This window comes from Sorex fumeus, unplaced genomic scaffold, assembly GCF_029834395.1.
Source record: "Sorex fumeus unplaced genomic scaffold, SorFum_2.1 ptg000047l, whole genome shotgun sequence".
Lineage (NCBI taxonomy): Eukaryota > Metazoa > Chordata > Mammalia > Eulipotyphla > Soricidae > Sorex > Sorex fumeus.
The window spans coordinates 40,412,679-40,473,626 of NW_026606104.1; the positions used below are offsets into that span (position 1 = coordinate 40,412,679).

The 60,948-nt window shown below is 45.6% G+C and overlaps 2 protein-coding genes and 1 pseudogene across 3 annotated transcripts; 2 read left to right on the forward strand and 1 right to left on the reverse strand.

Moving 5' to 3' along the window:
* Positions 1-3,708: 3,708 nt before the first annotated feature.
* Positions 3,709-4,040, reverse strand: LOC130031821 (60S ribosomal protein L27-like; annotated as a pseudogene).
* Positions 4,041-18,471: 14,431 nt separating this feature from the next.
* On the forward strand, positions 18,472-43,330 carry ELOA (elongin A). Its single transcript, XM_056123322.1, has 11 exons — positions 18,472-18,637; positions 24,439-24,495; positions 26,623-26,729; positions 28,045-29,215; positions 29,591-29,705; positions 33,016-33,171; positions 33,261-33,358; positions 36,525-36,705; positions 36,963-37,074; positions 38,635-38,816; positions 40,626-43,330. The coding sequence occupies exons 1-11, from the start codon at positions 18,485-18,487 to the stop codon at positions 40,685-40,687; spliced, it is 2,394 nt and encodes a 797-aa protein (XP_055979297.1). The 5' UTR covers positions 18,472-18,484; the 3' UTR covers positions 40,688-43,330.
* Positions 43,331-51,327: 7,997 nt separating this feature from the next.
* Positions 51,328-59,481, forward strand: PITHD1 (PITH domain containing 1). 2 transcript variants are annotated; one of them, XM_056123327.1, is made up of 6 exons: positions 51,331-51,596; positions 52,406-52,449; positions 53,138-53,215; positions 56,503-56,607; positions 57,573-57,681; positions 58,577-59,477. In XM_056123327.1, exons 1-6 carry the CDS (start codon positions 51,399-51,401, stop codon positions 58,676-58,678), a joined length of 636 nt encoding a protein of 211 aa, XP_055979302.1. In that variant the 5' UTR covers positions 51,331-51,398; the 3' UTR covers positions 58,679-59,477. The 2 variants fall into 2 exon arrangements, with proteins under 2 accessions (XP_055979304.1, XP_055979302.1); XM_056123329.1 differs by lacking the exon at positions 53,138-53,215 and having other exon boundaries at positions 51,328-51,596; positions 58,577-59,481.
* The last annotated feature ends 1,467 nt before the right edge of the window (positions 59,482-60,948 follow it).

Here is a 60,948-nt window from a genome sequence, read left to right on the forward strand (position 1 = left end):
TCCAGGTCTCCACAGCTGGGTCCTGTGTCCCAAAGGCCTTCATGCTTTTGGGCTTGTTTAGGTTCCAGACAGTGTTTTTTCTAGTATACATTACCAGGGATCCCCCCCATCTCTGATTGCAACATAATAATTGAAAGGAAAAAACACATTTGTACACCTATGTTCGTTAATTCACTATATCCCAAAGTTGAAGCATCCCAGGTGTCTGGGAGTAGATAAACAATGTATAGTAGATCCATACAATGGGATGTCATTCTGCCTGAAAAAAGAAGGAAATTCTAACTCATGTTCTACATAGAGGAACTTTGAAGACATTAGTCTAACTGAAGTAAATAGGACACAAAAGAAGGTATGTACTGTGTGATTCCAGTTATTGGGGATACCGAGAGTAGCCACATGCATAGGAAGTGGAACCATTGTTAGAAGGGATGATGGAGTGGGGGAGGGAAATTAGGGAGTTATGGTTTAATACTGAACTTCAGTTTGAAGTGGTGGGAAGTAGTGTTGCTGGTGCATGACAAGTGAGGGTGCTTTTCTTTCTTTTGTTTTTGGACTATATCCAACCAAGTCCAGGGATTACTTCTGGCTCTGCCCTCTGGAATCCTCCTGATGGTGCTAAGGGGACCATAGGAATGCCAGGAATCGAATCCAGGTCAGATGTGTGCAAGGCCAGCACCCTTCCCTGCTTGTCTATCTCTTGAGCCTCAGCAAATGTGGGCAGGCTCAGAGCTTCATGGCAGCTGCCACAAAGACTGCTTCCTGGAGTTGAGAGAGCATCAAGCTGGGCGGTCCCTGGGGCTCAGGGACCCACAAGCTTCCTCACAAGAGCAGTACTTAACTGGCTTTAAGATGCATTGCATGTGCTGGACATCGGTTTGATCCCAAGCACCACATGTGCCCCCACCCCCAGTATTGCAGTGTTGCTCTGGAGGCCACGGTGATCCCAAGCACTTCAGGACCTGAGCGCACAGTTCTTGGGCCCTCGCATTGAGCCCGGGCAGCTGGAAGTTGCCAGGAATCTCCCCAAGGCCACTAAGCACCATTTGAGCATTCTGCCCCCCCCCCCCAAAAAAAATGACACGTAGTTTCCCTGAAAGAATTAGTTTGGAAAAATACTGCAGGTTCAGAATGTGTGGAGAACAGAATGTTGCAGCCATAAAGGATTGCCAGGTGCAGGTTAAGGCACAAGGATTCTGTGGGAAGACCAGGAGCTCCTTGCAGGGGGGCTTCTGGAGCAAATGGAGTTGGAGTCCAGAATTGATGCTGCTGCTGATTTTCCCATGCTGGGGACCCCCGACCTCAGGGTGGTCAGGATTGTCTGGTGCATGTGCAGTACCATGGATTAAGCTTGGCATCTAGGATTTAAAAACCCAAGGCTAGGAAGTGTCCTGGCCATTTCCGCAGCCACTGAGCTATCTTGCAGGCTCTTTGTTCCTGGAGCTTCTGTACCGCAGAGTTTGAGCATGGGCTCAGGACTGAGGGCAGCCACCTGGCTTCTGTGTGGCTGCCAGGTGCTTCTAGACCAGCGTTTGTAGCCATGGCACCATGTTGGGGTCCCAGAAATTTTTATTCTTAATTCGATATGCCAGACACAGTAACAACAAAGTCTCCAATGGAAACGTTACTGGGCCCGCTCGAGCAAATCGACGATCAACGGGAGGGCCTTTACCTTTTACCTTTACCTAATTTACAAGCCTATTGATTGAGTTGAATTTGTAGATGGGAAGGAAAGAACTCTTGCTTGTTTTGGAGTCAGCCCTGTGCCCGCTAGCTGTGGGCACAGAGAACAGTCAGTAGTGATCCAAGTGGTATTTCCAGGTAGTCTCAGATTGGAGCAGCAGTTTGACCCTAGACAGTCATGCAAATGAGATCTTGAACTCTGAGCTTTAAAGGTTGACCTCTGCACAGGGTCAATAAGTGCCAGCCCAGAGCCCTGATCCCTTTTAGATCAGAGCATAAGAATTGAAACTTCACATTTTCCTGCTCAGTTGGCCCATTCCTTTCAAAGACTTTTTACTGGGTTTTTCCTCCCAAGAAAACTGGCGTCTAAACTTTTTGGGGTGATTGAGGAACCGCTGTTGGTGGGAATATGTTTTTAAGTGCCTGATGTGACCCACAGGTGGCAGAAAATCCAAGTGTACAGGCAGAACTGAGGCCAGTGTATTTGCTTCCTGTATTGCTGCAGTTCAAAATTATCACAAACTTAGTCTCACATTCCTGAAGGCTGGAAGTCTAGCACAGGCTGTAATCAAGGTGTCTGGTGGGTCTGTACTCCTGGAGGCTTTGGAGGGGAATCTAATAACCTTCCCAGCTGGTTTCTGCTGTCTTCTCTGATTCCTCTCCTCCCTTTTCTACTTCAAAGTAGTTTTTATTGAAAGAATTTTAGAGATGTGAAAAGATAAAGAGAACACGGGGGCTTCTACAGAGGGGAAAAGCTCCCTTTCACTTTTTTTTTTTTTTTTTTTGCTTTTTGGGTCACACCTGGCAATGCACAGGGGTAACTTCTGGCTCTGCACTCAGGAATTACTCTTGGCAGTGCTCAGGGGACCATATGGAATGCTGGGAATCGAACTTGTGTTGGCGGCTTGCAAGAAAAATGCCCTACCCGCTGTGCTATCGCTCTAGTCCCAGCTCCTTTTACTTTCAAGGACCCTGTGGACCACCAGGATAATCTCTCCATCTTGTTCAGAGGTTATCCACTTAATCTCCCTTTACCATGTAAAGTAACGTGTTAATTTACTGCAGAGAATGGGCTGGAGATGTTTTGGGGTGGAGGACATTATTCTGCTCACCGCTGTTGGGAAGAGATGGGGTAACTGCCACCATATTCCCAAGAACTCTCAGAATTCTAGAAATCAAACAGCCTTCCGTATCATTATGAATGTGTATTTCTCAGGATAGGAGAATAAAATAGGAACTATATGTTAATGGTACGTTAGTGTAACTTTCAAATTTTAGGTAATTAAAAATAAGATACTTATTGGTTTGCATAGATGAATATGCTGTGCATTTCTACTATCATCCAGACAGATATTCACAAATCACGATGACCATCCTGTTTTTCGTCGATTGCCTCGAGCAGGCCCCAGTAACGTCTCCTTCATCCTAGCCCTGAGATTATATTCAAGGCTCTTTAGGAGAATGAGACACATCATTGTTACTGGTATTTGGCATATTGGGTATTAGACAGATATTAGGGGTGTCTAATCCAAATTAGACAGTGAGTTGTCCAAATTAGAACAGATCATCTCTTTTTTGGGGGGTGGGAGCCTCCCAGCTCCTTAGTGGTCACTCCCAGCGATTCTCAACCAGGAGAACAGTTCAGTGAGACCCGAGTGTACAATGCTGCTTGGGTTCTGCAGTGCTGGGGGTTGCCTGGGTCACCTTTGGTGCTTCGGGAAACTCTGAGGCCACACCCTGTGGTGCTGGGGGTTGTGGTGCTGGGGGTTGTGGAGACTCTGGGGGCTATGCACACTGAAGCTTGCAGGACCATGGGGTGCCTGGGCTCAAAATAGGGTCAACCATATGCAAGGCATGTTCTAATCCTGTGCTGTCTCTCCCGCCCTGGCACACTTTCTGATGGAGCCCAGAACAGATCTTTGCCACCACTGTGCAGATGGCCACAGCTTGAAGAAGGCATGCAGGATGTCTCCTTCAGTTTAGATGCTGTTACCTGCCTGCCTGGTTGTTGCAGGGATGTATTGTCTCCTAGAACTTCACCTTTCTCCGGGCCTTGCATATAAGAGCAATCTTCTGAAGATGAGGATGGTTTTGTACAAGGGGATGTCCATGGAATATGTTGTGGGCATGAGGTGATTATAGTCATAAACGTTTACAAAAGATTTGATCTTTGACCTTTTGGTGATTTTCTTCTTGCTGATGGCACCTGTCACTTTGTGGGGATAGCGGGAAATCCAGCCACCAGGACATGGCTGTAGGGGCTGTCTGAAGTGCCATCATCAATATTCTTTATCATGACCGCTTTGTGTAGCATCAGGCAGGACCAGCACTACCTTCACAAGTTTCATGAACTTGCCCATTTCAACAGCAGCTGCTTGGGCCTACATCAGAAAGCTCTTTTATTCCTGTGAAGTGTGTGGTGCTCAGGGAGCTTGTTGAGGATGAAGAACCTGGAGTCCCTGCAGCCCCTCCACCCCCACACCACCATGCACATTGTTCTGGATAGTGGCTCGCACCCGACTGCCCATTCCAATCACCTGAGGGGGCCTTAAAACCTAAAATCCAGCCCCACCCTAACCCGACTTAATCTGCATCTGGGGACTTGGGGGTATGGTGTACTGGGAATCGTTTCTAAAACTCCCATGGTATGAGCTAGAGAGATAGTACAGGTGTTTGCTCTGCATCCCTGCATGCCTGTTAGATCCTGGGCCCTTAGTGGTCCCCCAAGCACTTCTAGGAGTGACCCCCCAGAATAGATCTAGAGTAGCCCCCAAGTGCCTCTGGTATGGCACTAAACCAAACAAACATACAAAACCCCAAAAGACAAACTCCCTAGGCATCTCTAAAGCACCACAGGGGCTGAGAATCAGGGCTGCAAGCTGGAGGATATAGGAAGGGCTTTAGTGTAAGACATTTGCATATTCAGATCTCTGAATGGATAGCTCTGCAGGGAATGAGTGAGCCTGAAAACCAGGTGGTGGATGTCGCCACCTGTGCTGATGAAGGTGAGCAGGACACAAGTCCTAATCTCTAGCTGAAAGACACATGGGTTAAGAGAGTTTTAGAAGATGCATTCAGGCTCATCCCCCTTGGGAGATGCCTGTGTGTGTGTTTTCTCTCCCTCTTTCTTTCCCCAAACATTTCTCTAAGTAAATTTCTTTCAGTAAAACTATCTTCTTTCAGGTTCCAGAGACATAGCACGGTGGTGTAGGGCACTAGCCTTGCATTTGGCTGACCCATATTCGATCCTTGGCATTCCGTTATGGTTCCCTGAACACAGAGCCAGGAGTAAGTCCTAACTAAGCACAGCTGGATGTAGCCCCCCCCCCCTGCACCCCCCAAAAAGAAAACCACCTATTTAGATACAGTCATGGCTGGAGAGATACTGCAGGGAATGCTTTGCATGCAGGAGGCCCCCATAGCACAGAGCCTGGAGTGGCCTCCCAGCATAGAGTCAGGCGTTGCCCAAAAAACAAAAAGAAAAAACGAAGATGCAATCAGTAGGATCCTGTGACTAGGGTGGGTGGATAAGAATCTGGGATGACTCCTGACTTGGGTAACAGGGGAATAGTGCTGCTGTTTTCTGGACGCGCAGGCTGACAGGCCTCTAAACAGCTTTTCTATGTTGCTGATCTGCCAGCTGGCTTTTAAGCCATAGGGTTTCCTGTGTCCCCTGTTTGCACATGAGAAGGTCAAGTTCAATCCCTGACACTTTATGTCCCTGAAGAACTTCCAGAAGCGAGTCCCAAACACTGAACTGAGAGTGGCTAAAAAACCAAAAATAAAATTTTAAATCCTGGATTTTGACAGGTAAGTAACACTATCATTAGTTCCTCTCTTCCTTGCTGCCCTGAATATACACTCTGATCCTGTTTAAAAAAGTTAAAAGGGGATCCAGAAAATAGCATAGTGGATAGTGCACTTGCCTTGCAGGTCGTCAACCTGGATCCTATCCCTGGCACCCAGATAGTTTCCCAAGTCCCTCAAGCCTGTCAAGAGTGATCTCGGAGCACAGAACCAGGAGTGAGGGTGTGGGGAGGCCACACCTGAGCACTGCTGGGTGTGGCCTCCCCAAAATTAAAGGGAATAGGTATAGCAGGGAGACAGTTCTCCAGATTCTTATCAAAGTCACCTTCATTTGAGAACTTTAGGGAAAAACTAAGTTGGAGGGATCATTTACATCATATCTACATACTGTGTACTCCTAGGAAATACACTTATTCCTCCCTTTATTAGTTAGACAGATTATTTTGTTTTTCTCCCTTTTCTTTGTTTCGTTCTTTTTATAGTTATAATCAGACTGGCAAAACTGAACTGATTACTAAGATAATTATACAACTTAAGGAAGACAGAACCAGAAGTATGTCTTGAGCATTGCTGAGTGTGGCCCCAAACAAAACAAACCAAAATAAAAAGCTCGTGCAAAAAAGGCAACATGAAACACTCAGAGGGAGGGGAAGCCAGGGAGCAGAGTGGGCATGCTGTGACACTGCTGCTGGGAACACATGGGCAGAATCTTTATCGAGGGCAGTTTGATAATATCAGAATCAGCTTTGAGGGCCTGGCATGTGGTTCAGCTGTAGAGCATTTAACTTGCATGAGAGTCTGAGGCTCTAGATTTGATACCTGGCACTGACAAAAGAAAAAGTCATCATATGTATGAGTGATTCTGACCCCATTGTTCTACTTTGAATTATCCTACACAAATGTTAAACACACAGATCCAGGTGGACAAGGATGTTTGCTGCATCATTGTTAGGAAAAATTAGAGACAAAAAGTAAGCAGATAAGTTGAATCAATCAACAGTTTATTCATAGAAATGAAATACCATTGCAGAATGGTTCATGGTATCCCATTTTGATATTTTTGTTTGTTTTGGGGGCTGGAGCGATAGCACAGTGGTAGGGCGTTTGTCTTATAAGCGGCCAACATGGCTGACCCGAGTTCGTTTCCTCCGTCCCTCTTGGAGAGCCCGGCAAGCTACTCGTGACGTATTCGATATGCCAAACACAGTAACAACAAGTCTCATAATGGAGATGTTACTGGGCCTGCTCGAGCAAATCGATGAACAACGGGAGGACCGTGACCGTGACCGTTTTGGGGCCATGCCCTCTATGCTCAGGGGTTACTTCAGACTGTGCCCAGGGATCACTCCTACCGGTGCTTTGGGGACCAATTGGGATGATGGGGATTGAACCTGGGTCAGCCACGTGCAAGGCAAGGCCCTGCCTGCTGTACTATCACTCCAGCCCCCGTTTTGATATTAAAATCAAATCCTAAGTATATTTGTTCTGTGCCTAGAAAGGAGGCACTGAACCTTGGACACTGGGGACCAAAAGAGGGAGTTGGTGAGGTTCCAAACATGAGGATGTGGAAACTCCACAGATGCACCCCAGTTGTACTGAGAGTAAGATCTCGAGGTGACTGGGTTCAAATCCTGGTCCTACCTCTTACTGCTTGCATAACCTTTGACAACTGCACCTTTTTCATAAGTAAAATGGAACTAAATAATTGTTCTATTTCACAGAGTTGAAATGAAAATTAAATTATTTAGTTCATTGGGCTGGAGAGATAGTACAGGATAAAGGCACTTGCCTTGCATCTCTCTCACCTTGTTTCAAATTTCTGAGCACTATCAGGGGTGACCCCTGAGCAAAGATCCAGCAATAACACCAGAGCACCACCAGGTATGGTCCAACCAAGCAAAAATCATTAAGTACATGTATAACACTTAAACAGTGTTTAAGCACAGGAATATGCTTTATTAACAGTATATCATTCCTGAGTATTTATTGTAAGTTTGCCACTCATTAGGGAAAATTGAAAATTATTTTGAGCTTCAGTTACCTGCAGGGTGGTAAAGATTTAGGATAATTGTGTGTAAATTTTATATATATATATTTTAAAATGTATTTATTTTTGTTTTTTTGGGTCACACCTGGCGATGCACAAGGGTTGGTTACTCCTGGCTCTGCATTCAGGAGTTACTCCTGGCGGTGCTCAGGGGACCATATGGGATGCTGGGAATCGAACCTGGATAGGCTGCAAGGCAAACACCCTACCCGCTGTGCTATCACTCCAGCTCCCTAAATTACATTTTTATGTTATGTTTTTTGGGCCTCCCACATATTACTCAGGAGGCCTGGGGCCCCTGCTGGCAGTTCTTAGCCAATTAGCTAGTGGTTCAGTGCAAGGGCCTGAGTATGCAGTGCTGCTTGGGCCCTATAGTGCCTGCATCACCTGGGACACAGTAGTGCTTGGGGGCCTTCTGGGTTGTGTGACAGGGATATTTAGGGGACCTTGTGATGCCAGGGATAAAAGCGAGGTCAGTCAGGCAAGACATACCTTAACTCTCAGCCCCATCATGTTTATGGGACCACCCCTGGAAGTGCTCAAAGATTATTCCTGGCTCTGTGTTTAGGGATCATTCTTGGCAGGACTTGGAGGACCATATACGCTTACAGGAATGGAACCTGGGTCAGCCTCGTGCCAAAATAAGCACCTTACCTGCTGTACTATCAGCACCAGCCCTGTGTGTAAATATCTTTGTCGACTTGGTGGTGCTCAGACCTTAGTCCTTGCAGGGCTCTGGAGACCATATGACCCTGTATGGGGATTGAATTTGGGTCAGCATCTCTGAGCACCATCACATGCAGATCCCTGAGCACCGAGCCATGAATAAACCCTGATCACTGCCAGATGTGGCCAAAAAATGAAAGGAAAAAAAAAGAGAAATTTGTTTCAGGCTGTAGTTACTGGCCCACAGCAGAGTTGGTAATAGTGTCTAAATTTTATACCTGGGACTAAATTTCATTCAACTCGCCCGATAAAAAGGCATATCTCTGCTTCTAGTGCTAGTGGTAATGGAAATTGGAGAGTAGTGGGAAGGTTGGGTTCAGCGACTACTCAGCTCCAGCCCAGACTGCTCATGAGGACTGGGCCAGGAGCTGGCAGATCCTTGCCTTTTTAAAGGAGAAGTTGTGAAATCTTCAGATTTTTAACTTCTGGCAATTAGTTCAATTTTGTAAACACTGTGAGGGCAAACGAAGCTCGGTAGAAGGCCTCATTTAGAGCTGTGAGTCTGCTATCTCTGCTTGAGCCTTTTTATGCTTGAGTTAGCAAAACATTTACTAAGTGACTGCCATACCCATATTCCTCAATGCCTGGTCATGTTTATTGTTCTACAGTCGGGGTTCTGCTGGCTCAGGATTCTTATCAGATGCTAACTCAGTATGGTAAGGTTGACATAGTATTTCTTTGTGTTTTAATTTGTATTTCCCTGACTACTATTCAGTAGAACTGTTTTTCAGTGCCAGATCAAACCCGGGACTCATGAATGGAGGCGTGCACTTTACTGTTGTTGACTCAGTGCTCTCAGCCCTCTGAAGAATTTGTTGGCTTGTTCTTCTGTAGAATTTTCATTTCAGGCCTGTGGATCACCCTCTACTTGCTGACAGAGCCGAGGTTCCTAATGAAATTTTTCTTTTGTGTAACCTCCTAAGCTGGACTCCTTGTTTAGGTTTGGGGTTCTCTGCACATCTCAGGAGTTTTATACCCACAGTGCCGGCCAGAAAGTAGGAGCTCGATAAACATTTGAACAAATCAAGTCCTATTTCAAGAGCATGGTAGTTCTTGGCACAAGTTTTATTGATTTAGTTATCAACTTACTCAACAGGATCAGCTCTTCCACTTTGATGAGAAAATAAATGGAGAGAGGTTAGTTAGTTATTCTGTATCTTGCCCCATTAAAACCAAGAAGTTAAAAAAAAAAAAAGAACTGTCTGTCATTCTTTTAGGTGACAGAAAAGTGTTTACCTAAAGAGGTACTGGAGTTTGAGAGGGAGCAAGTTTAAAGGATCCAGGGATGTAGCTCAGTGGGAGAGAACATACTTCAGTTGTATAGGCCCAGCCATGGAAGCTTTGGAGGAAGAGAGGGAAACTTAGGACCAACTGCATAGAAATTATCCTGACATGAGCTGTGTGTGGCCTTCTGGTATTTCCTGTGAATAGAGGATCCTCCGTGGAAGAGCGAAGCCTTATTCCTGGTGCAGTGGGTAGAGGACTCTTCACAGCCCAAGACCTGGCTTCTAGTTCTATTCAAGCTTCATTTGTATTTTTCTATAAAGTGGGGACATATGACACAGAGACATAGTGAAGGGGATAAGGTGTTTGCCATGCACATGACTGGCCTCAGTTTGATCCCTGGCACTGCATATGGTTGGTTCCTTGAGCCCCACCATGAGTGATCCCTGAACACAGAACCAGGAATAAGTCCGGAGTCCAGTTGAGTATGGCCCCAAAAGCAAAATAAATAAAATTAATTTAATAGGGACATAAAACATCTGCTAACGTTACCCTGGCTCCCTTTTGATTTTTGTTGTTACTATAAAGAGTAACAACTCTAGGTCAAAGGGACCTCTTATTCTGGTGGGGAGGGAACTAAACCCTTATTTGTCTCTGACTTGATCTGCCTGTCTTGAGCAACTCTGCTTCTAGGAGTGGTCTTTGCATTTGCTGATCAAACCTGATCTTTGTCTGTGGTGACGGTTTCTTGGTTCTCAGTTCCACAGCAGCTTCTCTAGAGAGTTAAGTTCCTTGAGGGCTGTAGGGAGGCCACGTTGGTTTGAACATGGTTCCGTGTGACTGGCTTTACATCTGGGTTCCGGTGACCTGCTTTTTTAAGATAGAAGAATAGGTCAGTTTCACAACCTCTTTTTTTATTTTTCTTCTTTGTGCCAAAGACTGACACAATCTCTTTAATCAGTGCCCACTAGGAATATCTCTGGAAGTTTATTAGTTTCAGCATGATTTTACCAAGATTGGGGTGTGGGGTGGCGGGGCACACTCATATACTGTTAGTAGAGCCTTTTTCGGAGCTTACTAATTTACTTATTTTTGGTTTTGAGCCACACCTGGTGGTGCTCAGGGATCACTCCTGGAGGGCTTGGTGGGCTATATGGGGTGCTGAAGATTGAACCCAGGTGCCAAGGCTAGCACTCTACCCACTGTACTATCTCTCCAGCCTCTGGCTTGGTAATGTATCATCAGTACAAGCCATAGCTTCATTCCCTCCAATACCACAGACCTCCAGTCCCTTTACACTCATTGTCATCTCATTTGGAGTGTGTTACTTCTCATCTTTCTTCTCGTTAAGATCTAGATCAAAGGCCTAAGGGACCTTGAAGGGCCGGAGCACATGCTCCATAAGTGGGAGCTCCAGGTTCTATCTCTGGCACCATGTGGTCTCTCTGAGCACTGCCAGGAAACATAGCTGAACAATGTGGGACTAGACACACTGACTGCATTGTAGGAGCACTAAGGAGGAGCATCTCACCTACTCACCTGTGGGAAAGATGACAGGGAAGATTCACTACATTTAGGTCCTAAGATTGTGTGAGGATCATCAGGCAGGGGCACATGGAGAGAAATAGCACACTAAATGAAGGATGTTCTCAATTGTTCATGTGACATACAAGCATGGCCAGACAAGAGGACTTTCTTTTAGGGTGAAGCACATGAAATTATCATTTTTTTGTAGGTAGCACTGTCTCTCACTGTCCTCCCATTGTTCATCGATTTGCTCAAGCGGGCACCAGTAAGGTCTCCATTGTGAGACTTGTTGTTCCTGTTTTTGGCATAACGAATACGCCACGGGGAGCTTGCCTGGCTCTGCTGTGTGGACGGGATACTCTTGGTAGCTTGCCGGGCTCTCCGAGAGGGACGGAGGAATTGAACCTGGGTCGGTCGTGTGCAAGGCAAACTCCCTACCTGCTGTGCTATCGCTCCAGTGATATTTTAATTTGTAGGTAAAAATTAAAATATTCATCTATCAATTTTACATTACTGATGCTAAAATATGTCAACCTTAAGTTTTTTTCTAGTGTTTGCAAACATTTCTGTTGTTCTTGAGCCAGCTTCATGGTTTTTACCTTTTATAAGTATCCACCAATTAAATATCCACTTTTACTAAGTGCCTCAATTTTTAATTTAAATAAAAATAATTCTATTGTGATGGGGGGAACACCCATCATTACTTAGGGCTTGTTCCTGCCTTTGTGCTCAGGGATCACTCTGGCAATGCTCAGGGGACCATATGGAATGCCAGGGATCAAAACTGGTCAGCTACATGCAAGGCAAATACCCTCCCCAATGTACTGTTTCTCCTGCTCCCTGGGGGGTTTTGGCAGTGTTGGGAATCAAACTAGGGCCTACCACTTGCAAAGCAAATGCTCTATCTCTGAGCTATATTCATGCCCAGTTAAATTTACTTTAAAAGGAACGTTTCTGGGACCAGGGAAGTAGCTGAGTGGTAAAGTATTGTCTTGCTGTGTGAGGCCTTGGGTTTGATCCAAGGGCCATAAGATAAAAATTATAAGAACCAGAGAGATAGTATAATGTTAAAGTGCTCACTTTGCTCACAGCCAACTGAGGTTTGATTCCCTGACACCCTATATGGTCCCCCAAGCACCACCAGGAGTGATCCCTGAGCAGAGGTGGGAATAAGTCCTGAACATAGCTGGGTGCTGCCCCAAAACCAATAAATAAATAGAAATCAAAATGAACAGAGAAAGTTGTCAGTAAACACAAAAGAAGTAACTATTAAAAAAAAAATCTAAGTTGGGGCAAGTGAGATAGTACCATTGGTAGAGTGATTGCTTTGCATGTGGTTAACACAGAATCTTATCCTCAGCACTCCCCAAGCCCTTTCAAGAGTGATCCTTGAGCATAGAGCCAGGAATAAGCCCTGAACACCGCTGGGTATACCCCCCTGACCCCCCACCAAAAAAAAAAAAAAGGGAGAAACTTAGTGAAAGTAAAACTCTCGATTAGAGCAGATTCCCCCCTCCACAAATAAAAGAGATCTAGGTGATTGTTACAGGTTTGTAGGGTTGAAAAGCTTACATTTTGAGAGTATGCGTTGTTTTAGTGCCCAAGGAAGTTTATAGTGGATAGGAGTTTTGAGAAGAAGTGTTTGGGAATGAGAATCACTGGGAATCACTTAGTAGGTCTATAGAGGGGAATGAAGAAATCAGGGTTGCCTTCATGTTTTCTAGTCTAAGGCTGGGGAATAGGTGGTGAACCCAGATGTAGACATGAGTAACGATGACTTAGGAGAAAAGATGATGAGATGAATTTTGTACATCTCAAATTTGGACCCCTTGTGCCCTCCCAGTGAAGATGCCTGGCTCAGTGGGGCTTCAGAGAGCCCTGGGGTCCTAACAGTCCCCGTGACTGCCGTCAGCAGAGAAATAATGGAGGCAGCTCTTTTGGTTGGTGTGCTTTGCTGCAAATCCTCCCAGCCTAAGAATAGACCTTTGCTTTCCCCTATGGAGGAGTAGTTGGGAGTCCTGGGAGCAGCTTTGTTCTCAGCCATGTCTGACTCAACAGCTCACTCCCCATAGGAGAAGAGGTTTAAGGCAAAGACAGCAAGTTCCACCTTGAAGCCTGCTGAGTCATCAGGGGGCCAGAGGGGTCCTTCAGGGAGAGATATCCAACCAGATAGATTCTGAACTCTATCCAGGCCATCAGTCATTTGGAACTAGATCGATAGGAGAATCACCAGCTTAAGGAAGCTTAAGGTTGTAGAGCATTGGTACCAGACAACAATAGCTTTGCCTCCTGCCTGCTGCTCACTAGTTCTGTGACCTTGGATGGGTCACACAACTCTTCAGTGTCCTCATCTATTAAATGGAAATTATGGAACACCCACACTGCAGGATTATTTTCAAGTTGATAATGCACAGTGGTTGACACTTCGTAAATGGCAGTGATAGTTTGTATTCCATATGATAATGATAACATAATTACCGTCATTTTTTGGGCTTGTCAGCCCTCCTGAGTTAACAGAGGAGGGACCGAGTCGGGCCAGTCATGCAATGAGTCAGAAATGCAGGGACGTGGGTAGCAGCATGCAGGGATTCAATTGGAGAGACACTGGGGCTAGTCAGACCTTGATTCACACTTTGGGTTTGTCATTTACCATGGTGTTTGAATTAGTTGCTCATCCTGATTCTTGGGTTTTCCAGCCTTAAAATGCTAAAGGAGATTGTTGGGAGGTAGAGAGATGACACATACATGGGCAGTACAGAACTGGGCCATGGAGACCTCACTTAACAAGAAGCAGTGCTTCTGGCTCCTACTGCATCTGCTGCTTTGTTGTTATTGTTGTTGTTTGACCTCCCCAGCAGTTCCCAGGAGTGTGGAAGTCAGTCCTGTGGTATTCAGCCAAACAGGCCAAATGCTTATTTATTTATTTTATTTTGGAGTCAGGTGTCACATCTGGCAGTACTCAAGGCTTACTCCTAGCTCTGTGCTCAGGGATCACTCCTGGCGGGCTTGGGGAAAAATAATGGGAGAAAGAATCTGAATCAGCCGTGTGCAAACAGAGGCCCCACTTGCAGTACTAGTGCTTTGGTCCCCAAACTAAATGGTTTGATGTTTGAGCCTGATGATGTAGTCCTACAAGGACATGTAGGGGTCAGGGGCCACCAGGGGTCACACCATGGTATTCAGGGGCCTCCGGCACTAGACCTGGTGGTGCTGGAGCTTAAACTCGGATCTTTTGATTTTGTTTTTATTTTTAAGCTACAACTGGCAGTGCTCAGGGGTTACTCCTGTCTCTGCACTCAGGAATTACTCTTGGCAGTGCTTGGAGGACTATATAGGATGCTGGGGATTGGATCCCAGTTGGCCACGTGCTGCGTAAGCACCCTACGTACTATCACTCTGGACCTGAATTCAGGTCCTTTGAGTGCAAGGCATGTGCCCTTGAGCTATTTTTTTTTCAGCACTGTGTATATTCAGTCTTGTTTTGTTTTGTTTCATTTTGGGGGCACACCTGGCAATGCTCAGGGCTTACTCCTGGCTTTCTGTTTAGGGATCACTCCTGGTGGGACTTGGGACCATGTGGGGTGTTGGGGATTGAACCTGTGTCAGCCATGTGCAAGACCCTACCTACCCAGTACTCTCCCCAGCCCCTACATTCTTAATCTCTATATAACTCAGTGTTTTTTTGCTCTTTTTCCTCGAGTGCAAGGGATCAAACACAGAGCGTCAAGATTTGTATTGTGCCTCTAAGCTATATTATCATCTTTTATGTGTCTGTTTTCATTTTGGGGCTGGCTATACCCAGCAGGGCTCCTGGTTGCCAATGTTCTCTGGGGATCAATCCAGGCCTGCCTCACTTGCATGAAGCATGGGCTTAGCCCACTGAGCTATTTTTTCATAATCCCAGCCTGTAATTTTTTTTTTCCTAAATAGGAAAAAGAGACATGGATCCCTTCAAGAATTTGTAATCTGTGGGTACCCAAATTTAGAGGGTTCATACCCTTTCTGATATTATAAATGAAAATTTAATCAAATCAGACTTAATCCAATCAATTTCTCTCTTTTCTATCTAGCCTTATCAGTACCAGACTAGCTGATGTTAGCTCACATTTTTTTCTAACAACAGCACTGCAAATGCATTCTCAGCAAACACCACAACCACACTGTTACTTTCTAGGACTGGGAACAGGGTAGCACTTGTCTTCTAAGCATTAATGTCCTTATCTGTAAAACAGTGAAGATTAGTTAAAGTAACATTTTAGGTTGATAGCATTTTTCTGGGTATTTTGATTTCGTTTTATAGCAAGTAGGGTGCTTGCCATGCAAGTCGCTGTCTCCATTACATATGGACCCCATATGAGCACCATCAGCAGAGCCTGGAATAAGTCCTGAGCAGCGCTATGTGTTACCCCCCAAATATTTTTTTCATTTTATATAATAATGCTGTGAGTTAGATTATTTTTATTCGACTCATCTAATATGAGTTCTTAGTGAGTTCTAAGTTTTCTTTTATACACAGGGATACTTCATAGAGTTCACATAATGGGAAGAGTTTAAAAACATAAACTGCTAATTGTGATAAATACTAACAATGTAAATCAGACAAGATAAAGAACTAAAATCTGTATTGCAAAGCACAGTGTCCCAGAGAGAAGAGGGAGGGAGGGGGAGATAGAAGAAAAGTACCTGCCATGATGGGCAGGTGGGTGTTGGGTCACTGTATGACTGATACCTAATCATGAACAGCTTTTTTTTTTCTTTTTGGGGCACACCCGGCGATGCACAGGGGTTACTCCTGGCTTTGCACTCAGGAATTGCTCCTGGCGGTGCTCAGGGCACCATATGGGTTGTTGGGAGTTGAACCCAGGTCGGCCACGTACAAGGTAAATGCCCTACCCACTGTACCATTGCTCCAGCCCCTCATGAACAGCTTCATAAGAGTCTCTCTCACACTGATTCAATTAAAACATTTTTTAAAAACACATAAAAGATAAAGAACTAAGGGCTTGGAATGATAAAGCAGGGGTCAAGGCAGGCCTTCCATGTGGCAGTACCCAGTTCAATCCTCAACACTTGCATATGATCCCCCAGCACTACCAGGAGTGATACCTGGGCCTATATAGAGCCTGGAGTTAGCCCTGAGCCCTGCTGGGTGTTGTTCAAAAAATAAAAATAAATAGGGGCCAGTTCAACAGTACAGTGGGTAGGCATTTGCCTCACACACTACCAACCCAGGTTCTGTACCGAGCATCCCATGTGATCCCCTGACCATTGCCAGGAGTAACCACTGAGCATCTCCCGTTGTGGCTCCCAAACAAAACCAAAACACAAAGGTAAATAAAATAAAAGTAAAGAATTAAGAAAGGGCCTAAGAAGGCGGTTCAGAGTTAGAGCACATGTGTCAAAGTGTAAAGCTCTGGGTTCCATCCCTGGCACCACAAAAAAACAACAACAACAACAAAAAAAAAGACTAAGAATACATTTAGGTTGTATATTGGATACAATTTATGTACATTTGTATATCAAAGTTTCAAGGTTAAATGGTAGCTACTTTTGTTATTTTTATGGTAACTTTGTTTCCCTCTCATCAATACTCCCCTGGGGCATTATAGAAACCTAAGATCCGCCTGCTTAGGGCCCCTTCTTAAAGGCCTTGCAAGGTTTCTAAGGCTGATAGCCTTAAATTTCAAGTGGAGGGACTTTACAGTAGGTAGAACTCTTGCCTTTCATGTGGCCAACCTCAACCAGGAGTGATCACTGTGCACAGAGCCAGAAGGAACTTCTGAGCAAGGTGATCTAAAACAGAATAAAACAACCACCAAACTGACTATAGAGGTATCCAATAGGAAACCTTCTATCTAGCAATATTACTCAGCACACTGCCAGCCTGCAGGATTTTGAATCTTGCTTGATTATTCCTTGAAGGATAAAACTCCTGCTGTTGAGAACAAAATGGTAGATGTTTTCTTTACTCCCTTCCCCCCCATTTTTTTTTGGAGGGGGGATTGGGCCACACCCAGTTATGCTCAGCGAAGTGTATTTGGTGCCAGGGATTGAACAGGGGTCCATCTGCATGCAATTCAAGAGCTTTGCCCCTGTTCTCTCTCTCTCTCTCTCTCTCTCTCTCTCTCTCTCTCTCTCTCTCTCTCTCTCTCTCTCTCGCTCACTCTCGCTCTCTCTGTGTGTGTGTCTTGTTCTCACTCATGCTTCCTCCCTCCTCCACCCCCCCACCCCCCCCCACCTCCCCCCCACCCCCCGCCTGCCTTTATTTCTTCTCTGGCCTCAGTGCTTGGGGGAACTAAATGGAGCCAAGGATTGCACTCGAGGCTTCATATGGAAGAGTTGAAGCCTGGAAGAGTCTCCAGACTTTTCCACTTAGGTGAAATGTCATGAAAAATACACTGGCAAGTTGCTGTTGGGATATATGATTTAGATTTGATCTGATCTAATCAAAGGAGATGCTTTTAGCCCCAGTATTACATTTTCAACTGCTTTTGTTGTTGTTTTCTGAGGGAGTGGGTCACACCCTGCTGTACTTGGGGGGAATCATGCAATGCTAAGGATGGAGTTCAAGGCTTCCAAATGTTAAACATGTTCTCCAGCCCTTTGAGCCACTTCCTGGGTCCCACAGCTACTGTTCTTTTTAGTAGTAACAACAGTAATGGTAAGTTTGGAGTTTCTAGGGTGTTGTTAAGTCTCCAGAGGTGTTCCTTGGTCAGATCTGATTCAGATCCTACTAATTAAACAGAAATATGGGGGGGGGTTGTTTGTTTGTTTTTGGGTCACACCCGGGGATGCCCAGGGCTCACTCCTAGCTGGGACTGAACCGCTATCTGCCGCGAGACAAGCCCCTTAGGTGATATACTATCTCCTTGGCCCTTTTATCCTATACTTCATTTAAGAAGTTAGACACACGTGGGTTGACTTTTAGCAATTCCTCGGCTTTTGAGATCCCAGTGGAACCTAAAATACTTAAGATTCCATCTCTTCCGTTTCTCTTCACTCAAATTAAATTTGGTCTCCTCGAGCCTCGCTTTCCCGATTTGCAAAATGCGAATAATGAACTCCACTAATCGGGTGGCTGAGCGCTCGGGTGAGGGAGGTCGCTAACGTGAATCCCTGCTGTTTCCCAGCCCCTCGAGCAGCCGGAGCAGCCCGGGGGGCCTCTGACAGCTGTTCAGAAGGTGGCTCAGCGCCCCGGGGCAGGGCAGGGCAGGGCAGGGCAGGGCGGTGGGTGGGTGGGTAGGGGGTAGTAGTAGATCAGCCAGGGTCCCGCCCCGCGCCTCCCTCGGTCCCAGGCGTCGGGGCCCGCACCCTGCGGAGCCCTCCGGACCGGTCCCGCACCGAGGACCAGAAGCAGGGCGCGCGGGGCCCCCCGAGGCCCGGGGGCGGGGCCTGCAAGCCGACCGGGCCCGCGCGCCCCCCGCGCCCGCCGAGGCCCGGAAGGGGCCAGCTGCGCTTCCGTCTCCGCCGGGGATGCACGGAGGGCGGAGCCGCGGCCCGAGGACGCGACGCGAACCCAGTTCCGGCGAGGAGGCCGCGCCAGTGACAGCGATGGCGGCGGAGTCGGCGCTCCAAGTTGTGGAGAAGCTGCAGGCGCGCCTGGCCGCCAACGCCGACCCCAAAAAGGTGAGCGAGGGGCCCGCGCGGGCCGGGCCAGGCGTTGGGCGCGGCGCAACCCCATAACGGTCGCGGGCCGGACCCCCGGGGGTGGGGGCGGGGGTCTGGGACCGGGAGCCGGACTCGCCCCCCGCGGGGTCGCGGTGCCGTGGGGACCCCGCGGCCGGTGCCCTCTGCCGCCGCCCTGTGCCCGGGCCGCCGCGGGTCCCGACGGGCCGGGACGCGCTCCGGGCGGGCTCCGTGTGCCGGCCGGGCCCCCGGAGCTGCTCCCGGAGCCGGGCGACCGCGGAGACCCCGCGCCCCAGTTCTCCGCGTGCCTGGCACGGCCAGTGCGCCGTGGGGTCCGGCACTGAGGGGGCGGCTGCGTCCCCGGGCTCCGCGAACGCCGTCCCGGGTGGCATTAGGGCCGGGAGCCCGGCACCTTTTCTTGGCAGCCGATCTCTCGGAGCGGGTGAGACGAGCCTCCCCGTCTTGCAGCCGGACACCTGCAAACTTCAGTCATTGGGGACAGGGGTCGGGGGGCGAGGACCCAGCGGAGAAGGCGCGCTGTTGCTCCTCGGCTTCCCTCTGGCCTTGGTGGCGAGGTGCCACGTTCCCGTGCCTTGCTGGTGCGGACGCGGGCGGCCGAGCTGAGCTGAGCTCGTCTACGCTACTGGTTTTCAAGCGGAGCTTAAATGCCTTCTTCCCCCTCCCCGCTTCCCGGACCCCCGGCTGCTCGGGCTCGCGGAGCGTGTCCGGGAGATGCCGGAGCTACCCGGGAAGGTGTGTGACACGGTGTCAGCCCGGCAGACTCCCGCGATCGCTTCCTGAAGTGCTGTCGCAAGAGGAAGTGACCGGGGAGGCGGCGCGGTCGGCCACGGTCCCAGGCCACCCCGTAACCCCCGCACCCCGTGCGTGTTGGTAACTCTCACCTGCTTCCTTCCCTAACGTGGCTAACGTGGAAGGCTGAGTGTAGAGCACCAGGCCATAGGGGCTGCTTGCAAATAGTGATGACATGCCTTCGAATTCTCCCTCCCACTCTTCCAAGTTTTTCTTTTCCTCTGGATTCCAGCCTCCACTCTGACTGTGGCACACAGCGGCTCGCCATCAAGGCCACTTTTCAGCTTTTCTCCTTTCTCCCTAGCTCAAAGAGCTCTGCTTCTTCAGGCAGGGAAGCCATTTTAGTTTTAAATCTGTGATAATGCTTTCAATTGTTTTGGCTTATGTTTTCTTTGCTGCTCCAGTACCAAGTGCTCAGGCGTACGTACAAGTTTCTTTTTATAATATTTTTTTTGTGGATCTCTAATGAATGGTCATTATTTTTGAGCACTAGTTTGTTTTCTTAAACACTATAGGTTTGTGAGTGATTTTTAAAACCGTAAAGTAGTAGTTCTGTCAGGCTTTTAGAAATGCTAAGGTTTCTGCAAGAAAATTTCCCACTAGAACTTAAAGTTTGAAGTGGCATTTCTAATAGTTATTTGGCATGAACAAATTAGGAAAAGGATCGTCCTACTTGCACTATTAGTGCTTACTATAGCGTTAAAGCTTTCTCTTCCCAGATAGAATATCAGATGTATGGATTTGCATAATAAAGTGAGCATTATGATGAGGAGAAAATGTTGGAAAGTCATTTTTGCAAAGGGCACAATAGTTGGCATCCGGAAGAAAAACTGCAAGCTGGCACACTGGCCTTCCCAACCTTCTACTAACCCAACAAGCTCCCACAGGTTGTTCTTGAAATTGCAAGATGATTATATATGACAGTATTGAACTTACAACTAGATCTTGATTTCAAACCATTATTAGCCAAAGGAATGATTCCACACCTATATTCATGTGTTGTGTGTGTGTGTGTTAAATACTAGTGTTTTTAACTGTGATTAAGTTAATTTGTGATCAGGCATATGTGGGGAGAAGGTATCAGCTAGACCAGGGTTACTCAATTTCCTGTTTCTACTTTTTAATTGGAAACAGTTTTAAGTTGCTTGTAAAGTTACCAGCTTTCAGCTCATGTTAAACTTTTTTTAAGATTTTTTTTCTTTTTGGGTCACACCTGGCGATGCACAGGGGTTACTCCTGGCTCTGCACTCAGGAGTTACTCCTGGCGGTGCTCAGGGGACCATATGGGATGCTGGGAATCGAACCCGGGTTGGCCGCGTGCGAGGCAAACGCCCTACCCGCTGTGCTATCTCTCCAGCCCTCATGTTAAATTTTTTTGTTGCTGTGTGTGTAGGAGAGGGTTGTTTGTTTTTCTGGGGGGGGGGGAGTGGGGCTACATCCACAGGTGCTCTGTACTTAGTTGTGACCCTATGTGGTACTGAGGGTTCTAACTGGGGTCAGGTGAGATGTAAGTTAATGTTTTAACTTCTGTGCTATCTCTCTGGCCCTTGTGTTACATTTTAAATAAATGTAAAAAAAAAAAAGTAAGTTTGGTGACAAGCAAGAATGAGGAGGGTTACCATTATGAACATCTTCGCTCTTTGGGTTATAGAAGTATGCCAAGGACATGAGATTCCTAAGCTTATATTGTGCAAATGTTTGATATTTTCAATGACGTGTTATCGGTTCTTGCAAACTATAACTGGTACTTTGGTTTGATAAACAGCAAGTTTCCAGCTTCTGCCGGATGTCTAAAGTACTTTTACTTTGTTAAGTTCTTTCTTGAACCTCATTGAAAATAGAGGGTCTCTACAGCTCTTCCGTGTTTAGAATCTACTTGAAAGTCTTGTTTTAGTTTAGTCTGCTCTTAACTTACACTTAGGAACCCAAAACGAAACAGAAAGACAGCCTTTAATCCTCCCATTAGTTTGCAGTGAACACACCCGCAGTGACTTCTGGTCCATCCTTAGATGTTGACTTTGTACATGATGTGGGACTCTGTCCCCTTGCTGTCTTCTGTATTCTGGACTTTGAACTGTGTAGCAGCCTTCTACTTTGGGTCTCATGTGCAAAGAGACATTGGAGCTGCTGCTCTATGTTCTTTTCCTATTTTCTAAGGACATGGTTATTAAGTTGAATGTTTCTCCTGGCTTTATAGTGCATACTGTTATTGACATACATGATTAGTAGCTTGTATGGGAAGTTGCTTACCCTCATTGGGCTCAGTTTTGATATCTGGAAAATGAGGAGACTAAGATTCACTTTATAAATGAGGATGAAATGAGATAACATACAAGACCTTAGCATAGTAGCCAATACACAGTTTAATAGTATATAAACAACCTTCCAGAGAATGCCATTAGGAGACAACCTATATTTAGTCTTTTCAGTGATTAATTTTTTTTTTAAGAAAAAGAATTGCCAGGGACTGAGTGATAGTATAGCAGGTAGGGTGTTTGCCTCAAATGCGGCTTGGGTTCGATCCCTGGCACACTGAACCCTTCAGCAGTTATCCCTGAGCTCAGAGCTAACGAGTAAGTCCTGTGCACTGCTGGATGTGGTTCAAAAGAAAAGAGAAAGGGAGAAAGTAAGAAAGAAAGGAAGAGAAAAGGAATTATCAGGACGAGAGAGAGAGAGCACATCCAGGAAGGCATTTGCCTTGTATGTGCCTGACTTGGTCAGCCATATTTGAGGCAAACACCTTACCTGCTATACTATCACTCCAGCCCCTGACAATTCCTTTTCTTTAATTTTTTTTCTTTAATCACTGAAAAGGCTAAATATAGATTACCTTCTAATGTCAGTCTCTGGAAGGCATTTATATACCACTCAGTGTGTATTGACACTCTGCTAAGGTCTTACATGTTATCTCATTTTATGACCAGCACCACATATGGTCTCTGAGCACTGCCAGGAGTGATCCTGGAGTGTAGAGCCAGGAATAAGCCCTGAGCACCACCAGGTGTGGCCCAGCCCCACCTCCACCCTCAAATAGAGAATTGTCATTATCTTTTGCAACCATTGCTTGGGTGGCAAAAACTACACAAAAGCTTTCTCCTGAGTTAGATGATAATGGTTATCAGCTTTGAAATGGAGGATAATTTTCACTGCACCACAAAGATGAAACTCCCTAAATACACCACTTGAATTCTCATTGTGTCAAATGAGATTATCAGTGTGCTCCAGTTGCTTTGTCTATTGATCATCTTCAGTAATTATTGAAGTAAAATGACCTTTAGGAAAGCACTGTTGCTATTCCATTTAATAGCAGGATGACTTAGTAAAGCCTAGGTTATACAAAGAAAAAAACAAATCTGGCTATCTTATATTTAAATGAAAAGATAATCACAGTTATGCATTTTGAACTATTTGTACTTTGTAGCCCTTTTCCTGCCAGTTGTGTTTATGTACACATGGCTATTTCGTAGAGAAAGACATAGCCAATCATGACTTTTGGTAAAAGTGGACCAGGTAGGAATTGGCTGAAAACTCTCTGGTTACAGATCAAGGACAGACATTTAAAGAGCCGCCAGTTGATGGTTGAAATAATTAATAATCAATTTTATAGCTTTCCAGTATTCTGGCTGGTGACTGCACATAACTTGACACTGAAATCTGCTAGTGAAGTAGAGATTGGATCCAGTTTCTAGCTTCCAAATGAAATACCTGAGGTCCCTAGAGGTTCCTGATGTGCACATCATGGCAAGACAGTGACAGAGGGGGCTGATACTATAGTGGGTAGGGTATTTGCCTTGCAAGCAGCTGACCTGGGTTCAGTCCCTGACATCTCATATGTTCCTTCGGCCCACCTGGAGTAATTTGTGAGTGCAGAGCCAGGAATAACCCCTGAGTATCCTTGGGTGTGGCCCCAAAGTGAAAAACAATAAAATGAGCAACAATAAAAAAAAAAAGACAGTGACAGAGCCAAACTGAAGACTGTCTCTCAACCCCGAACTTAGTTTTAACAGTTCTGCTATTCCAGTTTGACCTAGTTTTAGGATCTACAGAAAGGAAATGTGGCCAAACCCAGATCACTTTTCTAATCTACGGAGACATTTTGTACTCACCGTTAACACTCTGATTCTGGAGACCAAGACATGGGGCTTGGTTTTCTGCTTGTATAAAGAGGTATTCTTTTTGTTTGTTTATTTTGGGGTGACACCTGGCAGTGTTCAGGGCTTGCTTTTGGCTATGTGCTTAGGGATCATTCCTGGCAGGCTTGAGAAACCATATGTTGGTGGTGGGGATTAAATTTACGTAAACTGCATGCAAGGCAAGGGCCCCTACCTCTGTACTAGGCTCCGGTTCCCAAAAAGTATGTATTCTGTTAAATACTGTGACTCTTACTGGAACTTGATAACATTTTCTTAATAGACACACCTTTTTGCTTTCCTCTATGCTGGGCCCATGAGTAATATTTCTGAAATTGGTACTTTCCTTAGAAGTTCTGTTTCAAAGGGCTGGAGCAATAGTACAGAGGGTAGGGCTCTTGCCTGGCACATGCCAACCCAGGTTTAATCCCTGGCACCTTATAAAGTCCCCCCAGCTTTCCAGGAGTGATCCCTGAGTACAGAGCCAGAAGTAAGCCCTGAGTACCACCAGGAGTGGCCCAAAAAATTCTGTTGTGAAACTGAGGCAAAATGATAGTTCCTACAGTTGGTAGTTTTGCCTTCTCTCAGACATATTTTCCCCTGGTGCAGAATAGTGGTTTAAAGCATGCTAAAGCTACAGGCCTTAGTGAATAATCCTGCCCTACCTGTGTCCCAGGGTAAGTAACTTAAAGTTTCTGAGCCCCTTTTCACATTTGTAAAGCAGGGATGATAATCATACTACTCTATAGTACACACAGTAAGTTCTTTTTTAAATTTTTTTAACTCAGTTCTTAACTGTCATATAGTTAATGAATTATTATGATTTTATAAAAATTAATATTTATTTTATTCTCTCTGCAGCTATTGAAATATTTGAAGAAGCTCTCTGCCTTGCCTATTACAGTTGACATTCTTGCGGTAAGAACTGTGTAAACTTAGATCTATGTTATGACTATATTCCATCTACTTCCCACTGGGAAGTATTGTAGAATAAGATTAGGGACATGGGCTTTGAAAATGATAGAAACCAGGCACAAGGTCATATGTTGAATGTATGATTCTGATTGTATGACATCCACAATAGCCAGAACCATACACTAGATGCAGATTATTGCTTCCCTGGGAACATGGTGAACTGGGAGGTACAAAGTTGCTTTTTAGAATGATAGAAATGTTCTGGAATTAGATAATGGTGAAGGTTGTGAATGTTCTGGGAACTACTGAACTAAACCCCCCACCCCTTTTATTTTCTGGGCAGGACAACACCAATGATGCTTAAGGCTTTTCCCAGTCAGTGAGTTTCTTGGGAGTCGCTCCTGACAGTGCTCAGAGTGATGTGGTGCCAGGGATCAAACCTGGGTCTTTTGCATGCATAGTGTAACATATGCTCTTCTGGCCTCAACGAGTCACGTGTTGGATGTATGTTTAAATGGTTCAAGTAGATGCCAGAGACTATATAGCTCAGTGATAGAGCAGATGCTTCATATATGTGAGGTCCTGGGCTCTATCCCAAGTACCCCCCAAAAATACAGGGGTTAATGTGCTTGGCCTGCATACAGCTAACCCCAAGATTTATCCCTGAGCACTGCCAGGAGTGACCTGAGCAAAGAGTCAGGAATAACCCCTGAGCCGAACACACACACACACGCACCTCAAATAACATTTAATTTTTAAAATGCCTTTATTTTTGGTTTGTCTGTGGTTCATACTTGGCACTTCTCAGGGGATCTTGTGGTACAGTGACTAAACAGGGCCTGCAGCGTGAAAAGCATATGCTCAGCCCTTTGGATTCTCTCACCAGCCCCACTAAATCTTATGCGATACGAATATTTTTTTCTGGGGAAGGGGGCATATCCAGCTTCACTCAGGGTTTATTCCTGGCTCTGCACTCAGGGATCATTCCTGGTTGTGCTTGGGGGACCATATGGGATGCCAGGGATCCAATCCAGGTTGGCTGTGTGCCAGGCAAGCACCCTTCCTGCTCCAGCCCATGAATGTTTTTGTTCTTTTTTGTTTTGTTTTGTTTTCAGCCCTTGAATTTTGTCTCAAAAATTTCCTAAGGAATTCAAAGATCACAGTGCTTTACACCAGTGAGTCCTGGATTCAAGTCCAAATTCTGTGACTTGAAGCTGTTTTAGGTCTTTCTTTTAGGTTTATTGTAAAAATTGAATCAGATAATGTATACATAGTTCTTTGCTCATTGGCTGACACCTGTGGGTAATCACTCTGGTTATTGTTAAAAGCTTTGGAAGTCTTTTTTTTTTTTTTTTTTTTTTTTTGCTTTTTGGGTCACACCCGGCAATGCTCAGGGGGTACTCCTTGCTCATACACTCAGGAATTACTCCTTGCAGTGCTCGGGGGACCATATGGGATGCTGGGAATCGAACCTGGGTCGGCCATGTTGGCTGCATGCAAGGGAAATGCCCTTACCCGCTGTGCTATCGCTCCAGCCCCAAGCTTTGGAAGTCTTTTAATTTATTTTTCTTCTCAATCTGGGGTGCTACTATCTATCATTAGAGGTTTGGGCATCAAAAACAAAGTAATTCTGCACTGAGACTTGAAAGGTATGTTTTATTAAAGACCTGTTTTTGTGTAGGGTCTCAATGGAAGATCCTTCTTTGCCTGCCTTCCCTTAATCATGGAGGCTCTCCCACCCACTATTCAGGGGACCTGGGTGCCATTAGAGTGATTCGTGTATAGATAGTTCAGTGCTTCAGCATGGGTGTTCTGGTCCAGTGGTGCTGGGGGCCTCCATATCCTGTGGTCCTGGGAAGAAGAAGCCTTATTTCTTTTTTGTGTGTTTTTATTTGTTTTTTTTATGGGGGTGCTGATCTGGCAGTGCTCAGGGCTAATTCCAAGCTCTGCACTCAGCGGTTACTCATGGTGGGCTTGGGGGACCTTATGGGGTGCCAGGGATAGAATTCTAATGGGCTGTGTGCCAGGCAAGCACTCTATCCACTCTACTATTGCCCTGTCCCTGCTTTATTTCTTTAGAAAACTGCCAGTTTCCATAATCTTCTAACAATTTCTTTATTAAATTTGTAGGAGACAGGGGTTGGGAAAACAGTCAATAGCTTGAGAAAAAATGAGCATGTCGGAAGTTTTGCCAGGGACCTAGTCGCCCAGTGGAAGAAGTTAGTTCCTGTGGAACGGTGAGCACATAATTTTATAGGTTTCTTCTACTGCCTGGTTATATCTGGTTCTCAGTGTTCACAGACAAGTGCTTTTACAAATTCTCTCTGCCATTTAGGTATTTATTTTTCATTTATTTATTTTGTTTTGATTACAAAAATAGTCAATAATGATGATAGAATGTTAAAAATAGGTAGAAATAAAAGTGGTTTATACTTCTACTATCCAAAGAGCATAATTAACTTTTTTTTTTTTTTTTGGTTTTTGGTCATACCTGGCGATGCACAGGGGTTACTCCTGGCTCTGCACTCAGGAGTTACCCCTCGCAATGCTCAGGGGACCATATGGGATCTGGGAATCAAACCCGGGTTGGCCACATGCAAGGCAAACACCCTACCCGCTGTGCTATTATTGTTCCAGCCCCGGCATAATTAACATTTTGCTCTGTTTCTTTCCAGTCTCTTCTGGAAAGGCATTATTTATTTATTTATTTATTTAATGAATCACCATGAGATACAGATATAGACTTACAAACTTCTGTGATTATGTTTCAGTCATACAATGATCGAGTGCCCATACCTCCACCAGTGCCCATTCTCTACCACCAATGTTCTCAGTATCCCACCCCCCACCCCATACCCTCCCCACACCTCTGTGGCAGTCACATTCGCTTTTACTCTCTCTCCTTTTGAGTGTTATGGTTTGCAATACGGGTACTAAGTGGCCATCATATTCGGTCGATAGTCTACTTTCAGCATACATCTCCCATCCTGAACGAGCCATTCAAGCATCATTTACTTGGTGGTCACCTCTCTATCTCAGCTGTAGAAAGTCATTTTTATATGGTTGAGAGTGAAGTAAGTAACAATTTCCTTTTTTGGAGGGAGGCCCATTCTTTGTGGGAGCCGCTGTGCAGGGGATTGAAGCTCCGGCTCCTTCATTCAAGGCATGTACTTCAGTCCTTTAGCTCCCTGACAAAAATCCCCCCTTTTTAATGTAATAGTTGAATGTGTCTTCATTTTGAAAAAATAATTTTAAGCATTTATATCTACAGTTTATCTTTCTTGATTTCTATGTAGTTGTAAACACATTATTTTCCTTTTAATGAGATTTTCCAATTTTAAAAGTTAGTTGAATATTTTTGAACAGAACCTATTTCCCTTCTTTCCAAGTCTTGGGGGAAATAGTTCTTTCCAAGAATGTATCTTTGCATTCTCTTTATCTCATTTTCATTCATCTTTATCTAAACGTCACTTTGTGAGTTTGGGTTCTGGAACCTCGTCTTCTAAACAAGGATCACACTGAAACTTATATCAGCTTTTTATTTTATTTCAGAAACCCTGAACCTGATGAGGACTTTGAGAAAAATAATTCCCGGAAGCGCCCCAGAGATGCTATTCAGAAAGAGGAGGAAGAGATCGAGAGAGACTACCAAGAAAACTGGAAAGCCTCTGGTAGCCGATCATACAGCCCTGATCATAGACAGAAAAAACACAGAAAGCTCACAGAGCTTGAGAGAACTCCCAAAATGTCTCACAGTCAGGAGAGGAGAGAGGAGAGAAAGAGGTGTCACAGAGCTTCACCAGTTTACTCTTCAGATCATGAATCTTCCGATTATGGCCATGTTCAGTCCCCTCCATCGTCTACCAGCCCACAGCAGATGTCTGTGGACCATTACAGATCCCCAGAGCAGGACTCTGAACCCTTTGTTCCGCACCAGAAGACTGGAAAAGGCCACAGTAATGCCTTCCAGGACAGACTGGGAGTCAGTCAGGAACGACACCTGGGTGAGTTCCAGGGAAAAGGGGCTCAGAGTCAGAACAAGGAGCACAAATCTTCCCATAAGGACAAACGGCTGGTAGATGCCAAGGGAGAAGAGAAGTCATCTCTGAGCAGAGAGAAGTCACTGAAGGCCACCTCCAAAGAGGAACACCGGAGACTGCTCTCTGGGGAGGGCACGAAGGAGAAACCACCCTCTAGTGGTGGTAAGAAAGAGAAGGATAAAGACGGCAGCACCAAGAAGCTTTTACCCCCCGTGGAGGTTGCTTCAGACAACCACCTTAAAAAGCCAAAGCACAAAGACTCAGAGAAAGCCAAATCAGACCGAAGCAAGCCAAGTCTCGACAGAGGAGACAGAGGAAAGGGGGCAGGAAACCCGGTGCCTAAGGTAAAAGAGAAGGTCTCTAACAACTTAAAGACTCAAGAACGAAAAGGAAAAACGAAGTCAGGGGGCTCCCTCCCTAAAGGTGAGGACGCAGATATGGATGATGAATTTGAGCAGCCCACCATGTCTTTCGAGTCATACCTCAGCTACGACCAGCCCCGGAAGAAAAAGAAAAAGATTGTGAAAACTTCAGCCTCAGCTCTTGGAGAAAAAGGACTTAAAAAAAATGATGCAAAAAGCACTAGTAAAAACTTGGACTCGGTTCAGAAATTACCTAAGGTGAATGAAAACAAGTCTGAGAAGCTCCAGCCAGCTGGAGGCAGTTCAGCCAAACTGAAAAAGGTAACCCCTTCAGCCCCCCGTGCCTCTGCCCGCTCTGAGCGTCTGGCCTTGCACAGCTCCCTGGACCCGCCCTGTGGCCGCGTTGCTTGGCTTGTTTTGACTGGCCTGTTGAATTTCAGTCTGAAGTAATTTCTAGGCCTTTCCGGCTGCCAGGGGAGGTAGTGCCCACTATACCTTTTCTGAGTTGCCCCGTAGTGCTGGGCCCATCTCTATCTGTTTCCTGACGTAGGTGGTGTCAGGCATGACTGCTGCCCCTCCTCCAGCCTGGATCTACCTATGAAGTTACCTGCCAGTCAACGCTGCTGGGAGCAACTGTAGGAAAGAAAGCGGTGCTTCTAGAAAGGGGCTCTTCAGTCACTGGTCTCTTCTCTGCAGGTCCCCACCGATGTAGTGCCAGTGTTGCCAGACCTCCCATTACCTGTGATACAGGCCAATTACCGTCCTCTTCCTTCCCTCGAATTGATATCTTCCTTCCAACCAAAGCGAAAAGGTAATCTTTTGCATCTTTTTTTTCAAAATGGGGAAAAGAATTTTAAAAAAAACACCTGTTCATGGGGGCCAGAGAGGTAGTACAGCAAGTAAGGCGCTTGCCTTTGTATGCAGCAGACCCAGGTTTGATCCCCGGCACTCTGAGCCCAACCTGAAGTGACCCCTGAGCACAGAGCCAGGAGTAAGCCCCGAGCACAGCCGGGTGTGTCACATAAACAACAAAAATCTTGTTCATGGTGATCCACGGAGATAGCTCAAAGAACTGGCACTCATGCTTTGAATGTAGAGGTCACTGGTTTGAGCCCCAGCATTGCATGGTCCTCCCTGGTACTGCTGGGTGTACCCTGCTGGCCTCTGAGCACTCCAGGGTGGCTTTGGTGGTCCCAGCATCAGTGCACCAAACCATCAAGCCTTTGTGCTGCACTTGGACCACGTAGAGCTGGGAGTGTCCCAGCCTAACTGAGCACTCTTGAGAGTGCTTTTTTGCATCCCCTCCACCCTGAAAAATTATTCATGATCTCTCATTGGATTTTGATGCTTTTCCAAGGAATGCAGACCCTAAAATTTGATGGCTTATGTTTTTGTGGTTTTTTTTTTTTTTTTTTTTTTTGCTTTTCGGGTCACACCTGGCAATGCTCGGGGGTTACTACTGGCTTTGCACTCAGGAATCACTCCTGGCAATGATCAGGGGACCATATGGGATGCTGGGAATTGAACCTGGGTCGGCTGTGTGCAAGATACAAGCCCTACCCGCTGTGCTGTCACTCCAGCTCAATGGCTTATGTTTGAATCCCAACTCTTGCATCCATACACTGTATGAATTTAGGTAATAACTTAATTACCTTGGACTTCACTTTCATACTCTGGAGAAATAATAATATCTGCCTCATAGACCTTTTTCTTTTATCTCTTTTCTTTCTTTTTTTTTTTGGTGGGGGAGGGCAGTACACCTCACAGTGCTCAGGGATTACTTTTGCATCTGTGTTTAGGGATAACTCCTGGTTGTGCTCATGGGATCATTTGTGGTGCCAGGGATCAAACCAGGGTTGACTACATGCAAGGCAAGTGCCTTAACCCCTGTACTATCTCTCTAGCTCCTCATAGACATATTGGATGGATTAAAAGTAATAATTGTTTAGGGGTCGAAGGATTAGTACAACTGGTAGGATGCTTGCCTTGCATGTGACCAACCCGAATTTGATCCCCGGAACCCCATATGGTTCCTGAGCCCCACCAAGGGTAAGCCCTGAGAATTTCCAGGTGTGGCCCCAAAACAAAAATAATGGTTGTGGTAGAGCTCTTAGATCTGGGTTTTCCAATCTGATGGGTGTTCAGTAAATCTTAGGAGCAGCTATTACTAGCAGCTTTTCATTCTATATGTTGTACATGAGTCTTTTTTTAAGATTTATTTATTTATTGCTTTTTGGGTCACACCTGGCAATGCTCAGGGGTTACTCCTGGCTCTGCACACAGGAATTACTCCTGGCGGTGCTCAGGGGACCATATGGGATGCTGGGAATCGAACCCAGGTCGGCTGCGTGCAAGGCAAATGCCCTACCGCTGTGTTATCACTCCAGCCCCAGTACATGAGTCTTTTAAAAAAATTTTTTGGGGGGTAGGGGGCAGTCACACTCAGCATTGCTCAGGCTTACGGTAAGGTAAGCAACCTACTACTGTACTATCGCTACTGCCTGAGTCTTTAAAAAGAATAGGTGGGGTGGGGGTGAGGGTTATGCTCCGTAATGTTCATGGGTTACTCCTGGTTCTGTACTCAGGAATTACTCCCTTTTTTCTTTAGTTTGGTTTTGGGACCATACCCAGTAATGCTCAGGGGTTACTCCTGGCTCTGCACTCAAAAGTTACTCCTAGCAGTGGTTGGTGAACCATGTGGGATAATGGGGATTCAGCTTGGGTTGGCCTCCTACGAGTCAAGCTCCTTACTTACTGGACTATCTCTCCTAAGTCTTTCATTTTTTTGTCATTTAAAATTAATTACTTATTTTTATTTTGAGCCACACTCAGCAGTGATCAGGCTCTGTGTTCAGGAATTACCCTGGCAGTGCTTGGGGGACCATCTGGGGTGCCTGGGATCAAACCTGGGTCAGCCATGTACAAGGCAAAAATGTCTTACCTGCTATACTATTGCTCTAGCCCAGCAAAGTCTTCTATTTTTCATTTTTCTGTTTTGTTTTGTTTTTGAGCCATACCCTATGCTCAGGGTCTATTTTAGCTATCAGCTCAGGGGGCATTGCATGCAAAGTATGCACTCCATCCCTTTGAGCCAGCCGTCAGGCCATCCCTTTGGGCTCAAAAGATAGGATTGCTGATAGGGCATTTGCATTGCACGTGGCTGACGCAGATTTGACTCCCAGCAATCCCCATGGTCTCTCGAATTCTGCCAGGAATAATTCCTGAGTGCAGAGCCAGAATTAACCCCTGAGCATTGCCAGATATGGCCCAAAAGCCAGGAAAAAAGACACATAGCAAACATATTAGGGGGCTGGAGAGATAGTAAGTTCAGGGGTAAAGTATTTACCTTGCATGGGGCCTACCCAGGTTTAATCCCCAGCACCCATATGGTTCCTTGAGTACCACCGGCAAATCAAAACAAACAAAATAACTAGAAACCACATAAGTGCCCCTTTGAAAGATGAACCAATAAACCATGGTTCATACACATGGTGGCATCCTGTGCTTCTCTAAGCATATGGAAAATCTTCGTGTTAAATGAAAACACTGTAGTACTGTCTTTCTATTGTTCATCAGTTCACTCGAGCGGGCACCAGTAACGTCTCCATTGTGAGACTTCTTGTTACTGTTTTTGGCATATTGAATCCATCACGGTTAGCTTGCCAGGCTTTGCCGTGCGGGCGAGATACTCTCGGTAGCTCGCCAGGCTCTCCTAGAGGGGTGGAGGAATTGAACTCGGGTCGGCCTCGTACAAGGCAAACACCCTACCTGCTAGTGTTCTGTTATTAGTTGGTAAAAAGGAAGGCCAGAAAAATTGCTCAAGGGGCACACTCTGCATGCAGGAGACCTGGACTCTATCTGTAGCACTTCCCGGTCCTCTGAGCACTGCTGGAAGCGATCCCAGAGCAGCATGCCAGGAGTAGCCCCTGAGCAGCACCAGGAGAGCCCTGGAGCAAAAAGAATAAAATACTGTTTTCACCCCCATAGATTCTGGAAGGTTATACAAGAAAGTGGGAGCACTGGTTACCTTAGAAAAATATCTGCGCTGAAGAATGGGTGGGAAAGAGTGTTCATCGCACCAAGCCTTTTCTAACATTTGTTCCCATTGTCTTCTCCTGTAGCACTCTCTTCACCCCATGAAGAGGAAGAAGCGGGATTCACTGGACGTAGAATGAATTCTAAGATGCAGGTGTATTCTGGTTCCAAGTGTGCCTATCTCCCCAAAATGATGACCTTGCACCAGCAATGCATCCGGGTACTTAAAAACAACATTGACTGTAAGTCACATGCTTCTCTCTCTTGCTCTCAAGTGGTTGTAGCGCGGAATCTGGATGCTACTCAGCACTTTCCCTTTGGTTCCCCGCAGCGATCTATGAGGTGGGAGGAGTCCCGTATTCTGTCCTTGAACCTGTGCTGCAGAGGTGTACTCCTGATCAGCTGTACCGCATAGAAGAGTACAATCATGTGAGTATCCTGTTTGAGTGGAAATAAAGGGCACTTTTCTGGTTTTGTCTCCATGAATCACTTTGTCTCTGTGAATCTGCCTCATCTCAAGTGTAGGGCAGTTTTCTGATCATTGTTCTGGGTGTTTGGCTGGGAATAGAACCCAGGGCCTCACTCATACAGAGTTGCCTGTTTGCCCTTTTTGTTTGTTTGTTTAGTTTTATTTTGGCTTTTGGACCATACTGAGTGGTACTCAGGTCTTACTCCTGGCTCTGTACTCAGAGATCACTGCTGGCTGGACTCGGAGGGACCATATAGAGAAATAGGGATTGAACCCAGGTTGGCTATGTGCAAGGCAGGAACCCTACCTACTGTCTCTCTCTCCAACCTCTTCCATGCTTTATTCTTTTGGTTTTGGGGCCATAACTGGTGATTCGCAGCACTGCTGGATGATTACTCCTGGCTATATGCTCAGGAATTATTTCTGGTGGTGCTCTGGGGATCATATGGGATTGAACCTGGGTCCATGCCAAGCAAGACAGATTGCCATGTACCATGTACTGTACTATTGCTCTGACCCTTTTCCTTTTTTCCCCCCCCTTCCTCTCTGGTTATTTAAATGTCTTTTTTGTTCAGGTAATACACCAAGCAGTGCTTTTTGACTACTAGTATTTCTGGGCTTGCGGATCCTCCATTGCTACTCAGGACCATGCAGTGTTCAGGATTTAACTGGGGTCAGCCGAACATAAGAGCCTTAAGCACTGTACTTGACTCTCTCTCTCACCCCAAATAGGTGCCTTTCGTCAAGCATAATTTTAGGGTCTGGAGCGATAGTACAGCAAGTAGGGAATTGGGCTTGCATGCAGCTGACCCTGTTTTGATCCCCAGCATCCCATATGGTCGTCCCCTGAGCACCGCCAGGAATAATTCCTGGGTGCAGAGCCAAGAGTAACCCCTGAGCAAACATGCATAATTTTTTTTTTTTTTGGCTTTTTGGGTCACACTTGGCGATGCTCAGGGGTTACTCTTGGCTCTGCACTCAGGAATTATTCCTGGCGGTGCTCAGGGGACCATATGGGATGCTGGGGATCAAACCTGGGTTGGCTACATGCAAGGCAAATGTGCTCCCCGCTGTGCTATCATTCCAGCCCAACATGCGTAATTTTTTAAAAACCTGCTTCAGGCGCCTTGATGTTTTATTGTTTTGGAGAGGGGCTTGAAACTTTTTTGGTTTTGGGTTATACCTGGCAGTTTTCCCAGCATTGCACTAAGGTGAATTCCATAATAGACCCTGTATTCCAGGGGTCAGACCTGGGATTCCCACACACAAAGTATTTGCTCTGTCCTGTATCTCCCAGGCCCTCTGGCTTCTGGCACCTTAACCAGACCCCTTGGGCTAGTATCAAAGTGGGATTTAAAGGGAGCAAAAACAGTTCCTATCCTTCCTTTTGAGATTGTATAGTCATAGAGATAAAGGGAGAATTTGTCAGTCCAGCCCTAGGACATAGGGTGAGGACACTAAGGCATCTGGTGAACACCTGACAGTTTGTGTCTTGGGATACAAGTTGGGGTCTAGAGAGAGAGAGTATAGGTGTTAAGGCACTTGCCTACATGTAGCTGACCCTGATTCGATCCCTGGCAATGCATGTGGTCCCCCAAGAACCGCCAGTAGTAAGTTCTTAGCACCATTGAGTGAGGCCCCAAAACAAAAACAAAAAGCCACATGAGATTGGCTGGGTCTTCTGAAAACAATCAGATCTATTCAAAAATGAATGTGGTAATGTTGGAAAGGTAGCACAGCAGGTAGGGTGTTTGCCTTGCATGTGGCCGACCTGGGTTCAATTTCTCCGTTCCTCACGGAGAGCCCAGCAAGCTACCGAGAGTATCCCATCCGCACTGCAGAGTCTGGCAAGCTCCCTGTGGCATATTCGATATCCCAGAAATAGTAACAAGTATCACAATGGAGACGTTACCGTTGCCCGCTTGAGCAAATTGATGAACAACGGGAGGATGGTGCTACAGGACAGTGAATGTTGGAATATAGTCATTTGATTGTATTACCTGTCTAATTCCAGGGACTGTCACATCACCTCCATTGCAGAACTTTGTACTCTGGGGGAATACTTGGATTTGACTGAGTACCAATTCTGTTCTCTGATTTACTAAAAGAAAAGAATGATCTTGGGGCTGGAGAGATACTTCAGAGGGCTGAGTGCATGCTTTGGCATGAAGAAGGCTGGTTTCGATCCCCAGCACCTCATAGTCTGCTAAACATGGCAAGGAGCAGCCCCCTAACTGATTTCAGCTCAGTGAGGCACTGAGGGATTGTGGGCCCAAACTCACCTCCCAACCCCCCAATGAAAAAAGAAAAGAAAAAGACTGTTAGATTAGTTTTTGTGGTTTTGTATCACCTAAACTCACAACTGCAAAAACAGCTAGTATTTTACTGCACTTTCATCTGTTTTTCTTTTTGGTGCTAACTATCTAACCAAAGACCTTGTATAAGTGTGAAGATATGCTCTAACACTGTGGTGTACTGTCGTAACTTCTTTTTTAGTGTAATGTTTGTTTCTAGAACTTGTATTTTCACTTTCTGCTACTGCAAGGGCCAAAAAAGTATTAGGTTGTCTGGAGAAACAGTACAGGGGTTATCGCGCTGGCCTTATTATAGCCAACCTTGATTCTATCCTCAGCACCGTATGGTCCCTTAAGCATCACCAAATGTGAACCAAACCCATCCCCCCCAATCTTTTTAGGAGACTACTTATTCTCTAGATGATTAAGGATAGGAAAGAACTGTATAAGTTCTGTATCAAAATTATGTTCTGGGACTGAGAGATAGTACAGCAGGGAGAGCACTTGCCTTGCATGCGCCTGTGTTCAATCCCCAGCATCTGACCCCAAGCTCATCGGAATAATTACCTTGAGCAACCCCGGGTGTGACCCAAAAGCCTAAACAAAACAACATAAAAAGTTCTGGGCCAGAGAGTGCAAGAAGTAAAAATACTTGCCTTGCATGCTGCCAACCCCAGTTCAAATCTTGATACCACATACGGTCCCCCGGCCATTGCCACCAATGATCCCTGAGCACAGAGCCAAACGTATGCCCTGAGCATCATGAGGTAGACCCCTCCCCACAAAAAAATAAAGATAAATGAATAAATATCACGTCTCTGTTCCGATCCAGGTGTTAATTGAAGAAACTGATCAGTTATGGAAAATTCACTGTCACCGAGACTTTAAGGAAGAAAGGCCAGAAGAATATGAGTCATGGCGGGAGATGTACCTGCGACTTCAGGATGCTCGGGAGCAGAGGCTACGGTTACTAACAAAGAACATCCAATCTGCACATGCCAACAAGCCTAAAGGTGGGGCAGGGGGTGGGCACGTAAAAGCCTGAGGGATGGGACCTGATGAATAGCCCTGTGGGCTTGGTGGGTTTGACTTGGCAAGGACCTCTCATTCCTAAATCTCTCTGGAGTTTGCATGGAACAGGGTCAGAGGGGATGTTTTTCTTTTGTGGCTCCCACCTGTGCCACCTTTTAACATTATCAAAGCCTTATTAATGATTAATAAGGCCTTATTAATTGGGAAGGCAGATATTAATCTCCATATTTCTTCACAGGTCGACAAGCAAAGATGGCCTTTGTTAACTCTGTGGCTAAGCCGCCCCGCGATGTTCGAAGGAGACAGGAGAAGTTTGGGACAGGAGGAGCAGCTGTGCCTGACAAAGTCAAGTAAGATGGTGCTCCTGCGGTTTCTGTACAGTCAGGGAGAGGACCCCAAGGGCTTGTCTTCAATCCTGAAAGGCAGCTCAGGGGCAGGAAGTGGTTTTGTAGGGGAGGGACGAGAGAAAGGCACTACAGTGTGGTTCTGGTGGTAAACGTTTTTGGGGGGTAGGGGTTTGGGCTACATCTGGTAGTACTCAAGGGGTCACTCCCATTGTGTTCAAGAGACCATGTGGTGCCAGGGATTGAACTAAGCTCTGCCACATAGAGCTTTAAGCCTGGCACTGTCACTTGGCCCCTGATAAATGATCCCTCTAGCGAGAAATTGTTTTTAGTTGTTGTTGTTGTTGTTTTGTTTCTGGTGGTGCTCAGGGCTTATTCTTTGCTCTCTGCTCAGGGAGCACTCTGGCAGGGCTCAGGGAACAACATGAGGTGCCAGAGATAGGATCCAGCTTGGTTGCATGTAAGGCAAGTGCTGTATCCACTGTACTATCTCTCTGGCCCCTGGAGATTTTAACCAGTTTGGAACTTGACTGCCCTCAGCTTCTGCTTTCTTGATTGTAATGTGATTGAGGATTGATTATCCTGCCTCTCAGGAGACTCGAGAGTAAATGGAGAACAAGGACTGGGAAGATAGCTTGAGAAGCTGGAACATAAGAGACCAGTTCAATATGAACCCTTGAGCATCGTCAGAAACAACTCTTACTCACTGTAGGGTGTGGTCCAAAAAACCAAAATAAATAGAAAGATGGCTTGGTTTGTGGGGAAATATTTCCTTATGATTTATCCTCTTTCATTTAAACAAAAAACACAATCTACGATCCTTGAATTATTTAGGTCTTATTTGCATTTAAAAAATTCAAATCTATACCTATATAGTAGCACTGTCCTCCCATTGTTCATCGATTTGCTCGAGCGGGCACCAGTAACATCTCCATTGTGAGACTTGTTACTGTTTTTGGCATATCAAATACGACATGGGGAGCTTGCCAGGCTCTGCCGTGCAGGCGGGATACTCTCAGTAGCTTGCTGGGCTCTCCGAGAGGGACAGAGGAATCTAACCCGTGTCGGCCACATGCAAGGCAAACGTCCTACCCACTGTGCTATCACTCCAGCCATTCATAGCACTGTAGCACTGTCATCCCATTGTTCATCGATTTGCTCGAGCGGGCACCAGTAACATCTCAATTGTGAGATTTGTTACTGTTTTTGGCATATTGAATATGCCACAGGGAGCTTGCCAGGCTCTGCCATGCAAGCGGGATACTCTTGGTAGCTTGCTGGGCTCTTCGAGAGAGACGGAGGAATCAAACCCAGGTCGGCCGCATGCAGGCAAACGCCCTACCTGATGTGCTATTGCTCCAGCCCACCTATATAGTACTTGTTGAAATTATCATTTATTCTGAAGAGCTAAAGCAATCATTTCTTGAATTAAAACCAGAGTCTCAGGTGATGAGCTCCACTGGTAATAGCAGCAAAACTGTATCCTCCTAAGACAGGCCCATCCCAAGCTATTGGTGCTGAAGACAGACCTCTCTGCTCAGACTAAATAGCCTGATTCTCTTTCAGGATTAAGCCTGCTCCATACCCCACAGGAAGCAGCTGTGCACCAGCCAGCAGTGGCAGCAGCAACAATTTTAATGCTAGCCCTGAGGAGACAGTCTATGATGGCCCGAGCACCAGCAGTGCCCACTTGGCACCCATGGTCAGCAACACCGTTTCCTATGATCCCAGGAAACCGACTGTGAAGAGTAAGTAACTGGAGGTTCCCGCTCCATTGTCCAGGGTTATGTGAACCTCTTGACTGGCAACACCCCCACCTTATTTCATGCATTGGAAGCAGCACGTGCATGTGTGTGTATAGCTGGCGTGATACCAGTTCCTGTTTCCCTTGCTCTCTTCATCACGGGCTGACATCTTCGACACAATTGGTGTGACTGTTCATTTCGGCACTCTGCCTTTTTTGTTTGTACTTTTGTTTTGGTTTTGGTGCCACACCTAGTAATGTTCAGGCTTACTCTTGGCACAGTGCTTAGGGATCACTCCTGGCGGTGCTCGGGGGACTATATGGGATGCGGGGGATCAACCCGGGTTAGCCGTGTGCAATGCAAGTGCCCTACCTGCTATATTCTTCTCTCTAGGTCCTTGCCTATTTTTTTTTTTAACTTAAATGTAAACTAGTTTCTCCAGGTAGTTATAGGCAATTCCTAATTGTTATTAATTAAATGATATTTCGTCTTATTGAGGTTTTATAACCATAGCTTCTGAGTAGCCTTTTAAATTAAAAACAGTAGTGGGCTTGAGCAATAGTGCAGTGGGCAGGGCACTTGCCTTGCATTCAGCTGACCTGGGTTCAATCCCCAGCATCCCACATGGTCCCGCAGCACCACCAGGAGTGATTCTTGAGCACTGCTGGGTGTGGATCACACTGACCCGTGCCAAAAACAAGCAAAAATTGGGAGGCTGGAGCAATAAGACAACAGATAGGGCATTTGCCTTGCGTGCCGTGCATAGAGTTTGAAATGGTCCCCCAACCCTCTCCAGGGTTGATCCCTGAGTACAGAGCCAGGAGTAAGCCTTGAGTATTGTTCGTATTGCTGGATGTGCTCCAAAAAAGCGAAGAAAAAAAGAAACATTTTTGTTTTGTTTTGGGGGGTATACCTGGTAGTGCTCAGGTGTTTTCCCAGCTCTTTGCTCAAGGGGTTGGGGTTGGAGGACCAGGAGATGCCAAGGATTAGACCCAGGCCTCCTGCATGCAAAGTATGCACTCAGTCCTTAGCTTCCTGGGGGTTTTAACAGCTATTTTGTTTTGTTTTTCAGTCACAGTTAACAATGATCAGGGGTTAGTCCTGGCTCTGCTCTCAGGAGTTACTCCTGGTGGTGCTCATGGCACCATTTGGGATGCCAGAGATTGAACCCAAGTTGGCTATGTGCAAGACAAGTGCTTCTTATGTCTAAATTGAACAGTTGGGGCCGGAGCTATAGTACAGAGGGAAGGGTGTTTGCCTTGCACATAGCCAACCCAGGTTTGATCCCTGGAATCCCATATGGTCCCCCAAGCACTGCCAGGAATAATTGCTGAGTGCAGAGCCAAGAGCAACCCCTGAGCCAGGTATGAACCCTGCACTTCCTCTCCCCCCCCCCAAAAAAAAATTTGAACACTTACCTTAGACCTGCTATCCTGGTCAGGTGGGGTAGGAGATTCGTGCTGTTTTGGCTATTAGTGAGACAGGGTTCAGTTACTTATGGCTCAGTTTGGCTGTAGAGTCTGGCAAGGATTGAATTCCAGTTCTGTTCCTTAATGTACAATAGGGGCAAGTTGGCTATTCTCTTGAGTCCTGGAGAGGGTGTTGGAATTGGAGAGTAATTACTGTGGACTGGCCTGGGCTCTCCAGTGACCATGAGCCGCATGCTGCTGCTCTGATGGAGTTAACAGACAACTATTGCTTGTGTCTGTGTTTGTCCAAGAGGAGTAAGGCTTGGCTTTGACTGTCAACCACTGGGACTGTGTGTCTAAACTGCCACAAATCTGAAACAACCGACTTATTTTCTTTTCACAGAAATTGCCCCCATGATGGCCAAGACGATTAAAGCTTTCAAGAATAGATTCTCTCGGCGATAAACTGAGGACTTGCCTTGGAGATGCAACTTGGGGGTGGGGGAGGAGTACAAAGTGCCGACTGAGGAATGGAGCTTCCAAAGGAGACCACAATCTCTGACTCGGTGGAACTTCTTGGTCTCCAACTCCACACGGGTTGCAGGTCTTCCCCGGGGACACTGCACCGCAGCCCCTGCCTCCTGCCAGGAGAACACTTCAGAATTCTGGAGCGATGTGAAGCCTCAGGCTCACTGAGGATTTTAAGGTCAATTATACTTTCGTTTTTAATTAGTTTCTTTGTAAACTATAAGATATAGTTTTAATTAATAAATATTGCCCCCAGATTGTATTTATATTACCCCCCAGGTTTTTGTTTTTTGCTTTGTTTTGGTTTGGGGCGGGGGGGATTGGTTTTTATTTTGTTTGTTTTTCTTGATCTCTACCACACAGTTGGCCTTTATTTTCAAGGTTTTTTATTACTAAGATTAGACAGATGCCTAGTGAAAGCCATTTTCCCACCCCAGTTAAACTCTCCCGAGTGGACTCTTGTCCAGGGGGAGGGGTGGGGGTCCCAGGCTGTGTGGTGCCTGCTGCACATGGAGGGAGGCGTGGGGCCTGACCCCCTGTCCGAGAGGGAGTCCAGGGTGGAAGCAAATGTTTCCAGGCTAGACCCTCGCCTCTGGCCCCTGTTCAGTGTTTTGAGTTTCTATGCAGGTGCATCTCTTTCTAACTCATAGTATTTATTAAGGGAGGTTTTTTTGTGAAAGTCTAGAGCAGTGGGATTCAGCTTCTGGTCCAAGAACCAAGTTACCAGTCTTGTGGCATAAACAGGTTGAAAACCACTGTTGTTTCTAGGGTCTTTTCCCAGCCTTTTGGCCAGTTCCCATTTTTTTCTTGATTCTTTCCTTTCTGGCTTTCTAGAAGACACAGAACTTTGGGAGATCAATTTGCACAGAACCCTAATGTTTTAATTATTTCTAGTGTCTGATTCAAAATTTAAGTTGGGGTTTTTGTTGTTGGTTTTTTTGGTTTTTTGGGGTTTTTTTGGTCCCTTCCCTTGCTTTTCCTTCTCACTAATGGGCAGGAAAACAAGCAGATGGCAGGGCTTCTTGTAGTGCCAGAACCCAACTTTAGAGTTTTAAATGCCAGCACTTTAATCTCATTCCTTGTGATTACTACTAGAAGAGAATGGTTTTAAAGTCACAATGCTATGTTGGAAATGGGCTTTCTTTTGCCTTTTCTTTAAAAAGATCATGTGATTGGAAGAGCACAATTTGCTATGTTTCATAGATAACTTTGTAGCTGTAGCTCTCTCTTTTGGGTAGAATTTGGAGGGAAGGGCCAATGTAAGGAAACTGGAGTATCAGATGGGTGGGATCTTCCAAGGCAGGTTTTGGAAGGGAGGGTCTCACTTTCCACTTGACACAGGGGCAAGGTAGGAATTCAGAGGACAGTGTCTGTTCCTTCTTGGCTGTTGAAACCCATCTTGTAGGCACAACCCACTTGGCTGTGACCCCCATGGGGATAGATGTTATATTTTTAGGTGTTCATCCTTAAGAAACCAGAGAAGCAGACTGAGGGATGATTAGTGTGACCACCTGGGTCGCTTAGCAGGCAGTTACCTCAGCAAGCTTGCTCAGGGTCCTGTATGTGGAACCCATTGTTTTTAACTATCCTGGCGACCGTGGGTCACCTTTGGAGAGTCCAGCGTCACAGGGAGTCTGTACAGCAAACACAAAGATTGCATTGTTTGGCTGGTTGCTGTACGGGGTTCCCACTGGCAGGACACAATATCACGGTGTTTAATTTGCTGTACTTTTTAATTGGGTAAAGCATTATTTCTCCTAATTACTTACCATTCCACTCCTATCCTCTAGCCTGCTCCCCAAGTCTGATATTCGGAAGCTGCTCACTTAAACCCGAATTAACATTCTGGGTCAGATGTCTGACATCTGTTGTCTAGAATAGCTTCCTCGCAGTGTTCAGCACTTTGAATTTGTCTCTTAGCTATGTATTCAGATCTCTGTCATTGAAACCAGTTTTTCGTATTTCAGATTCAGCTGTGTATGATGTAATTTCCTTTACTAAGTAAGGACTCTTTAGACAAGGAGGGAAGAAAGGACACACACTTGCTCATCCCAACATCACTACCCACTTCGGGCACATAAGGATTTTTTTATTACCCCTGTTTACGTAGAGCCAGATCTTTCTACCCTTCCCCCTCCCAGAGTGTCTGCATCAGGGATGTGACTTGGTGAGAAGACTGAGGAGGAGAGGAAAACTTGAATTTCTAAACAACCTCCTCGTCCGGGTTATTGACATAGCTGCAGAGCAGACACAGGATGATGTTGAACCTTTGGTCTCATTTGTGGAAACGTGTGCAATTTTTCTTCTGTGCTACACTACATACAAATCACCAAATTACAAATTAACCCTTTGTTATCCCGTGGTGTAACGAGCAATTTCTCTGGGGCTTTCTCTTTCCGGGAAATGGGAGGGAAAGGAGCAAGGTATCAGCCTGCTCTTTATTTGTATTTTGGTCCCAAAATGTAAATACAATTTTCTATGTTACTTTTTTGTGGTAACTACCAAGATGAATATTTTAATTAGATAAGTTATATGAAAAGGAAGGAAATTTCCTTGTCTAAATAAAAAAAGACACACACCAAAAAGAAAAAAAGCCCATACTACTGTCTTTATTACTGTGTCAGAGAATGGAAGTTGGTCTCAAAAATACCTGGTATCTGGACTTTGAGTAGAGAGTGTTAATCCTCGGTGTGGGACATCAAGTCTGTTGTATTGGGAACAGGGAAAGCTCAGCAGACAAGAGCACATGGTGGGCAGAAAGCCTCAGCACCACATGGACTCCTGAGCACAGAGCTGGTAGTAGCACGGCTCCTGAGCACTACTGTGTACCACCTACCCTCCCACAAATACACCCACAAAAATGTATTTCTGTGTGCAGCACAATAGGACGGCCAAGGGAAATACAGGAGGATAAAGAATTGTTGTGACTCACGTACGTAGTCTTCGTTATCACAGCGATCGTGTAGGTAGTCATGGCTAATTTTAAAAAGTAGGAACAGCAGCAAAGGGGCCGGGGAGATCGTTCAGTGTATAGGGCACTTGTCTTGCACACGACCAACCTGGGATTGGTCCCTGGCACTCCAGATGGTGCACAGAGTAGAGCCAGGAGGAACCTTGGGCACTGCTGGGTGTAAACCAAAACCAAAAATTTGATGGCACTCACATTACATGTCCATTGTGGATGTGATGGGGGTGCTGCCCTCTGTCATCCTCAGGAACCCTGGGCAAGGAAACTGCTATCCGTGTGTTATTTTCAAGCAGGTGAAGAGTATTACACTGGGTGGGAGGGTAAGTGGTTAAAGTGCTTGCCTTCATCCCACAACTGCGTATGTCCCATAAGTGCCACCAGGGGTCACTCCTGAGTACAGAACCAGGAGTAACCTCCAGGCACCTGGGTGTGATTATCCCCTCCCCGTCACCAAAGAATATCACACTGGCCCCTAAGCTATTTGCATAAATGGCCCCTGTCATTTCTTTTTTGGGTTACAGCCAGCAATGTTCAGGGAGATAGTACAGTGGGTGGGGTGCTTGCCTTGCCCATTCCTTACAGTGTTCTGGGGGCCGGGGATCAAATCCGGGTGAGCCGCTTGCAAGACAAATGCCCTACCTGTTGTACTATTGCTCCAGCCCTGCCCCTGTCATTTCTATCAGATTTCATTGGCTGCACCTAAACTCAAGGAGACAGGCAAGTATAATCCATCCATAGGCCTGAAAGCAGAGACCTAGAAATGTAGCATCAAAGACCCTTAGGGCAACCCCAACAGCTAAGACCACCCGTTTCAATCCCTCACTTCTATCTGTGTGCTCTGTGCACCCCTGAATATGTCACTTAACCTCTCTCTGTTTCAACTTCCTCCTCCAAAATTAAGTATCAACCTTGCAAAGCTTTCTATTATGATTTAATAAGCTAAAATATAGAATAGTGCATGGTACCTAGAAAGAGTTTAGGACAGATGATGAGTTAGGTATCCTGTGAAGATTTAAAAGATAAAGAAATGGGGCCAGGGAGATAGTACAATGGGTAGGGTGCTTGCCTTGTCCATGGCTGACCTGGGTTCAAACCTCTGAGGCACCTTGTATAGTTCCCTGAGCCCACCAGGCACTGAGTGAAAAGCCAGGAGTAAGTCCTGAGCACTGCTGGGTGTGGCTGAAAAAAAATTTTATAATTCTTGAGCTACAGAAACATTTGCAGATGAGCCTGGAAGTTGAGAAAGGAAAAAATGCGGAGACTCTCCCTACCAAATCCAGGGTAGCTCAAGAAATCATTGAGAAATCCCATTTATATCCCAGCAGTAAAGATGTGCAAGAGAAGGAAGAGGCATTCTTCCCAAATCAGACCTAAGCCTTCGCGGAGGGCTGGTCCTTGAAGTTCAACCCCATAGCAAATGCAATTTCCCATCCTACCAGAAGGGGGCGAAGAGCAGAAGTCCTGCTCTCAGCAAGACACCGGATCTAGTTAAACTCTTTCCTCAAAACAGACACTTAACATGCTTTTTCCCCCTCTCAAAATAGTTCAAACATTTTTACGGATTATCTAATATTACCCTTATAATGAAAATCTAAAATGGATGGTATTGGATTAGGGAGAGTACCAGCCTTGCATGTGTGAGGCTGAGTTCCAACCCCATTAGCAATCCCCTTCCCCAACACACACAGGTGCTATCATTCCCCATTCCAGATTTAGAGATATAGATACAGATATATTGGTATATATAGATTCTATCTCCTTTTACCCTCGCCTGTACATAGTGCCCTCATATTTTGTGAAACCTAGATTCACTACATAATTGGCATTGTTCAACTTCTCTGGACAAATCCTGAGATTGTGATTCCTGTCTTGTTCCTCTTGAGTCATTTGCTCTGGTAAGTTACCTAGCTACCACATTGCAAAGAGATTCAAGTAGACTATGGAAAGATCCATGTGGCAGGAACTGAACGTCTTCTGCCACAGTCTGAATAAACCTGCCAGTGAGGTGGGGAAGCCGTCTTGGAGGAGAATCTTATAGCTCCATTCCAACCTTCTAAAGATTCTAGGCCCACAAGAGAGCCAGAATCACTAGCTAAGGCACCCCAGATTCCTGACTCAAAAACTGAGTATAAGTTAGGGATTATCTTAAGTTTGGAAGCAATTTGTTACACAATGGAAAGTAGCTAATAAAGGTATATTGGGCAGAGGGGGTGGGAAGGGTCACAGTATTTTGTAATTTTTTTCAATCAAAAAGCAAAGTCTTAACTTTCATCTCTCCATTTGGACTTGACCATGAAATTATTTTTGGCTGACGGGACTCTGACAAAACTTATAGAAGATGAGGGTTAAAAAGTGCCTGTGAACTGAGTCTCAGTTGGGGCACCCCAGAAGGGGGTGGGTGAGCCCAGCACCAGCCAAAGCAGAGCCTCAGCAGCCAAAAACCTCCAGAACCCAATTGCTGCCATGCTCACTGCCATTTCCACAGGCTCAGGACAAGCCTCACGCATGAGAGTGAATCTGCTGAAAAACTCAGGAATGCGGATTTTGTGACTGAAATCTCCAGGTTCTCACAGAGTTGGGGATGGGCAACCTCCCCCCATCTCCATGTTCTTCCGGGAGCTGGCAGTCATACCCACTATCTGCCTCTGGTGCCGTATAAACTCATTAACAGCCATAATCCAGAAACTCAGAAATAAATCTCAGAAGAGCAATAAGTTGCAGAGATGCTTCCAGACCCCAAAGTCACCATTCAGTCATAAATTTGACTTCAACTTTATTACCCTATTTAACTTTTAGAATTCCTGGAGCATTTGCAGCCATGCAACATCTCATATTTTACACAACTGATGTATCAAGAGTAGCACACCACATTTGATGGGTTATAAAGCAGAAGGCAACTGATTTTGATTATATATATATATATATATATATATATATATTAGCACACAAGGCTCAACCTGTAACAACATGTTAACATTGTCTTATACAACATATACAACAGCTTAATGGCTCCAGGGTAAGATAGAGCAATCTTCACACTCTTTCCTCTAAAAAAACTTTTTGGGATCATTTTTAGCAGATTATTCATAACAATACAAAATAAGTTATTTAGGGTCTGCATTTGGGGCAGGCCTGGGTGGTGGGAAAATTCAAATTAAGGGTGGTGGAAAGGTGTAATGGTGGGATTGATGTTGGAATTTTGAATTACTATTTGTAATAAATTATTGTGAACAACTTTATAAAAATAAAATTAAATAAAAAGATAGGTATTTTATTACCTAAAACAAAGTGCCTATGGAGGGGTTAGAGTACTGTGGGTAGGGCATTTGCCTTGCATGCAGCTGACCCGAATCTGATCCCCAGCATCCCATATGGTTCCCTGAACCCCACAAGAAGTGATCCCTGAGCGCAGAGACAGCAGTTAGCTCTGAGCAGCACCATGTGTAGCCCCAAGCCAGATTTTAAAAAAACAAAAAAGAGTGCTTGTGGGTTTGGCCCAGGACATGGCTCTATAGTCAAGTGCATGCTTTGCATGCATGAGACCTGTGTTCAATCCCTGACACAGCAAAAAATAAATGAAGCATGAGTCCATATATATATATATAATATATATATATATATATATCTCAAAGGGATGGAGTGCATATCCGGCTTGCATCGGGTCCCCGGTTCAATACCCAGCACACATGGTCATGGGCACCACCAGGTGTAGCACCTCTGGGAAGGTCCCCCCCCACCCAAAACCAAACCAAACCAGAACAAAAAAGAAAAGTGCTTGTGCAATTGGATCTTCCCCCTCTTGCTCCTGTAGCTGTGCAGCTACCACTCTAAGTTCAGGTAATGTGGAAGACCTGTGTTCCTGTCATTTCAGTCGTTCAACCAAACACATGAGCGCTGAGGCCATGACAAACATCAGCCCCCACCAAACTGGTCAAGAAGAGGAGTGGCCAGCATGCTATAGAATTGTGGGGAATAACAAAGGCCTGATGTTTAGAGCTTTGACCTCTGAGCAGAGGGTCCACTGTTATGGGGGCCACCCAACAGCACTTGGCGGGATGGGGGCACGCAGTGCTTGGCATGTGTGCTACCATTTAAACAATATACTCAGCACCAGGAAGTTTCAGTTTGGAGATGATTTATTATACAGCATAGATTAGTTGATACAACATATTAACTTCATACGTACCATTTATTTCAGAAAATTGGGATGTGCTCAAAACTTGGTTGCTTACTTCCAAGCTTCATCTGATCTTGGGCAACTTCATTCACTTCCTTTGGTCTCCATTTTCCTCATCTTCAATTGGAGGAAACACAAGAAGTAATGGAGATGAACTACGTAACACAAAGATGCCTGATAAAAATTACAGAAAAGAAGCCAAAAAATGCGGCGGGTTTCCTGGCTAAGTCTTATGTTAGTAACCAGAGATAGAGTAGAAAGGTTAGTTAAGGCATCTGTCTTGGCGTGTGACCATCCCTGGTTTGATCCCTGGTACTGCATATGGTCCTCTGGGTACCACTAGGGATCACTCCTGAACATAGAACAAGAAATGACTCTTGAGCAACTCCTGGTATAGCTCCAGCATGCCCCTCCAGTCCCCCCAACCCCACTACACACCAAAAATAATAATAATAATAATAATTTAAAAACCAATGTTAGTCCCATAGTGGGTCACAGTCTTCCCAAAGTAAGACTACTGTGTATATCATTCAATCAAACACTAAGCACTTACCACCTGCTAAGCCCTTGTCTGAAGCTAAGATCAAAAGTAGAAATAATGCATTACATTGAGTTATTTTGAATGAGCACCATAGTATACTTCTGTAATTCACTAAGAATTAAATGAGGAGGCTAGGGAGATGATACAAAGAACTGGAACGCATGCTCGAGCCCCTGCTTCCATCCCTGACACTCTTGGTTTCCCCTCAAAACCAGAAGTAGCCCCCAAGTACCACTTGAGGTGTGACGCCAAAACAAAAATATAAGAATCAAACAGGTTGGTAAGATAGCTCAACAAACTGGGTGCACGCTTTGCATGCAGGAGATCTGTGTTTAAATCCCACATTGTATATACTCCCAAATTGCCAGGAATGACCACTGTGGTTGTTGCCCCAAAACAAGAAGATTTAAACAAGGGACCAGAGTGATAGTACAGCGGGTAAGGTGCTTGCCTTGTGTGCACCACATATGGTCCTCTGAGACCCGCCAAGAATAATTCCAAGTACAAAGCCAGGAGTAAGCCCTGAGCACTGCCAGGTGTGGCCAAATATTAAAAAAAATAATAATAATTGAGTTATAATATTAAAATACTAACAAATGGATTTTTTGTATTTTACCCATTCTTGTCTAGGTACCATAACTATATAGACTGTCTTTCTTCCTCCCCACCAAGAGGAATGCATTCTACCCTGAAAATGAAATCAACTTTAACTTTCCGTTCTTTTGACCTCATCCTACAATATGAAAATCATTTTACATTACACCTGAGTACACAACCCAAATGTGAAATAAAAGTTCCATAAATTTAATCTTAAGTGTGTTATATTTTTTTTGTTTGAGACATTTTATTTCAAAAACAGCATTTTCTGCTTTGAAAACAACATGATATTCTCATTTTTTTTCAAAACTGCCCAAGCTGACAGCAATTTAGAAAAGAAGTGTGATCTTTTAAAAATTATTTTCTGGGGGCGAGAGCAATAGCACAGCGGGTAGGGCTTTTGTCTTGCACTTGGCCAACCCGTGTTCGATTCCAGTATCCCATATGGTCCCCTGAGCACCACCAGGAGTAATTCCTGAGTGCAGAGCCAGGAATAACCCCTGTGCATCGCCAGGTGTGATCCGCCCCCCCCCCCAAATATTTTCTTCTATTTTTGGAGCCAGAGAAAATTCTATAACTGGATTTAAAGATCTATTGATAGAGGATCCAGAGCAATAGTACAACCAAGTAGGACGCTGACCTGGGTTCAATCCCCGGTATCCCACATGGTCCCCCAAGCACCACCAGGAGTAGTTTCTGAGTGCAGAGTCAAGAGTAATCCCTCATCACTGCCAGGTGTAGCCCCAAAACAAAACAAAAAAAATCTACTAATGGGGACTAGAGAGATAGTACAAAGAGTGAGGTGCTTGTCTTGCATGTAGCTGACCTGGGTTTGATCTCTGGCACTCTATATAGTCCCCAGAATCCCAGCAGTAGTGACACCTGAGCACAGAACCAGGAGTAAGCCCTGAACACTAAGGGGGTGGCTCCCCAAAACCAATTAATATGGCTAAAGTGAATGTCTCACATGCACATGTCTGGTTTGCCTTGCATGTGGCTGACCCAATTCAACCCCTGGCATTCCATATGATTTCTTCAAGTCTACCAGGAGTAATTCCTGAGTGCAGAGTCAGGAGTAACCCCTAAGTATCTCTGGGTTTGTCCCCAAAACAAAACAAATCAATGCCCTTTGAAAAAATTACTCTGGATTATCCGGCTGGAGCGATAGCACAGTGGTAGGGCATTTGCCTTGCACGCAGTCAACCTGGCCGACCTGAGTTCGATTCCTCCGCCCCTCGTAGAGCCCAGTACTGAGAGTATCTCGCCCACCCTGAAGTATTTGATATGCCAAACACACTAACAACAAAGTCTCCAGTGGAGACATTACTGGGCCCACTCGAGCAAATCGATGAACAATGGGAGAACAGTGACAGTGACTCTGGATTATCACATAGAGCAGGGACTTAGGGGTCTTCTACTCCATTTCTTTACAGAAGGTAATCGGACTTGAGAGAGGTTAATCACTTGTCTAAGGCCACACAGCTAGTAAGAGACAGTGCTTGGACTTGGGCCATAAACTGACTCAGCTATTGAATTCTTACCACAACTCAACCTGTGTTGAGTTCTTTTCGTTGGTATTTGGTTGTTGTTGGTTTTATATTTTGTTTTGTTTGGCGGGGCAACCCCCAGTGGTGCCCAGGGGTGGCTCCTGGTGGTACTAGGAGGCCCAGGAGGTGCTGGAGGTGGAACCTGGGCCTCCTGCATGCACTCCAGTCCTTTGAACTTTTCTCCAGTCCTGTGTTGAGTTGTTCTTAAAGTGCATTACATCATTTAATATTTACTGCGATCCTATGAAACATATCATTCCCACTTTTCAGACCCGGAAGCAAAGTCTCAGAATTGGGGAAAATGACTTTTTCAGAGTGCCACACCGTCAACGGCCGGCACAGAACTCGTCTCCCAGAAGGTGGTGCTCTGGGCCTCTCATCCGAAGTCAAGAAAGTGGTGGTGAAAGCCGGTGGGCGAGCGCGGAGCGCCGAAGCGTGCACCTGTGAGCCGCGATAACGCGGCCCTCCTCGCTCCCAGGACCTTATCACCATCCCCAACGCCACCCCCGCCACCCCCAGACACTAGAATGTGCAGCTTTTCTCGCTCGCTTGCTCGATTCTACGTGAAGCGGGGAGTGCAACAGCGTCGGACGCCGGCGCGGAGCCAGCCTGGGGAACCTGGCACCTGCCCGTCAAACGCCTCCCGCCGGGCCCCGCCCCCTGCCTTTCCGGCGCACGCGCCGCGTCAGGGCGCCTTTTACGACGCGGCGGCCGGGAGCGCTTGGCGGCCGGAGCGGGCGAAGTGCGGCGCGGGCAGCGGCTGCGGCAGCGGCGGCGGCGGCGGCGGCGGGCCGAGGGCTCCGGCGGGCGGCGGCGCCATGTCGCACGGCCACAGTCACGGCGGGGGCGGCTGTCGCTGCGCCGCCGAGCGGGAGGAGCCGCCCGAGCAGCGCGGCCTGGCCTACGGCCTGTACCTGCGCATCGACCTGGACCGGCTGCAGTGCCTGAACGAGAGCCTCGAGGGCAGCGGGCGCGGCGTCTTCAAGCCGTGGGAGGAGCGGACCGACCGCTCCAAGGTGGGCCTCTGCGGGCCTGGGGCGGGCGGCGCTCTCGGCGCCTCCCCGGAGCTCAGGGGGCACAGTCCGACGGGCCACGCGGCCCCCCGTGCCCTTCCCCGGCCGGTTCTCTGGGAGGCGAACGAGGTCGTGCGTCCCCCGTTTTGCAGATGGAGGAACCGAGAGGCCCGGCCAGGGAAACGGGGGTCTTTGGCGATTCACTTATGCCAACGCTGGGCTCCGGGGCTGCGGGGAGTGGCGGGAGCATGGTGAAGGAGCGAGGCCGGGGGGCGTTCTCCCGGCCGCCGGACCCCGTATCCTGATCGTCTCACCTGTTGAAGACCGCGGGTGGTGGAGAGAGGCCAGGGAGAAGCTGCTAGTTATTCTGTCCGGAGCACTCACCACTGTGGCTCCAGAGTCATTTGGAAAGCAGAGGGCGGGTCGCTGGCCTTGCACGCTTGCTTGCGACCAGGCTTGATCTCCCGCACTCCTTAATGATCCCCGAGCCCCATCAGGACTGATCCCTGAGCACAGCTGGGTGTGGCCTTCCCAAAACAAACAAACAAACAAACGGAGGTTGATCTTTGCACACAGTTTCACAAGGCTGGTCGGCCCTGGAAATGCCTTCTTGGGCACCCTATTAAGAACCCTCGGATTGGGTGGTGTGTGGTCATTAATTTAATAACCTCCAGTGACTCAGCCCTGGAAAGCCCAAGGAGGTTGGACTGCATTGTACTCGAGTCCTCAGACAGGATGGGAGATGCAGGGAAAATTGTAGCCTCTTAGCAAACATCTGTTATTCTCTCCTCCCCCTTCCCCACCCCCTCCAGTTTGTTGAAAGTGATGCAGATGAAGAGCTTCTGTTTAATATTCCGTAAGTATCTCCTTGGTGCTTGCCTCCGGCTCAATAGGCTGTACTCAGTTGACTTACGAGGAACCCCTCATTCATTGGTTGTTTCCAGCAATGGGGTACATCAAGGGCGGTGGGTTTAAAGAAGGTATCTTGGCTTTCTTGGTGCAGACTGAGAAGAAAGAAATTGTTGAATTTTAGTTGTTGAAAGATAACTTGCAAAGTCATAGTACTGTAGAGTTCCAGGAGTCGAGAGATAATATAGAGTCAACCTGGCTTAGATGCCCCCCTCCCCAGCTCCTCCAGGATTGATCCCAGAGCACATAGCCAGGAGTAAGCCCAGGCTTAGAAAGGGGCAGGAAGAAGCCCTGAACACCACAGGAGCACCACCAAACAAACAAACAAAAAAAAACAGCAAAAAAGGAAATGTAGAATTCCAGTTGTCTATTTCCATTTCCATTTAGAAATGATCTAGATGACCCAAACGACTAGAGCACATGTTTAGCATGATGGAGCAACAGGTTGGATTCTCGGCTCCTCCATTAGCCTCTCAGCACCACCCTCTGTGGCCCAAAACACAAAGGGGAAAAAAATTATCAAGTACAAGTCTGACAGATGAATATAAAGTCCAGAAAGGAGAGGGGTCTTGCCCAGCATTACTAACTAAACAGATGTTCAACCCAGGTTGACAATCTTCTTTGCGTTCTGGCAGATTTACAGGCAATGTCAAGCTCAAGGGCATCATTATCATGGGAGAGGATGATGACTCACACCCCTCCGAGATGAGACTGTAAGTGGCAAGGCCTTATGCCCTCAAGAAACTTCTAGTTCTCTTTCTTATCTCTGGTAGCATTTTATACAGAAGACAAGTTTTGTTTGGGTTAAATTATCCCCCACTCTCACTTCCTTTAAAAAAAAAATACCAGGGCTGGAGCAATAGCATAGCAGGTAGGGTGTTTGCCTTGTACGCATCCGGCCCAGGTTCGATTCTCAGCATCCCATATGGTCGCCCGAGCACTGCCAGGAGTAATTCCTGAGTGAAAGAGCCAGGAGTAACTCCTGTGCATCGCTGGGTGTGACCCCCCCCCCCCCCAAAAAAAATACCTTGGTCTGGGGCAGGAACTATAGTACAATGGGTAAGGGACTGCCTTCTCCACAGCCAACCCAGGTTCAATTGCTGGCACCCCGTATGATCCCCTGAGACCCTCCAGGAATGATCCCGAGCTCAGAGCCAGGAGTAAGCCCTGAACATTCTTAGATGTGCCCCTTGAAATCCCCCCCCCCCCATATTGGTCTGTTCTTTCTTCGACACTTGCTCCTGAGTTTTAAGATTAAGTACCTTTAAACCTAATAGCATTTCTCTTTTCAAAGTACTTAAGGCACCTTAATTCAGAAAGCATCCTCTAAATGTCACTTTGATGACTGCAGTTTTCTTGAGAACCCAGCTATAGATCGCAAATGATTATTATAAATTCTACTGTTGAGATTAGCGTCAAATTTTCCCCTTGCTGTTTTGTACAGCCAAAATCAGTGTGTTTGTGTGTGGTTGTGTTGTTGACATGAACTCCTTCATCTGAATTTGCTTGTCCTTTAGATAGCAAAGTTGTTATACCACTTACATCACTGAGTTGATGAGGGGGAAAAATATCCTTGCTGGTGTAAAACAAAACGTTATATCATTGATGTGATTTTTAGACCAGGTTTGATTTATGTCATTTTTCTTTTTTTTTTTAATGAAAAATTTTTTAATAGTGAGACATCATGAGGTACAGTTGCAGACTTCCACATTTTTGTGCTCGGGTTTCAATTATACAATGATCAATTACCCATCCCTCCACCAGTGCCCATTTCCCACCACCACGGATCCCAGTATCCCTCCCACCCACCCACCCCCATCCCACCCTGCCTCTGTGGCAGGGCATTCCCGTTTGTTCTCTCTCTCTTATTGGGTGTTGTGGTTTGCAAAAGAGGCAATGGGTGACAATCATGTTTAGTCTATAGTCTACCTTCCGCATGTCATTTTTCTTAAAGTCAGAATTTCCAGGAACCTTCCTTGCCTGTGTGAGGCCCTGGGTTCAAACCCTAGAAATGCAAAAAATAAAAATCACAGTGCTGGGGCTGGAGCAATAGCACAGCGGGTAGGGCGTTTGCCTTGCACGAGGCCAACCTGGGTTTGATTCCCAGCATCCTATATGGTGCCCTGAGCACCGCCAGGAGTGATTCCTGAGTGCAGAACCAGGAATAATGCCTGAGCATCGCTAGGTGTGACCCAAGAAGGAAAAAAAAAAAAAAACAATGCTGGGACATGGCTCAAAAGGACTGGAGCAGATGATTTAGATACCAAGTTTTGGGTTTGGTTTGGGGCCATGTCTGGTGAAGTGGGTGTGTTGCTCTTGGCTCTGCACTCAGGAATTACTCCTGGCAGTGCTTGGGGGACCATATGGGATGCTGGGATTGAACCTGGGTTGCGTTAGCTGTGTGCAAGGCAAATAAATAGCTCTGGCCCCTGCACACCAGGTTTGATCTCTTGGCACAGTCTGATTCTCCAAGCACCGTCTGCTGTGATCTAAAAAGGGAAAGCAATTAAAATTGCAGCCATTCACATGAAGTAGGATAGATATACAAAATTGGCAAAATGGTATTATTAATAATCTCCACATCAACTGTATTGGATACGTGCTATCACTATGCTTGCTTTACAGATAAGGAAATTGAGGCACAGCTGATAAGTGGCAGGGTCAGGCTTTAAACCTAGAAAGTCTGGACTTCAGACACACTTTTTAACTAGAGTGCTACACTGCCTCTCGTAATGCTTCTCATAAATGTTCACCATTATTATTCTTTTGTGCATCACTTGTAGAAACCCTTTGAAGCAAACATTTGCCTTCTTAAATTATATGCATTTTGCTGCAGCTAGTATCTTGGTGCCTCCTGTGTGGGTGTCTTAATAAAACAGCCCAGAGATGGTGTGGTGTCAGGCTCAGTTCTTTAAGAATTCGTGAATTAAAGAGAAGACAGCTAAGCTGTTCCCAGTTGTTTCACTTTTTTCTTTGAAATATTTTTTTCCTCATTAGTAGTTTTATTTGACTTTCCAAGTCTCTTAAACCTTTTATGTCTTTTTCCAAAAAAGAAATACCTAAAATTTGTATATATATGTATTTTTTATCTTAAATATATTGTAAAAAAACTTTTTTAAACACCTTTTCCACTTCGTGGAAGCTGTGCCCTCCCTTGAGCACACATCTTTACCGCTCTCTCCTTCCTTCCCTTTACTGTAAAAAAAGAAAAACAATTTTAAAAATTGGGACTAGAGAAATAGTATAGTGGGTAGAGCGCTTGCCTTGCACGTGGCTGATCTGAATTTGATCCCTGCCATCCCATATGTTCCCCTAAGCACTGCACCTAAGCACCAGGAGTGATTTCTGAGTGCAGAGCCCTGATACCTCTGAGCATTGCTGAGTTTGGTCCCAAAACAAATCAGAAAAATAAAAAAGAATTGTAAGATGATTCAATATACAAGGTAATTTTGAATGCAAAAAATATATTTGAGTGATAGTTACCTGATCTTATCTTTTAGCTGTGTTTATTATATTTCTGCCAAATTAATTTTTCCCTTTGAGTAAGCTGTTTTACTCAGCATCCTCAGCTTAGTATAAATGTGCTGAATTGCTTTCCTTCTTATGTGCTGCATGTGACCTAGTTTGACCCTTCCCTTTGTGTGTTGCTTTTCATGTGATCTTAACTCACTCAGATTTGACTAAATATTTGTGTATACATGGCAGCAAAAGGTCATTTCCAAAATTTGATCTACTTCTTGATAGAATTTAAAGGAGATGAGTTACTAGGAAGTTTAGAAAAACTGGGAACTGTAATAATGTACTTTTTTTTTTCTTTTTGAGTCACACCTGAGGTGCTCAGGGGTTTTTCCTGACTCTGCACTCAGGAATTACCTCTGGTGGTGCTTGGGGGACCAGATGGGATGCTGGGGATTGAACCCAGGTAGACCGCATGCAAGACAAATGCCCTACCCACTGTACTATTGCTCCAGCTCTAATGAACATTTCTTTCCTTTTGAAGGTACAAGAACATTCCACAGATGTCCTTTGATGATACTGACAGGGAGCCAGATCAGACTTTCAGTCTGAACAGGGATCTTACAGGAGAATTAGAGTATGCTACAAAGTAAGTACTGGACCTCCACTCCTGAGGAACAGCTGGCACTTTTTCATTTGCAGTCAACAGATCTGCATTAGTGTTTACCAGCCTCATAATTTAGTTTTGGCCCATTTCTATTAGCATCAGAAACAAGTTAAAATATTGGAGGAGACTTGATACTTGGCTTGATCAATTTTTTGGCGGAGCTTGGGGCAAACGTAAAAACGCTAACTTGGAATTTGGCAGATCTGGATGAATGACTGTGGTGGTTTCTGGAAAGAGGTTTTCATAATAACTTTTGTCATAGTGATCTTGCAGTAGGCCAAATTAATGTTCCCACCTTCTCTCTTCACTATTTCTTTTTCCTATGGATAGAGTGGCATACTTTAGCATTCCAGCATGGTCGTAGAGCATTTCTTATTCCAGTTTCTTAAGGGCAGAAGTATTATTGGGTTTGTTTTGTTTTGTTTTGTTTTTGGACCACACCTGGCTTACTCCTGACTCTACACTCAGGAGTCACTCCTGGCAGTGTGCAGGGGACTACATGGGATGCTGTAGATAAAGGGTGTGAGCTAGGCAAGTGTCCTACCTACTGTACTATTTTTCTGACCCAGGGCGAAAGCTTTCTTGATTCATTTTTCTGTCCCACCTTGTGCAGAATCTTGCAGATGCTTGATATTTATGAATTAATTGCTTGTCCAAGAATAAGACCAAAAGAACCCCGGGTGTCCTTAGTCAATGTTTGCCTGGAATTTCTACAAATTGTGCCGAAACTTTTGGACCACACCCTGTGATGCTCAAGGGTTAATCCTGGCTCTCTGCACAGGAATTACTCCTGGCAGTTCTTGGGTGACCCTATGGGATGCCCAGGATCGAACCTGGGACAGCCACATGCAGGACAAACACCCTACCTACTGTATGATCTCTTAGTAGGGTGGTGAGATACTCATTAAATTCTAACATATTCTCTCCCCACACTTTTCATCTTCTAGGATTTCTCGTTTTTCAAATGTCTATCATCTCTCAATTCATATTTCAAAAAACTTTGGAGCAGATACCACAAAAGTCTTTTATATTGGCCTGAGAGGAGAATGGACTGAGGTAAGATAAGGTCGGAAATTGCCTCCCCAATATATGTGTGTATATCTTTGCATACTGCAGTGGTACAAGATTAAGGAAAGGAGCAAGTGAGGCATTGATTTCTTCTGGTTTATGTATTATTTTTCTTGATTTCATCACTCCTAAGTGATTTCATTTGACCTATGGTATTCTAAAGGTAGTTGAAACTATAATTGATACTAGCTTTTTTCATTTTATTATTATTTTTTTAATTTGGTGCTTAGGGATCATTACTAGCAGTGCCCAAAGAACTGTATGCAGTGCTAGGGATGTAACTAGGGTTAGCCACATTCAAGGCAAGTGTCTTACCCTGTGCTGTGCACTCTAATATTTTCCACTTTAAACCAAACCTCCTTGCTGGGGTTGGGGAGATAGTTCAAAGGGCTGGTTCACATTTTGCATGTAGGAGGCTTAGGTTCAATCTTTCACACTGTACGGTCCACTGAATATCAAAAACAACCTCCAAACATTGTGCCAGGAGTAGCCGCTGAGCATCACCAGATGTGGCTTCAAAACAAACCAAGAAAATCCCAGAAACTTTTTTGCATTCATCATTTTTGAGAACCTGGCTTATTCTGGGCACCAGAAGTAGGAGTTACAAGGAGTTGTTACAAGCAAGGTAGGTGGTGTTCTGTTCTCATGGCATTTCCATCATAGTGAGGGAATGAATAAAAAGTATCAGAAGAAACTTCTTCAGACATATCTCTCCCCTCATACTTCTCTAAGTATATATTTTTTTCAATAAAAACTTTTGTAAAAAAAATCAGAAGGAAGGAAGGTTTAGATGATTTCTAGATGTCAGCTTGAGTATGGACTATTTCAGTGTGCATGGTCTGGGAAATGGCCAGCATGTCCCAGCCTTTCAATTTTCTTGCAGCTTCGCCGACATGAGGTGACCATCTGCAATTATGAAGCATCAGCTAACCCAGCAGACCACAAAGTCCATCAGGTGACCCCACAAACACACTTCATTTCTTAAGGACTGACCAAAGCTCCCACCGAGGGGCTCTGTCAGTGAAGATGTATGACAGCCTGTTGGGAAGAACAAAGAAGCGGGGCTCCAGAGAGCGACGGCTGCCACGGCCTCTGTCCTGCTTTGTCTTTGAGGCCTTGCTGCAGAAGCCAGGCCTACTGAAGAGTCCACACCTCCGGGAAGGGTGGTGTGGCTGCGGGAGGACGATCGTGGTTCTCTCAGGCACTGCCAAAATTAGGTCTTGGCTGGTCAGCAGCTGGCAGTCATGAGTAATGCCTGTCTTTCCCAGTCAGTGTGGCCGTGGGATCCCAAGTGTCTTGTTGCTTTGTGGCAGGATTTTTATGTGACTTGTTTTTAAAAAATGGAAACTATTCCTGGGCTGCGGTAAATTTTTGTGAAACCTCCTCAGCCTTGTGTTTGTATTAGCCATCAGGAGGGTCTCCAACTTGAAATTCTTGTCCCTGCTTGCTTATTCTCCCTGTCATTCAGTATTCTTGTCACGTTATCCAGCTTGGCTCTGTCGTGCAAAAGTGTCCCCTGGTTAGAGCTCAAAGAGCAAGAATATCCTGGTGATGCTTAAGAGCTTGGGGTGAAGATGTTTTTCCTAAGGTTAAGCAGTCTGGGGAGAATATGGGAATCATTTCTGTTTGTGGATATCCTGGTCAAAGTAAGATTGGGATTTTGCTAAGATTCCCCTTAGGATGTTCTTAATGTTATTTAGCTTCTAACTAGTGTTATAAGCTCAATGATAGAATTTGGAGATCTCAGTTCTTCTGTTGATGGCATTTTATTCACTGTGACTAATAAGCTTCCAAATAAATCCTTGCCAGACTTAATGTTTGTATATTATTTTGAGTATTTTTTGTAATACCTGATAAAAATTTTACTTGACTGAGAACTGTATAGAGCTTTGAAGTGTCTTGCTGTATTGAACTTGTTTGATCACAAGTGCCACAATTAGTGCCACACTTAACGGCATTTTGTGAAGATGAAAGTGAGGTTAAAAACCCATGTTCCATTTCTCACAAAAAGGAAGTAACTTGTGGAATGACATAAAAAGCAAGGGCTGAGGATGTAGGTCAGCCATAGAGTATTTGCCTTGCATGTGCGAAGCCCTATGTTTTAATCCCCAGCACTGCCCAAACGAAAAAAATCTAACATACTGAATCCAGAAGAATGAGAATGAAGAAAATAAATGAGCAGCTCATGTAGTCTGAAAATTGGTCAGTACTGTAATTGGAGACAGGTATCTCAAAAGAGGGGATTTGAGATGTTCATTATTCCCTCCCACGTAGACAGTAGTTCATAATGGAAACTGTATTGAATCTGATCTTTTTGTTTGCATCAATACAAATAAGTCAGAATTTTAAAAGCACACACTTGTTCAAAAGTTGTCTTCCCTTTCCAGACTTTCATTAGCCAGGAGTCCTGAAGAGTGGTGGGCTTTTGGTGACAGGGCAGTCATGAGATATGTGTATTCAGCAGGCATTTTTGTGATGTTTCAGGAATTTAGGACTGTGCTGATGGTGTGCTGGTTCCTTCACAAATCTGATTCTCTTAAGAAAACAGCCTACACTGTTAAGAGAATCTCGGTTTCTCCAGCCTCTAGGGATGTCTATCACAACTAAAACCTTAGAGAGTCTCAGGATTTCTAAAATGTAACCTGAAATCAACCAGAATGCAAATGTTATTTTATGTCTGATGCCCTAAGGGTCCTAGTCACTCCCAACCATTGCCTCTATTTGAGTTGGATCATTTTGGAAATAAAAATAAGGGCAGGAAGATCACTCTAAAAGTGTAGCACATGCTTTCTTGACATGCGGAATTTCCTGGTTTGATCCCTAGAATCACACGGGTCCTGAGCACTGTTGGTGTGTCCCCAAAACAGAAATTCGAAGAGGGAGAAAATAAGAAATAGCACAGAATAGCTCTTACACAAAACATTCCAGCCCCTGAGACTGGGCCTCTCAAATTGAAATTTCGCTTAGGTGTTTGTTCAGAGTTATCAGGTGACTGAAGTTGTATTCATTCTATGAACTGTCCTGGCAGGCATTCTGCTGAGAATTGGGCAGCTGCGTAGTCTTTGTCCACTCATCCCACTCTTCCAGCATCAAATTCTTAGTGCTTGGTTCACTGTGGTCCTCTGGGCATAAGAACTCTGGTGTTTTATATTCCTCTGAATAATTAAGACATATTTGGGCCACACCTGGTTATGCTTAGGCTTACTCCTGGCTCTGCACAGGGATCACTCCTGGTGGGCAGGCCTGGGGGGACCA

What these genes read in the sequence shown, in the direction of transcription:
- PITHD1 (XM_056123327.1), top strand. Translation starts at nt 51,399, where the DNA reads ATGTCGCACGGCCACAGTCACGGCGGGGGCGGCTGTCGCTGCGCCGCC. An exon ending in GAGCTTCTGTTTAATATTCC is followed by an intron (nt 52,450 to 53,137) that starts GTAAGTATCTCC and finishes GCGTTCTGGCAG; the next exon opens with ATTTACAGGCAATGTCAAGC. An exon ending in TGAGAGGAGAATGGACTGAG is followed by an intron (nt 57,682 to 58,576) that starts GTAAGATAAGGT and finishes ATTTTCTTGCAG; the next exon opens with CTTCGCCGACATGAGGTGAC.
- ELOA (XM_056123322.1), top strand. Translation starts at nt 18,485, where the DNA reads ATGCACGGAGGGCGGAGCCGCGGCCCGAGGACGCGACGCGAACCCAGT. An exon ending in CTTCCAACCAAAGCGAAAAG is followed by an intron (nt 29,706 to 33,015) that starts GTAATCTTTTGC and finishes CTTCTCCTGTAG; the next exon opens with CACTCTCTTCACCCCATGAA. An exon ending in GCTGTGCCTGACAAAGTCAA is followed by an intron (nt 37,075 to 38,634) that starts GTAAGATGGTGC and finishes ATTCTCTTTCAG; the next exon opens with GATTAAGCCTGCTCCATACC.